Source organism: Vicia villosa, unplaced genomic scaffold (assembly GCF_029867415.1).
Source record: "Vicia villosa cultivar HV-30 ecotype Madison, WI unplaced genomic scaffold, Vvil1.0 ctg.000058F_1_1, whole genome shotgun sequence".
NCBI lineage: Eukaryota > Viridiplantae > Streptophyta > Magnoliopsida > Fabales > Fabaceae > Vicia > Vicia villosa.
The window spans coordinates 1,613,252-1,685,340 of NW_026704987.1; the positions used below are offsets into that span (position 1 = coordinate 1,613,252).

The following is a 72,089-nucleotide window of genomic DNA, read 5'->3' on the forward strand; positions in this document are numbered from 1 at the left end:
AACATAACCAAATGGGTGAGTGTTATAATCACCAAGCGCGTGTTGGCTTAGTGGTGTTATTTTGAGCTGGTGACTTAGAGGGCGTGTGTTCAAACCTTGGAGGAGACAAACCCAATTTTTTACCACTATTTTTCTTTGTTTTATTCACAAACTTCACACAATTATTTAACCTATCAAATAAATCCATTTTCACCTCATTTTTCACACACTTGTTATTTAATATATCTATTTTGTGAATAATCAAAAAAATCATAAAAATATTATTTATTTCATATATTTTTATTAGGTTTAAAATAGTATGTTTTAAGTGTTTTCTTAAATACTTTAAATATATATACTCATTTTGTTTTAACCTAATTATTTTGTGAATAATTTTATGATAAAACCCTAATTATTTAGGTCTTAATTAGGTATAGATCTTTATCTTTACCTTAATTAAGTTGACTTTTTGTCAATTTTCAAAACTGTTTTCAATCTCCGATTAAAAGGATGATTAAGGTTTTCAAACAACAAAACCTTATATCATTCCAATCTTCTTCCAATTGTGTTTCAAACAGTAAATAAATCTTTTGGGCCTCTAATAGAGTGTAAGTCCCAACCCCCCTCTTTATTTTTAATCAACTGTTTTTACAACAGTAATCATTCAAAATTTACAACAGTAATTATTCCCGGTGAAACTCTTCAGATACCTATGTGACCTTTGTCCATCTTCACTTCTTCTGTTTTCAAAACCCTTAACTGTTTATAATAAATATTCAACTGTTATCAACAAAACAACAAAAATTAATGGTAAGGCTTTGAACATACTTCTTCAAAGGCCTCCACTCCATCCAAGTTATGCATTACAAGCTTTCAATTTACAGTCTTTGTTTAAATTACTGTCAAATATAAACTGTACATATATTTGTTTAGAACTACGTCTGAGTATAAACCTTAGGACAATTAAACTATATATATATTATAGGAATATGGCCTAGGATTGAGAATGTCTTCCCGGTGAAGGCTCTTTCCTAATTAGAGATCTGTAGTTCAAACCCCCAAGATGAATTATTCCCGGTGAAACATCTTGGCAAAAGCCTTAGAACCCAAAATAGGACACATCCACCCAAAGAGGAATTATTCCCGGTGAAACCTCTTACCCATTTGCTTAGAGGCAAAATAAGTTCAAAACTACATAGCTTTCTCTTGTGCTATAACAAGGACCCTCGATTAGCCTCCTCTTGGGCTTTGTACAAGGACCCACAGGCTTCTTAAAAGCATTTCCAGCTTCCTCTTGAGCTTGTATACAAGGACCCATCAGGTTTCTTATAAACATAGGAACAGGTCTTTAGTCACCTTTTAACATACCCTGGTGAGTTTCTTCCAATTTAAACCAAACTTTAAACAAGCTAAGATTGTCTCAATCTCATATTGAGTACAATTTTTGAAATGAGAGACATGGACAGTGTCCGTCACCCTTATCTTCATCAATTTTCCTTAGCAGAGTCTAGGATCCATATTTGCTCATCACCAGCAAAAGTCAGCCTTAATCTTGGGCTTTAAAACAAGAGGTCTCCACTAGATAATCTTTCTTCCATTCATTTTAACAAAAATCCCTGGAAAGGGTTAGCCTCCACACATTCCTTCATTTTAACAAAAATACTTGGAAAGGGTTAGCCTCCACACATTCCTTCATTTTAACAAAAACCCCTGGAAAGGGTCAGCCTCCAAAATCACTCCTTCAAATTCAAAGACTCATTCCTTTAAAAGATAAATTCCCTAAAAAGAGTCAGCATCAATTTTGGGCCTCATGCAAGCCAGCTAAAGTCAAATCTTTTGTACAGTAGATAGACATAGCTTATCTCTACAGAGAGATATTTTTACTACTTTACCACATTCAAACAAACAAACATTACACTTCATTTTAATTTCAATCAAGTCTCCCATTTAGGATTTTGAAAGGCATGAGCTGGCAGTAAAACCCACACATGTGATTAACTTTCCCTAATTTGGACAAGCATCTTTCTTTCATTTAAGAGATACTAGCATACTTGCAAACACACAAGTAAGGTCACTCTCTTAATGAAATGAATTCAGTTATTCTGTCACTCTTTTTAATGTTTGTGGTGGAATAGTATAAATACCTCTCTATAAAAATGACTTCATGTCTCTTTACTGTAAACAGAGATTTAATTCAAGCTTCAACCTTGAGCTTCAAGCAAGGCACCCAAAAATAATTAATAATTAATTAGTTCCCCGAACTACATTAAGCTCTGACTTCCATTAGGGATATGTAGGCATGAGGTTCACAAGGAATCTCAGCGAGCTAATAAAATACAAAAAATAGTCAGGTTGTCTATCTGTCTGTCTGTCTTTTTAAATCAATTCAACTCTCTCTCATAACACAAAGGAGAAACTTTCACAATCATTAGCAGTAAACACAATCACAATGACACAGAGAAGGTTCCTGTAGAGTACTACAGATATGTAGGGTGCTTAAACACTTCCCTTTGTATAACCGACCCCCCGGACTCCAGAATTTCTAGTCTAGGTGAATCCCACACTTAGCAAGGAAGAACTGAAATAAAATTCATCCCACTACGGGCGCATTCTCCTTCCAAATTTCGCGTGAAGGGTCTAGCGTGCCGTCCTCCCAAGTGAAATGGGGAGGTAAAAAAATGACACCACATATGTTTAACCGTATTAATATGTCTAGCTAATTAATTAAGATATCGGTATGTAGAGTAAGTTAACCGTGGGATCCGAAATAAATTGGCTTAATTATGTTTTATTAAATATCACTTGTTTTTTGTTTGCATGTCTAATTTAATTAGTAAGTCTTAAAACCGATAGAGCGAAAGTTTGAGGTTCTAAAACAGTCAAAGGTTAAAATCAATAGAGCGAAAGTTTGAGGTTCTTAACTGGATAGTAGACATAGGACATTAGTTTTAAGGATGGCGAAAGCGTATTAAAAATAATTAGAAATTATTTATTTTTAAAAAGTGTTTTTAAACCCGACGCGGGATTGTGAAAGCGTACGTTAGGGAATTCTAGCATGAACCGAGTCAACAGAGCGACAGTTTGAGACTAGGGGATTTAAATAGATAACGACTTCATAAAACATGCATTTTATTAACTATGTTGTTTTCAAAGAGCTTTTCTAAATATAATGGGATGGCGAGAGCGTACATTACGAGTTAGGATAAGTAGTCTAAATCAACATAGCGAGAGTTTAAGGGAGGACTTTTAATCAATAGAATTAATAAAGATTTTTAATCGAATTAATACATTAGCCAATGGACCTTCGGATCACCTAAGTTAAACGAAATACATACTGGTATCCGCCTTTTATTATATTTCTTAGAATTTACAACCACATTCCCTTTAGAAACAATCAAAACATTAGTAGCCTTAGCTTTACATAGTAACCTTAGATAACGGTAGATCGATTCATAGTCCCTGTGGATTCGATATCTTTTAAAACTACACGACACGACTGTGCACTTGCAGTCATCAGATTTATAGACTAGTAAAGTCGCGATCACTTACAAAAGAAGCAGATCTCATCCAGAAGTTGAAGAAAAGAATACTGCAAGATATTTGACTCTTGTATTTAAATGTAAAACACATAAAGTTGTTGCTCGTATTGTGTAATATCTTAGAAACTTTTGATAGGATGTTTAGGAACAAAAAGTGACTTCTAGTCAGTGTGTCATAAACAAATGTACTTAAGAATAGGAGAAATCTGCTTAGCTAAGAAGAACTCTTGTAATCTCTAGAAGATTGATGAACTTTATATCTCACTGAGATCAGTGAACGGTTCATCATCAGAAGTTAGTAACAAGCAGTTGGCTTGTGCGGAGTGAGTCACAACAGGATGGTTGTGCAGGAGTTAGTCACAAAAGTTGGCTGTGCGGGAGTCAATGGATGTTATATCTGGATTAGATCACTGAACAATCCATTGCAGTTAGTCACTGGAAGTTGGCTTGTGGGGGTTACTAGATTGATGAACGTTATATCTAGATGGGATCACTGAACGTTTCAGTCATCTAGGGGTTAGTCACTCGCCGATAGCTTGTGCAGGGTTAGTCACAACTGTTGACTATGCAGGGTTAGTCACAACAGTTGGCTGTGCAGGTTATTAGTCACGACGGAGGATCGTGCAGATGTAATCAAGTATGGTTATAGCGGATTAAGACCTCTGTTGAGAGGAAAATCAAATGAGGAGGGTGGACTGGAGGTAGCCTTATTCAGAAGGTGAACCAGGATAAAAATAAACATGTTCTTTACCTTCTGTTCTATTCATTTAACTCTGATCAAGTCACGCAAACTTATTCAGAATTGTACTAAGCAAGTCAGAAGTTTTGATAACACATAAGAAGTTTAAATGAACATCTCATTGGCTATGCAACTCCACTCGAAGCATGCTTCTGCAACACAAAAGCATATCCAGAATATGAGATACAAAGAAGAAAAAAATAATTTAAAAGAAAGGGAATTTTAATATGATAAAGAACACAATTCAATCCCCCCTTTCTTGTGTTTTTCTCCACCTTCAATTGGTATCAAATCATGGCTCTGTTATTGATCTAAAGTTCAAACACTTAACTGTGTAGAGAGATCCAGACGGAGAAAAACACCAATGAGTAGAAGAACAACGTCATACTCCAAACACTCAGCATAATCAGAAGATGTCAAGGCAAAGATCTCAGTACTCTGAGAACATCATCTACATATTTAAAGGAGTTTTGTGGATCAACATTAATTTTCTCAAATATCTCAAAGACATCAGAAAGAAGAATGCCTGCTTAATGGAAATATATTTAAATGAAGACATTCAAGATCAAAGATTAGCAAGCATAGTTGGTTTGTACCAAGATTGTCAACTTCAACTCATTAGAATCTAATCAAAGAAAGAAGACATGGGAGAACAAGATTGTAATGCTAAGTCTCTAAAGCAAGGAAAGGCAAAAATTCTGCTTAAGAAGATACTCATTCTCATGAAAGATAGAAGAAAAATTTATCTTCAATACGGTCAGATCTTTCTAAATATCTCTCTTTTATAATTCTACTGACTTCAAAATGAGTTTATTAATAATGTACATAAATCTTTTCTGCATGTTTAGTATTAATTATTGCCTACTTTACTACCTATCATACTCTCCATGCATGCTTAGCATCCTTGAGTTAACTTTACTTACTGCATTCATTTTCGCGGTTATTAGCTAAATCTAAACTCTGTATCTAACATTAACGTATGTCAGTATCTCTGGTCTATTCTTGCATGTCATACCCCAAATTTGTCCTACCCCCTTTACTTCTAACTGGCTTAGGCTTTGCATTCATGTACATACATCACTTAGGTCATAATCCATATCCATGCATTCATATCATAGGTGGTATTCAAAGACGAGCAAGAAAAAGCTCCATTGCAAAAGAAGTTGGATCAGAGAATGAGAAAACTGAGGTATAATCATGTGGCTCTATGTTCATTGAAGTCTTCCTGAATTGGGGTGTCTCTCTGCTTCAGATCAGGGCATTGATTAGAGGGCACAAGCTTGCAAATCATCTGGTTCCTTAAGTCAGGGTTTCCTTGACCAAAGTCAACCAATTGACTTTCCGGTCAACAGTTAATCAGGAGTGGTTTCTATGTGTGAAAAGCTTCTCATGCCGACTATGTGGATGTGTTTGTCTGACTGGATTTGATTGGAGGAGATTTAATCGGGAATTTCATCAATAATCAGGAAAATCAGAACAGTTGACTTTTGGGTCAAAAAAAAAAAAACTGAAGAATTGTTCAAATGTTGACTTTTGGTGGAAAATCGGTCAAGAAAAGTCAAAGAATGGATAAAATCAGGAGTTTGATAGAAAGTTTCCAAAAATGGAAAAAAGACAAAAAGGGAAACTTTTCAACACTTAGAAAATTTTTTTTGATCCTTTGAGTCATGATGAGCAGTCCACTTCAGCACTGATTTACACGTGGCAAATGACATTTTTTGAAGAGACTCCCAACATCAAAGTTGTTCCTCTCATGGAGGAGAACAACTTTGTAGTTGGACATTTTTTCATTAGAAGCTTGTATGAAGAGTTAAAGTTGTTCGAAGTTACTGAAAATCTATTAGAACCAAGTCACAATCCAAGTCACAAGCCAGGTCATGCCCAGGCATTTCAGCAAACACATGGCATGCCAAATCTCAAGCTATTTTTAGAGCCCTACAAAACAGCCATGGAAGCAAACTTGGTATCATTCTAATCCTTGCCATGTCTTCCTTCCAACAAGCCAGGGATTGAGCCAATTGGACAAATATTGAGAATATTATGAGTCCTCAAAGTGGTGCCCCAACCCTGACCAAACTCTGCATGCAGCCAAGGCAGATTTCCAGGGCACACGCATGCATTTCAGCAAACACATGGTGTGCCAAATGTAAATGCCTTTTTCTTCCTCCACAAGTCACTATTTTGAACAAGCTTGATTCTAAGCCAATCCTTGCCATGCCCTCTTTACATTGATCCATATTTCATAACAATTGGGTAAGTGAGGAGCAAGATAGAGGGGCTCAAAGTGTCGCTCTCACAAAGTCATATTCTGACTATGCACACGAGCCCAAAGCTAAGGCATGCGCACGAGACTCCAGCAGTGTTGACAACATGAGTTCATGATCATTTTTCTCCCATTTCCAGATGACAACTCAAGATCCTTCAAACAGCAAATCTCATGTATTCCATCCCCTCTTCCATTTGAGCCAGAAAGTGAGTCATATGAAGGACCATGGCTTGAGATATGAGCACTCAAAGTGAGGTGCATGAAGTGTTATTGGCACTGGCCCAAGGATCCATTGCTGCAGCATATGCATAAAGTTATTCCACAATAACATCACATTGCCATTGCTAACCATGCAAACACCACACACATTGAAAGCTTGCATGAAATTTACTCCATGAGGTATACTTGTTCACTAAGCATTGCACTACAACACACACTAAACCAAGTCCCATACTAAGGAAAGCCAAAGGAGCTCATGCTGCAAGCTAAGTGTCCCACATCGAGAAAATAGAAAACTATGCTGCAAGATGCATTCACAGGTCCCACTCTAAGAACCTCTCCTCAAATCACGAGCCCCTTGCCCTATAAAAACAGGTTCACACCTTCATTCATACGGTGACGACTCTCTCATTCTCCCATCTTTCCTCAAAACCTCTTATCACTCTCCCTCCACTCATTTTCTCACTCCCCGCTCATTCCTTTCTCTCTCCACCGTCCTCTCTCTCTCTCTCCCTCTTTTTTCTGTTAGAAGTTTGTTACAACACCATAACAAACTCTGAATCTTCCATGAAAGCTTGAGCTTCGAGTTCGCTCCTCCGTCACCTAATCTCCATAGCCAAAGCAAGGCCGATCGTCATCTTCACCACAGCTGCAAGATTCATCAATTTCAAGCCAACGTGAGTTCATTCCTCTGTTGAAAGCTCGCTGCTGGGAGTTCACAACAAGAACAAGCATCACCGTCGTCGAGAGTTCGAATCCAAAGAGTTCTCTATCGCTTTCACTCTTAGGCTTTACAAGTAAGTAGTTCTGAACTTCATAGCATGTTAGCAATGTGTAGTGTGATATATGCATCTGGTTAACTTTTTGTGTTAGTCCATACGTCCATAATGACGACTGTAAGTGCGCACTTCTCAAGATTTAAGTTCCTCAGAATATATAGAATCGCTTGGTGTTTCGCTGTGTTTTGAGGTCTTATACATGTTCTGCGCGTGATAAGTGATTGATTGATATGAATACCGTTGATTTCCATGGATATGTTAGGTGTTAGGGTTTTACAAAGTTATTCGGTTTGAACATTAGGAAGAGAATCGGATGAAACTAAGTGCAGATCCGTGCTCAGTGCGAAAAACTGAGTCGGATGGTGTCGGAGTGGTTCATTTCTGGGCGTTTTGCTGTACTCCGGCGCGGTGAGGCCGCCGGAGAAGATGACCTACGCGGTGGTCCGGCGCCTGACACTTTTGGTGTGTGTTATTCCGCTTGCTACCGTGGCGCGTGAGGATTGGTTGTCCTCCCCAATCTTTTGGCTATTTCGTTTTACTTCAATAATTGGCTTATGACGTGTGACGTTGTTACTGGTTGGGGAGTCTATTTTGGCATTTTGTGACTTAACTATAGCTATGCCCTATTGATATCATGTTACCCTGCATTTTCACATACAATGATAACATAATAATAAATGAAATGAAGTGAACAAGAACGCTGGGCTTCACGCTTTGGGCTTTGCCCTGTGTTTCCGAATTGCACTCCCTCACTGCTTATACACCACCTGGCGCTAGAATGGGCCTGTACGCAACCTGCTATTGACACACCCCTATTTAAGCCATGTTTGTGCTTGTAACCAATTTTAGTTCATACAAATTCTGCTAACCCACCCCCTGCAGTGTAGCTTAGATTTTCACTTTTAATCTTTGTTTTGCTCCTATTTTTAGTTCATAATCCCCTTTTTAAAATCATAAAAGATGCATAAAATCAATGAGTAGATAGTTGAGATATTGTGAATAATTGACTTGATTTTTGTTGTTTTTTTCCTTAATTGTTTTAATCCTTTTAACAGATCTTTTTTCTTCACAATATTTGAATTTCCGTTGATTGACACTTCTTCGTAAGTAATTCTCTAATAGACTTAGGATTTAATTTTTAGTCCCGATTTTTTGTATAGAATTAATGGATGTATGTGTGCTTGTGAGTATCATTTGTTTGCCATAATTCTCAATTTTATTTGTCGCATATTGATTTTCCTTTACCTATTCCATGTATAGTTTTTGTTAATAATTGTATAGTTTATCATTTTAGTCCCCTTGTATAGACAACTTAGACCAGAATTTAGAGATAGTTCCCTTCTTTCATTCTTTTTCTTTTCCACCTTTAAAATACTTAATAAAAATCGATGAAGATCATACCGTTGCTTTATTTCATGGTAGGAAAGAAATGATTGAGGCGTAGGCCTCGATGTATGTTCTTTCCTACTTAGCGGAGAAGAAATGATTGAGGTGTGAAGCCTCGGTGTATTTCTTAACCGTTATTTAGAGAAACGATTGTGGCGTAGGCCTCGATGTGCGTTCTCTAAATATTCATAAAAAACACTTTTTGTATCTCTTTTACTTAGCGGAGAAGAAATGATTGAGGTGTGAAGCCTCGATGTATTTCTTAACCGTTATTTAGAGAAACGATTGTGGCGTAGGCCTCGATGTGCGTTCTCTAAATATTCAAAAACAAACAAAAAAAACTCTTTTTGGTATGATCTAAGTCACAAATTAAAATCCCCATAAAAAACACCAACCAAAAACACTTCAAAAAAACCTAATAAATGTTCAGACTTAAAACAAAAGTGAGGAAGTGATGCGAGACCTTGTAGTGGGTTCTCGTCATCGTGGAATTACCCTTAAAAGATACAAACCAATCTCTTTTTCTCCTTTCTAAGGGCAAGTTATCTCCGCTCTATTGCATCCTAGGCTGTCCCCTTGTGCAAGAGCGTGAGCGTTAACGCCGCCCAACTAAAAAACACGAAAACAAATAGAAAATCGTGAGCCGAGCTACGGTAACTCTGATTCCTGAAAAGGATACGTAGGCAGCGGGGTAGGGCCCGTGCGAGTACAATCCTTTCTTTTCCCTACATTTTGCATTCATTTCGCATTTAGACATAGGCATAGTTATACACCCTTTAGATAGAAACAAACATAGGTGGATACCATCGAGTACGGTGGGCGCGAGGGGTGCTAATACCTTCCCCTTGCGTAACCGACTCCCGTACCTTGATTCTCTGGTCGCGAGACCCTGTTCCTTCCTTTGCCAGGTTGTCTGATATTCCTTTCCCTTATGGGATAAATATATTGGTGGCGACTCTGTTCATTTTTCGCGAGCGTGCGACAGCTGGCGACTCTGCTGGGGATGTTGCTAGACCTGTTGCTGGTCCATCCTTAGTGAGTCGATCCTAGCCTGCGTTTGTTTGTTTATTTACTGGGTGTTTATTTGTTTTTATGTCTATACCTTGTATATATGGTTGCATGTTTACTTTTCTGCCTGCATATCATGTTTATTTCTGTTTGCACATCATGCATATGGATTATATTCTGTGTTCCTTGGGGTCTTCTGTTCTGTTTTGCAGGTTGGGTGGGATTGTTCTATGAGGTAAAAGGCCCAATACCCAGGCCATGAGTGATACCTTAGGAACTAGGAATAGAGTGGCCATGACGGACAGAAGACGTATGTCTGATTGATCCGATCATGTATCCACGGGCAGAGCTTGGTTGAAAGAGGCAATATCGTATGATTACGCCTACTTTCAATCCTCTGTTGGCTTTTTTGACCTACCTTGACCTAGACTACACCCGTGAGTGGGGAGGGATATACATGACAGGTACAGTTGGTGACCGTTCTGTTCTGCTGATGACTTGTGTTCTCATGGTTTCATTGTGCCTATGCCGGACCTTTGATCCTGCAACGTCTGATCTTATCCAGAGGCAACACACACTTCTCCTATGTGGGGAAACTTCCATTGCATCATTTTCATCATGGCATATTTATTTTCCAAAGAAAAAAGAAGAAAAGATGTAATAAAAAAAAAAGAGAAGAAAAAGAAAAAAAGAAAAAAGAAAATAGTATAATTTCTCATATGCATGCCATTTTTCAGGGTATCCGAGGTTATTACTTTTCACCCAGGATGGCTAACAACGTGACCGCTACCAGAGAAGCTACAAGGCGTACTCACACTTACAGTTTCCATCGCGAAGGCTTGATTCAGTTGGGGCAATTGGGTGGATTGATCACTGGTCATAATAAAACTGTGTTCACTGAGAATTATGGAAACATCTTGACTCTTTTGGACTCACACGTCGACGAATGGGGTTTATCTACTCTTCTCCAGTTCTATGATCCTGACTTGCGTTGTTTCACCTTCTCAGGCTATCAGTTGGCTCCCACTCTCGAGGAGTACTCTCACTTTCTCAATATCAAAATTCAACACAAGGTTCCTTTCGTTTGTGTCCCAGAGAAACCTGATCTGGACAACATTGCCAACGCTCTTTATTTGAGCATAGGAGATGTTCATGGAAATTGGAAAAAGAATGGTAGCACTCAGGGTTTCTATATGAGTTTCTTGGTTGAGAGGGCCCAAGAGTTGGCTAACAAAAAGATGTGGGAGGCCTTCAACGCCCTTCTGGCCGTTTTGATTTATGGGATCGTGATGTTCCCTAACATTCACAAGTTCGTTGATCTGGCTGCTATATGTCTTTTTGTGGAGAAGAATCCGGTCCCTACTTTGCTAGCCGATACGTACTATTCTATTCACTCTCGATATGGGAAAGGAGGAGCCATAAGAAATTGTTTGCCGTTGTTGTACACCTGGTTTAAGTCCCACCTACCTACAAGTGGTCCTTTCGTTACTTCTACTCAGAAATGGCATCAAAGGATCATGGGGCTTACTGGAGATGACATTGTCTGGTGTCCTACTGGAATGGATGTGGAGAAAGTTATAACTAGCTGTGGTACTTTTGACAATGTTCCCCTCATAGGAACAAAAGGGGTTATCAATTATAATCCTAAGCTAGCGCTACGTCAATTGGGTTTTGCACTTGAAAACAAGCCTTTGGACAAAGAGATATTTGAATCCGTTTGCTTTGAGAAGGGGACCGATCTAAAAGGTCTAGAAAAGGTGAGGAGTGCCTGGAATAGCATCCATACAGATGATCAGACTTCTCTAGGGGAAAAGAATGCCGTTGCCAAACAAGCCTACACGGATTGGGTTGAGGATAGAGTTAAAGATCGTCTGTTGCCGTTCCCGAAGGTTAATCCATTGTACAAGCAACCACCTAAGGTTCCAATTGCCATTATGCCTGCTGAGAATTGCATCCCAGTAAATATGGAAAGCACCCAATTGCACGAAAAGAAGACGGATGTGCCACCGAAACATCGTCCTGTGGACCAGAAAAGGGTTGAGTTGACACATGAGACCAAGGTGCTGAAGGAAGGATCTTTGAGAGTTCAAAAGAGGGCTAGAACCGAAAAAGGTGAAAGAGATACTACTGTTACTGTCGAAGATCACCAGAAGATCCTAAAAAGGGCCATGAAAGAGGCAGAGGAGAAACTCAAGCGAGAGTACCGAGAAGACTTGAAAGCTTATAAGCTCAAGATAGAAAGGGATGCTAGAGTTGAAGTAAAGAATCTGAAAAAGAAACTGGAAGAAGAGACCACTAAAAGAATGGCAATCGAGACCCAACTGAAAGGAAGTCACCTCCGTAATACTCGACTAACAGAAGAAAATGTCAAGCTCAGAGACCGAATGATGGAGGACATATCTGAGAAGGATTATCTCCCAGAATGCAAAGGATGTGACGAACTCAGGGAGTGTTGCAAGAAGCTAGATGGGCATTTGTTTCGCAAAGATGAGGTGATTCAAAGCCTTCTTAAAGGAAGAGATCGAGAAGCAACCAAGAAATTGTTTGATGAAACTAAGAAGTGGAGCGACGAGCACTTCAGACAAGGAGGACCTCTGTTTTATATTCAGATGGATTGATGTTTGAGTCTGTATGTTTCGACCACCACCAGACTTGTTGGATGGGGTCTTTTATTTCCCTTGCTGAACTATCTTGTCAATGTATGGCTTGCCCAAGTTTAAAATTCTTGTTATGAATAAAAAGAACTAGTTTCTCTTGACACTTACCTTTTGTCACGTTGTTAGCTATTCTGGATCAATATTAAATCTTGGATACTCTGAAAATGGCACATCACGTCATATGCACACATGCACTCATACATTCACATTATCACATTGCATTTTTCAGGTTATTGTACAAGAAACTAATTGGGGTCCTTTGAAGCAACAGATTTCTTTCCCGACGACGAAGCTGACTTTCTTACATCCTTACCGTACCCGGAGCAACGAGAGAATCATGGAACAATTTGAACAGAATCAAGCTGCCCTCCGTAGGGATATGGATGTTATGGGGGAAAGAATGGCCCAACTTATGGAGACTCTCCATGCCGTCGTTCAAGGACAGGATGAACTCAGAAAGAGCGTCGCTAGTTTGGTCAAAGATACTCCTACCAATTCTGCTGACGGAGGGGTGAAAACCAAAGAGACTCCTATTAATGAGACACTGAAAGTAGTGGACGACCACCATGAGGTTATTGATCTTGAACATGATCTTACTGCTGAGTTGACTGAGACTGCTAAGATGTACCAAGCTCTTGAAGAACGTCTTAAGGCTGTTGAGGTTGCTAAAACTTCGAGTTTCGACACTGCTGCTATGTGCTTGGTACCTGGGATTGTTATTCCCCCGAAGTTCAAAGTGCCAGATTTTGACAAATACAAGGGAGTCACCTGTCCAGAGACTCACATTCGTTCCTACTGCCGTAAGATGGCTGCTCATGCTGAGAACGAGCCCCTGCTGATGCATTTCTTTCAGGATAGTCTCACTGGAGCCCCATTGGAATGGTACATGAAACTTGAGAGGTCTAATGTCAGTACTTGGGGACAACTTGTCGACGCCTTCTTGAAACAATACCACTACAATACTGCTATGGCTCCCAGCCGTGCCCAACTGCAAAATATGTCACAGAAATCTGAAGAGTCTTTTAAAGAATACGCCCAGAGGTGGCGTGAACTTGCTTCCCGTGTCCAACCTCCTCTCTTGGATCGCGAGTTGATTGATCTGTTTATGGGAACTCTGAAAGGGCCGTATCTTCAGCATATGGTTAGTAATACTTCTCCTTCCTTTTCGGATGTGGTCATCATTGGTGAGAGGGTTGAGAACTGTGTCAAAGCTGGTACCATTCAAGGTGTCACTACTCCTAGCACCTCAAGTGGTAATGGTAAGAAGCCGTATTCTGGGTTTGTGAAGAAGAAGGAAGGTGAGACTAGCACTGCCTCTGTTGACCAAGGTCGAGCTCCTGTATATTCTGCTGTTCCACCTCCTTATTATCCGATGCCTTATGCTGTTCCAGGTCCGTATGTCCCTCAAGCATATGCTGCTGCTCTTCCACAACCATGGATGGCACCCCAACAGCCTTTCGTACCACAACAACAAGCTGCTGCCTCTCAGAATCGCCAACAGAATCCTAGGCCTCAAGGTCAAAGAGGTCCACAGAGGCAAAGATACCCTGACAGGCGTATAGATCCGGTTCCAATGCCGTATGCTCAGCTTCTTCCCCAATTACTTGCTGGTCAATTAGTGCAACTCCGCGAGATGGGTCCTCCACCTGACCCTCTTCCTCCTGGGTATGATGCGAATGCTCATTGTGAATTTCATTCTGGGGCTCCCGGCCACACAATTGAGAAATGCAGGGCATTCAAGTGGAAAGTCCAGGATCTTCTCGATGACAAGCTCATCTCGTTCACTCCTACTGGTCCTAATGTGCAGAATAATCCTATGCCTCCTCATACCGGTGCGACCCATGCTATTGAGCTATGTGATGATCAGATCCTAGTGAGTGATGTTAATGAGGTAAGGATGCCACTAGCAGTTGTCAGAGAATATCTTATGCAACAAAAGGTTTTGTGTGAACTACATGATTACTGTTTGCAATGTTCTTCTAACCCTGAGGAATGCACTAGGTTGAAAGAAGAAATCCAGAAACTAATGGATGAAGGTGTTCTTAGAGTGGAAAGGGTCGTTCCTGTCGAAGATGTGGCTACTCTAGAGATACCTTACCATCCTGCTGAGGTGTCAAAGAATCAGAGTACTCCTTTGATCGTTCGTGCTCCGAGTACTCCCTTGGTCATTCAAGCTCCGAGGACTCCATTGGTTATTCAGGTTCCAAATGTTCCTTCGACTCCTTCAACTTCGTCTATTGTTCCCTCTCCTGTGAATGATTCTAAGGCTGTTCCTTGGAGTTATAATGCCGTGTATATTCGAGGGAAGAAATATGATTGTCCTCCGGTGGGTAATTCGAGCATCACTAATATTACTGGCACTAGTGGCATTACCCGTAGTGGTCGGATCTTTGCTGCCCCTCCTCCGCTTCCTAAAGAGACCAACAAAGAGGCTAGTACACAAGCAAAAGGAAAGCAAGTTGCTGTTGATCCTCCTGTGACACGTAATGCACAAGATGCCGAGCAACTCTTGAAGATCATCAAGAAAAGTGATTACAAAGTGATTGACCAACTTGATCAGACCCAAGCCAAGATCTCCATCTTGTCTCTCTTGGTGCATTCCGAAGCTCATCGTGATGCTCTGATGAAAGTTCTGGCTTCCGCTCACGTTACTCAAGACATTACCGTGCCTCAGTTTGAAGGGGTTGTGACCAACATTGCTGCTGGTAATTGTTTGGGTTTTTCTGATGATGAGCTTCCGCCTGAGGGTAGAGCACACAACAAAGCGTTGCATATCTCCGTCAAGTGTCTGGATGCTGTGTTGTCTCGAGTTCTGATTGATACCGGTTCTTCTCTTAATGTGATGCCCAAGACCACTTTGTTTAAGCTGAGTATGGATGGGATTATGATGAGACCATGCACTATGAGTGTCAGAGCGTTTGATGGCTCTAGGAGGTCCGTAGAAGGGGAAATTGATCTGCCTGTTTTGATTGGCCCTCACATGTTCTATATTGCCTTCTATGTCATGGATATAAGTCCTTCATACACTTGCCTCTTGGGTCGTCCTTGGATCCATGCTGCTGGGGCTGTGACATCTACCCTCCATCAGTGTTTGAAATTTGTTGTGAATGACAAGATTGTTGTGATCACTGGTGAAGAGGATTTGATTGTCAATAATCTGGCGTCATACCGTTATGTTGAAGTGGAGGGAGAGATACAAGAGACACCTTTTCAGGCCTTAGAGATTGTGTCGGTTGATAAACTCCCCGTGGTTGAAAATAAGAAGGAACTCGGAGCACCCCTCTCGTCTCTGAATGATGCTAAGGCCTTCTTAGAAGCTGGTACTCCCCATAGTGCCTGGGGCAAGCTGATTGATGTTCATGAGAAGCGAGACAAGTATGGCCTTGGGTATCAACCATCTTCCTCTACTCAGCTCAGCATAATTCCTGGAAAGAAGGTGATTCCCCCCATTTCTCAAGTGTTCGTCAGTGCAAGCACCAGTTCTGGAAGTCAGGTTCTCGCCGTGGATGATGATGATGAAGAAGATCTCTCCAAATTCATTTGCCATGCTGCGCCTGGACAGGAGCTCAACAATTGGACTATCTTGGACGTCCCCAGAGTCACTTTTATGGAGATGTAATTTTCTTGTTTCGATAAGTCATATGCTTCGCCCTAAGCATTTTGACCGCTTGTATAAAGAAGGGCCCCCATGTTGTTTCAATTTGTTTAATATTGAATGAAAATCATATCTTCGCATGCAATTACTGTTCCATTTCTTTCATTTTTGTTTTTACTTTGAAAAACTTTTTCAAAAAATGGCAAAGCTTTTTCTTTCTCTTTTATGTGTTGCATTCTAAGGCATAAATCATCCATCGTGCAGATCTGGCTCGAATTCCATCAAAAATGATAATGTTACAGTTCCACGTCTTAATATCCTTGAGAATCCAATTGACCAAGCTGATGAGGATAGTGGGGAAGATTGTGAAGTCCCCGAGGAATTGGCAAGACTTTTGAGACAAGAAGAGAAATCTATTCAGCCACATCAGGAAGCCATAGAAATCATCAACCTCGGTACAGAAGAAGCAAAGAGAGAAGTCAAGATAGGCGCCGCTTTGGAAAGTGATGTAAAAAGAAGGTTGATTGAGTTGCTTCGAGAGTATGTCGATATCTTCGCCTGGTCATATGAAGACATGCCTGGTTTAGACACGGATATAGTTATGCACAGGCTACCTCTCAAACCAGAATGTCCGCCGGTAAAACAAAAACCACGGAGAACTCGACCTGATATGGCTTTGAAAATCAAGGAAGAAGTTGAAAAACAGTTGAAGGCTGGTTTCTTATCTGTGTGTGAGTATCCCCCTTGGATTGCAAACATAGTACCCGTTCCTAAGAAGGACGGAAAGGTACGCATGTGTGTCGACTACCGAGATTTGAATAGGGCAAGTCCGAAGGATGATTTCCCTCTGCCTCATATTGATGTGCTAGTCGACAACACTGCTCAGTATTCGGTATTCTCCTTCATGGATGGTTTTTCTGGCTATAATCAAATAAAAATGGCCCCTGAAGATATGACCAAGACTACTTTTACCACTCCGTGGGGTACGTATTGTTATAAGGTGATGCCTTTTGGTCTTAAGAATGCTGGTGCAACATATCAGCGAGCTATGGTGACCCTTTTCCATGATATGATCCATAAAGAGATTGAGGTGTACGTCGATGATATGATTGCAAAATCCCAAACAGAGGAGGAACATTTGGTATACCTTGGGAAACTGTTTGCTCGTTTGCGTAAATTCAAGTTGAGGCTTAATCCAAACAAGTGCACTTTCGGAGTGCGATCTGGGAAGTTACTTGGATTCATTGTGAGCCAACGAGGGATTGAGGTCGACCCTGATAAAGTAAGAGCAATACAGAATATGCCAGCACCAAAGAATGAAAAAGAGGTCCGAGGGTTCCTTGGGAGGTTGAATTACATAGCCAGGTTCATTTCTCATCTCACTGATACCTGTGAACCCATCTTCAAACTGCTGCGCAAGAATCAAGATATCCGTTGGGATAATCATTGTCAAGAAGCTTTTGAGAAGATTAAACAGTATCTCCAAGAGCCGCCAATTCTCATGCCTCCGGTTCCTGGGAGGCCGCTTCTTATGTACTTAACTGTGCTTGAAGGATCTATGGGGTGTGTGTTGGGCCAACATGACGAGTCTGGTCGAAAAGAGTGCGCCATTTATTACCTGAGCAAAAAGTTTACCGATTGTGAATCCCGCTACTCACTACTCGAGAAAACTTGCTGTGCTTTGGTATGGGCTGCTCGCCGACTGAGGCAGTATATGTTGACTCATACCACTCTATTGATCTCCAAAATGGACCCGATAAAGTACATCTTTGAAAAACCGGCTCTTACAGGAAGACTAGCCCGATGGCAAATGCTTTTATCAGAATACGACATCCAGTATGTCACACAGAAGGCCATCAAAGGAAGTGTCCTTGCAGATCATCTTGCTCATCAGCCATTAGAAGGGTATCAGTCGATGAAGTTTGACTTTCCTGATGAAGATATCATGAAACTGGATGATAATGAAGGACCCGAACCAGGGGAGCGATGGACTCTCACGTTCGATGGTGCATCAAATGCTATGGGCCATGGTATTGGGGCAGTTTTGACTTCTCCTAGTCAAACCCACATCCCTTTCACAGCTAGAATATGCTTTGATTGCACAAACAATGTCGCAGAATACGAAGCTTGCATAATGGGTCTCGAAGCGGCCATTGATATGAGGATCAAGATCCTTGAGGTTTATGGGGATTCTGCCTTGGTTATACATCAAGTAAGAGGTGATTGGGAAACACGACACCCCAATTTAGTTCCTTATAGGGACTATATCTTGGAGTTGTTGCCCGCTTTCGAGGAAATCACTTTCAATCACATCCCCCGAGAGGAAAATCAATTGGCAGATGCTTTGGCTACTTTGGCGGCTATGTTCAGGGTTAGCTCCCCTAAAGAAGTACCAGACATAACGATCCTCCGTTACAAGGAACCTGCCCATGTATTCCCTGCTCATTGTCTCACTACTGAAGATGTGTATGATGAAAAGCCATGGTATTACGACATCAAGAGGTATGTTGAGAAGCAAGAGTATCCCGAAGATGCTACAATTGGTGATAAGCGAACGCTTCGAAGGTTAGCATCCAAGTTCTTCTTGTCAGGAGACGTCCTGTACAAAAGAAACTATGATTCAGTTTTGCTCAGATGCGTGGATAGACACGAAGCAGAACTGATCATGCGGGAAATTCATGAAGGATCTTTCGGAACTCATTCCAGTGGACATTCTATGGCCAAAAAGATCTTGCGAGCAGGATATTACTGGATGACGATTGAAAGTGATTGTTATGTGTACGTGAAGAAATGTCACAAATGTCAAGTGTATGCTGATAGAATTCATGTTCCTCCAACTCCTTTGAATGTTCTGACATCACCTTGGCCCTTTGCTATGTGGGGCATAGACATGATCGGACGGATAGAGCCGCAAGCTTCGAATGGACACAGATTTATTCTTGTTGCTATCGACTACTTCACCAAATGGGTTGAAGCTGCTTCTTACAAGAATGTAACCAAGCAAGTCGTTACTCGCTTCATCAAGAAAGAGATCATATGCCGATATGGGATTCCAAACAAGATCATCACTGATAATGGGTCCAATCTTAATAACAAAATGATGGCAGAGTTGTGTGAAGAGTTCAAGATTGAACATCACAATTCATCACCGTATCGGCCAAAGATGAATGGCGCCGTCGAAGCTGCTAACAAGAATATAAAGAAGATTGTCCAGAAGATGGTTAGAACGTATAAAGATTGGCATGAGATGTTGCCATTTGCTTTGCATGGCTATAGAACTTCTGTTCGTACTTCAACTGGGGCAACTCCCTTCTCTCTTGTCTACGGCATGGAGGCCGTACTACCTGTCGAAGTGGAAATTCCTTCGTTGAGAGTCTTGATGGACGCCAAACTCGATGAAACAGAATGGGTTCAAACGAGGCTTGATCATCTCAATCTAATTGAGGAAAAACGCTTATCTGCTATCTGCCACGGCCAGTTGTACCAAAAGAGGATCAAGAAAGCGTATGACAAGAAGATTCGGCCTCGAGAATTCCACACAGGTGACCTAGTTGTGAGGAAGATCTTGCCAATCCACACCGATCCAAGGGGCAAATGGACTCCCAACTATGAGGGACCATACATCGTGAAGAAATCATTTTCAGGTGGTGCTTTAATCCTGACAAAGATGGATGGGGAAGACGTTCCGCTTCCAGTCAATTCAGACTCAGTCAAAAAATACTACGCATAAAAGACCCGCTAGGTCGACGTACCTAGGCAAAAATAAGGGCATCCCGGCAAACCAAAAGGGTTTGGGCAAAAATTAGGGATAAAACAAAAGAGAATAACCCGCTAAGTTGAAAACCCGAAAGGGCGACTTAGGCAAAAAGGGGTATCCCGCTGGATGGAAAACCCGAAAGGGCGATCCAGGCAAAAGTTAGGGATCAAAAGCGAGAGGCTGCAGTCTGAATATCCTTCACAAAGACCACTATACGCCTTTGGCAAAACGGACAGATCAATCCAACCGCTACCCTTCTGAAGCAAAGCATTGAGAGGATCAAGGATATGGGAACTGTAGCAATATCAGTTTTAGTGGAAATCCGAGCATTTCTCTTTGCCATTTCGCTCTTTGCGTTTGTATTTTCTTTTTCGCAACTACCTCATTTAGGAGTTGCTTCCTTGTACAGAAGCCTATTCACAGGCATTCCATCAATAAAATGATCTTTCGATGCAAAAGCTTTATTCCTTCTTTTCATTTTTTTCTACGCATGCGAGGTGTGATTTAATTCGTTATTAAACATCGCATTGAAAGCATGGGGAATAATAATCACAAAATCGAACGAAACATGATGTTACATAGACATGAAAGTGCTCTGAGGGGCAATATTTGCGTCCAAACGTTGTCTTCTGTGCAGGTTGCAGGTTCTAGCCGTCATCTTGGTTCATAGTATGTCACCAAGGTCATCATCATCCCGCATGAAGGTTCGAGAGTATAATTCATCAGTACTGGCAAGCACGGAGCACATGAAAAGGTCCATATCCCTATTTCACATGGCAGACGAAGAGTGGTCTCTTAAAACTCGTGATTCCCCAAGCAGCTTAGGATGTAAGGAAAGTCGAGCAAAATCATTTCATCCCCAGCAGGGCTATGTTCCAACCCTCAACGCAGTTACCAATAATCTTTGGTACTGTAGGGTTCCAATATCAATTCACGATGATGGTTCAAGATCACAAGGCAACGGACCCCAATGATCCCACTCTCCGGTTCCCTCACTAACGCCTTTATTTGGCACTCTTTGCATATAGAATCCATTGCATATAGCATTTGCATCCTCAAAAGCGTAGCATATCCATCAAAATGGAACATTACGCCCTAGAAAAAGTCAAACATGCATACAAAGCATAAGCCAGATAATACAAATCACCCCTCTATCAGGACAATGATACATCCTCAAATAAAATGCCCTTACAAATTCCAATTGATATCTGCTACTACATCGCAAATCTCCTCCACCCATGGTACCGATACCTGGTATCCCAACCCCCGTAAGTCAATCTACCAAACTCCTCGAGCACTCGTATGCGTCATTCCTTCGATACTCGTTTGTATCTCCTTTGATGCTCGTATGTGTCATTCCTTCGATGCTCGTTTGTATCTCCTTTGATGCTCGTATGTGTCATTCCTTCGATGCTCGTTTGTATCTCCTTTGATGCTCGTATGTGTCATTCCTTCGATACTCGTTTGTATCTCCTTTGATGCTCGTATGTGTCATTCCTTCGATACTCGTTTGTATCTCCTTTGATGCTCGTATATGTCATTCCTTCGATGCTCGTTTGTATCTCCTTTGATGCTCGTATGTGTCATTCCTTCGATGCTCGTCTGTATCTCCTTTGATGCTCGTCTGTATCTCTTTTTGATGCTCGTCTGTATCTCCTTCGATGCTCGTCTGTATCTCTTTGGATGCTCGTTTGTATCTCTTTTGATGCTCGTATGTGTCATTCTTTTGTACTCGTCTGTACCTTCTTTTGATGCTCGTCTGTATCTCCCTCAAAACAATTGTCTATGTCACCTTATCCTTCTGTCAAACCTGTTTCTCTCCCAATCATTTCCATGTAAATACCACTTTTTTCGAGAACCTTGTATCGGCACCATTACCACATCACCAGATACCACCATTCGAACCCATTACCCATTGTAAATTCTTCCACCAGAAAAACAAAAAAACAAAAATCTCTTTCCCCAGCAGATACCAAAACAAAAACCAAAAAATAAGGATATCATTTACCCTATCTTCTCTTTAGGACAAATTTCTGATACTTTTATATTTAATCTCCTTCTACCTCGAATGTTCGAAAGGCTAACGCCAATCTCACCTTCAGGTTTAAGATGATTAAATAGGGGCAGCTGTCATACCCCAAATTTGTCCTACCCCCTTTACTTCTAACTGGCTTAGGCTTTGCATTCATGTACATACATCACTTAGGTCATAATCCATATCCATGCATTCATATCATAGGTGGTATTCAAAGACGAGCAAGAAAAAGCTCCATTGCAAAAGAAGTTGGATCAGAGAATGAGAAAACTGAGGTATAATCATGTGGCTCTATGTTCATTGAAGTCTTCCTGAATTGGGGTGTCTCTCTGCTTCAGATCAGGGCATTGATTAGAGGGCACAAGCTTGCAAATCATCTGGTTCCTTAAGTCAGGGTTTCCTTGACCAAAGTCAACCAATTGACTTTCCGGTCAACAGTTAATCAGGAGTGGTTTCTATGTGTGAAAAGCTTCTCATGCCGACTATGTGGATGTGTTTGTCTGACTGGATTTGATTGGAGGAGATTTAATCGGGAATTTCATCAATAATCAGGAAAATCAGAACAGTTGACTTTTGGGTCAAAAAAAAAAAACTGAAGAATTGTTCAAATGTTGACTTTTGGTGGAAAATCGGTCAAGAAAAGTCAAAGAATGGATAAAATCAGGAGTTTGATAGAAAGTTTCCAAAAATGGAAAAAAGACAAAAAGGGAAACTTTTCAACACTTAGAAAATTTTTTTTGATCCTTTGAGTCATGATGAGCAGTCCACTTCAGCACTGATTTACACGTGGCAAATGACATTTTTTGAAGAGACTCCCAACATCAAAGTTGTTCCTCTCATGGAGGAGAACAACTTTGTAGTTGGACATTTTTTCATTAGAAGCTTGTATGAAGAGTTAAAGTTGTTCGAAGTTACTGAAAATCTATTAGAACCAAGTCACAATCCAAGTCACAAGCCAGGTCATGCCCAGGCATTTCAGCAAACACATGGCATGCCAAATCTCAAGCTATTTTTAGAGCCCTACAAAACAGCCATGGAAGCAAACTTGGTATCATTCTAATCCTTGCCATGTCTTCCTTCCAACAAGCCAGGGATTGAGCCAATTGGACAAATATTGAGAATATTATGAGTCCTCAAAGTGGTGCCCCAACCCTGACCAAACTCTGCATGCAGCCAAGGCAGATTTCCAGGGCACACGCATGCATTTCAGCAAACACATGGTGTGCCAAATGTAAATGCCTTTTTCTTCCTCCACAAGTCACTATTTTGAACAAGCTTGATTCTAAGCCAATCCTTGCCATGCCCTCTTTACATTGATCCATATTTCATAACAATTGGGTAAGTGAGGAGCAAGATAGAGGGGCTCAAAGTGTCGCTCTCACAAAGTCATATTCTGACTATGCACACGAGCCCAAAGCTAAGGCATGCGCACGAGACTCCAGCAGTGTTGACAACATGAGTTCATGATCATTTTTCTCCCATTTCCAGATGACAACTCAAGATCCTTCAAACAGCAAATCTCATGTATTCCATCCCCTCTTCCATTTGAGCCAGAAAGTGAGTCATATGAAGGACCATGGCTTGAGATATGAGCACTCAAAGTGAGGTGCATGAAGTGTTATTGGCACTGGCCCAAGGATCCATTGCTGCAGCATATGCATAAAGTTATTCCACAATAACATCACATTGCCATTGCTAACCATGCAAACACCACACACATTGAAAGCTTGCATGAAATTTACTCCATGAGGTATACTTGTTCACTAAGCATTGCACTACAACACACACTAAACCAAGTCCCATACTAAGGAAAGCCAAAGGAGCTCATGCTGCAAGCTAAGTGTCCCACATCGAGAAAATAGAAAACTATGCTGCAAGATGCATTCACAGGTCCCACTCTAAGAACCTCTCCTCAAATCACGAGCCCCTTGCCCTATAAAAACAGGTTCACACCTTCATTCATACGGTGACGACTCTCTCATTCTCCCATCTTTCCTCAAAACCTCTTATCACTCTCCCTCCACTCATTTTCTCACTCCCCGCTCATTCCTTTCTCTCTCCACCGTCCTCTCTCTCTCTCTCCCTCTTTTTTCTGTTAGAAGTTTGTTACAACACCATAACAAACTCTGAATCTTCCATGAAAGCTTGAGCTTCGAGTTCGCTCCTCCGTCACCTAATCTCCATAGCCAAAGCAAGGCCGATCGTCATCTTCACCACAGCTGCAAGATTCATCAATTTCAAGCCAACGTGAGTTCATTCCTCTGTTGAAAGCTCGCTGCTGGGAGTTCACAACAAGAACAAGCATCACCGTCGTCGAGAGTTCGAATCCAAAGAGTTCTCTATCGCTTTCACTCTTAGGCTTTACAAGTAAGTAGTTCTGAACTTCATAGCATGTTAGCAATGTGTAGTGTGATATATGCATCTGGTTAACTTTTTGTGTTAGTCCATACGTCCATAATGACGACTGTAAGTGCGCACTTCTCAAGATTTAAGTTCCTCAGAATATATAGAATCGCTTGGTGTTTCGCTGTGTTTTGAGGTCTTATACATGTTCTGCGCGTGATAAGTGATTGATTGATATGAATACCGTTGATTTCCATGGATATGTTAGGTGTTAGGGTTTTACAAAGTTATTCGGTTTGAACATTAGGAAGAGAATCGGATGAAACTAAGTGCAGATCCGTGCTCAGTGCGAAAAACTGAGTCGGATGGTGTCGGAGTGGTTCATTTCTGGGCGTTTTGCTGTACTCCGGCGCGGTGAGGCCGCCGGAGAAGATGACCTACGCGGTGGTCCGGCGCCTGACACTTTTGGTGTGTGTTATTCCGCTTGCTACCGTGGCGCGTGAGGATTGGTTGTCCTCCCCAATCTTTTGGCTATTTCGTTTTACTTCAATAATTGGCTTATGACGTGTGACGTTGTTACTGGTTGGGGAGTCTATTTTGGCATTTTGTGACTTAACTATAGCTATGCCCTATTGATATCATGTTACCCTGCATTTTCACATACAATGATAACATAATAATAAATGAAATGAAGTGAACAAGAACGCTGGGCTTCACGCTTTGGGCTTTGCCCTGTGTTTCCGAATTGCACTCCCTCACTGCTTATACACCACCTGGCGCTAGAATGGGCCTGTACGCAACCTGCTATTGACACACCCCTATTTAAGCCATGTTTGTGCTTGTAACCAATTTTAGTTCATACAAATTCTGCTAACCCACCCCCTGCAGTGTAGCTTAGATTTTCACTTTTAATCTTTGTTTTGCTCCTATTTTTAGTTCATAATCCCCTTTTTAAAATCATAAAAGATGCATAAAATCAATGAGTAGATAGTTGAGATATTGTGAATAATTGACTTGATTTTTGTTGTTTTTTTCCTTAATTGTTTTAATCCTTTTAACAGATCTTTTTTCTTCACAATATTTGAATTTCCGTTGATTGACACTTCTTCGTAAGTAATTCTCTAATAGACTTAGGATTTAATTTTTAGTCCCGATTTTTTGTATAGAATTAATGGATGTATGTGTGCTTGTGAGTATCATTTGTTTGCCATAATTCTCAATTTTATTTGTCGCATATTGATTTTCCTTTACCTATTCCATGTATAGTTTTTGTTAATAATTGTATAGTTTATCATTTTAGTCCCCTTGTATAGACAACTTAGACCAGAATTTAGAGATAGTTCCCTTCTTTCATTCTTTTTCTTTTCCACCTTTAAAATACTTAATAAAAATCGATGAAGATCATACCGTTGCTTTATTTCATGGTAGGAAAGAAATGATTGAGGCGTAGGCCTCGATGTATGTTCTTTCCTACTTAGCGGAGAAGAAATGATTGAGGTGTGAAGCCTCGGTGTATTTCTTAACCGTTATTTAGAGAAACGATTGTGGCGTAGGCCTCGATGTGCGTTCTCTAAATATTCATAAAAAACACTTTTTGTATCTCTTTTACTTAGCGGAGAAGAAATGATTGAGGTGTGAAGCCTCGATGTATTTCTTAACCGTTATTTAGAGAAACGATTGTGGCGTAGGCCTCGATGTGCGTTCTCTAAATATTCAAAAACAAACAAAAAAAACTCTTTTTGGTATGATCTAAGTCACAAATTAAAATCCCCATAAAAAACACCAACCAAAAACACTTCAAAAAAACCTAATAAATGTTCAGACTTAAAACAAAAGTGAGGAAGTGATGCGAGACCTTGTAGTGGGTTCTCGTCATCGTGGAATTACCCTTAAAAGATACAAACCAATCTCTTTTTCTCCTTTCTAAGGGCAAGTTATCTCCGCTCTATTGCATCCTAGGCTGTCCCCTTGTGCAAGAGCGTGAGCGTTAACGCCGCCCAACTAAAAAACACGAAAACAAATAGAAAATCGTGAGCCGAGCTACGGTAACTCTGATTCCTGAAAAGGATACGTAGGCAGCGGGGTAGGGCCCGTGCGAGTACAATCCTTTCTTTTCCCTACATTTTGCATTCATTTCGCATTTAGACATAGGCATAGTTATACACCCTTTAGATAGAAACAAACATAGGTGGATACCATCGAGTACGATGGGCGCGAGGGGTGCTAATACCTTCCCCTTGCGTAACCGACTCCCGTACCTTGATTCTCTGGTCGCGAGACCCTGTTCCTTCCTTTGCCAGGTTGTCTGATATTCCTTTCCCTTATGGGATAAATATATTGGTGGCGACTCTGTTCATTTTTCGCGAGCGTGCGACATTGCATGCTCACAATCTCCCATCTTCCCTCGATAACATAGCTTAACCGCCTCATTAACTCATCTTTCTCACATTTAATAACTCAATTCCTTTTGTGATATAAGTTCCTACATAGATGAAGTTGAAGTTATCTTAGAAAATCACTCCCTCCTAAGTATGCCTCCACTAACCTATCTAGGAAACCAAAAGCTTCTTGAATTTATCTCAGAAAACCAAATTGAAGTCTCAACTGTTGAAACACCTTTTGCATATAGTCTCACAAGAGTTGTCAACATTCAAGGATGGTTAAGATATCTCTCGATTCTGAACAAACCTATCTATGACAATCTAGTTAAATAATTTTGGAAACATGCATCTCTCAACCCCGAAGATAACTCCATCAAATCCTTCATCTTTGATATTCCAATCTCCATTAATTGTTTCTCTTTTGTCTCTGCAACGGGATGTGAAAACATGGGTATAACCATTAACTCTCATAAGACCGAGTTCATAACACCTGATATGCTGCAACTCCTTCATAATGGATCAACATAATATAAGCCAACTAATCCAAATGATCTTCTGACCATTCCTAGGACTTGGTTTAAGCTTGTTTTGACAAATTTCCTTCCCAGAAGGGAAAATTAAGATATTCTAATATATGGTGATCATACGTTCATTTATCTTCTGATGAATGATCTACGCATAAATCTACCATAAACCCTGTTCTCTCATCTCTGGAACTCCATCTCTGAATCCAGAAATTGTCTTAAGTCCTACATTCCCTACGGAAGGATTCTGTCATAAATATTCCTTAAGGAAGAAATCTTGGATCTTATTAAAACAAGAATTTCCAAAGATGGATTAGAGAACTGTCCTGAGAATATGCTTTTAAGGTCTTCGGGGGATATTTTTAGAGGCTAGAGAGTATTGTGATTCTATGTTTTCTTCCTTTGTGCATTTCCTTTAGTCTAGTTAAATCATTATTTTTTTAAGTTGTTTACCTATCTTGCTTAGTTTGAATAATTTGTTAAACTCTCTGACCTTTCTAATCTCTTAAGAATTAACCTTACTGGACTATGTGTAAAATATGAATCAACTGAGCCAAGAAAATAATGGACCCGAAGTTCAAATAAAAACTAAGATGTCACTCTGAGGTCATTCTGCAACAGGAGGTTATCTACAAAAACATGTGATTAATGAACACATGTCATAAACCTTCTGAAAAGAAGCATGTCGTCAAGCTACTAAGTCTAAAAATCTAAGAGTCTGTTCCAAATCTCTTCGTATCACGCAATCTCCTCCCAACTGTCAGTATCAATAAATACGAATAATGATTAAATTAACTCAAAACTTTCTTTTTCAAAACATTCCTTAAAGTTATTTATACCCCCTTAAGTCATTCTTTCCTTAACACCTCCATACATTTCCCCTCGAAACAAACTCTTTTCCTTAAACTAAATTCATGAGCCATCACAACCGCATCTTTTCTCTCTAATGGATGTCCAACCATGTCTCACCATTCTCAAAGAAAAGTTCATAGGGCTTGTTGAGATAAACCAGCATCTGGAAGAGTTAGTGGTTGCTCAAAGATGTTACAAATATGCCATTTGTGATACGATGAACTGACTTTATTAAAAATATTGCGGATAGCAAGAGTCGCCACCGACTTTTATTTTATCCAATTGGAAAGGCTAAAAGAACAGGAAAATACCTTTTAAAAAGATTTTGAGTTCGGGGGATGGGTTATACAATGGGAAGGTGTAAGGCACCCTTTGCATCCATGGTTATCCATGGGCTCTTAACTGATTAGCTCACTTTGTTTGAATTTTTTGAAAAGTAGGGTGTGAATAGAAATTTTGAATAAGTACTTTAGCTTGTAAATAAGCGTAGTCTTTTTGAAAATATTCTTTTAAAAGAAGTGGGAAAAGATTTTGAATTTGCATTTGAAATAGAGCAAGCAATTAAAAAGCAATTACCCTAAGTTTGAAAAATCGTTCTTTTAGCTTTTCAGGCGAAAGGGTCTATCCATACCATAATTTCAATTGGATGTTTAAGGGTCATCGAGAATAATCATTTGCTACAAGACTTCCCCTTCCATAAGGAGGGCGGGTAGTCTAAGGGAAGGATATAATAGTCATTTAAGGCAACATGCGAGGATACCTTAGCAATTGGGACAATCATTTTTTATAAGGCTACCTCGAGGGAGTTTCAATAACTTTGAAGGAAACATTGCTTTAGGTATCCTCGGAATCGAGGGACTTGACTATTTTTTTGCAACAAAATTAAGGCAACCAATTAATAAGGCAACATGCAACAAGAGGAATTACCCTAAAGGTGTGTGGGTGCAAAAATCATGTGATTAAGTTCGATTATTTATCTTGTAATTAGTTATCCTAATTTTGTTCAAGGCTTGCACTTCCTAGGATTATTAACCATGCAGTTTAAAATTGCATAAATTAAAGGCAGGAAAATAAAAATCCTACGCTATTACAATAAACACCTGCGGGGACGGGGAAAATTAAAAGACAGGAAATAATAGGGCACAATATTTAGCTTAAAAATTCTTGAATGACTTGATCTTCCTTGAATCTTCGGCTGACTCTGATCATCTGAGAACTAAATGGACAATAATAGGGGTTAGTGTAGGAGGGATTCATTGAATGTTCGAGGCAATCCTATTTTAGGCAAATACAAAATAAAATTAAAATAATATTTAAAGAAGAAAAGAAATAGAACTTAGCTTTTGATTTGACGACGCGTAGTCGGAGAACCTTGAGGATAATCCTGAAAAGCTGCACAAAGAAAAAGGGCAAAATTCAGTGTAGGCATGATATTTGTAAATCCCGATTTAGGGCATAACAGTTAATAACAGTGATTAGTTATCATGGCAAAATCAGGGTTTAAAACATAAAATAAATTTAATTACCCTAAAATAATTATTAGCCAAAAAACGATTATTTTTAATGTTATAAGAAAAATCGAGTTTTTGACAAAATAATATAAAAACATTTTCTATAATTATATAAGAAAATTTACTACTACTAAAAAGAATTTGAGTAAATAATAAACTAAAAAAGGGATTAAATAAATAACTAAAAAGAACTTATGCAATAGAAATAATATAAAAAAATTAGAAAAAACTTAGTTGGGATCAGATATGGCTGTCCATTCAGGGTCCATCGTGAGGAGCATTCTGGGGCGTTAGATATGGCTTGCTGGAGATCTTATTGTAGAGAATGAGGCTGCACGATGAGGTAATATGGACACCATGCACTGGATCAAGAAACTTTGCAATTTATTAAAAACTATGATGGAGTGGGGGGATCGAACCCACAACCATATGGTAACAGAAACATTCTCCAGCCAATCCAACCATTTGTATTTGGCGTAAATAACACGGAGCGAACATTATATATAAAATAAAAAGAAAATCAACTCATTAGTCAAACAAACGTTACGCACGGGGCCCTCCATGATGCGCACGACCAATCAAAACTGGGGGTGAATTTTGACTCGCTGACTAGCTAACTGAGATGCTCCACGTATGTCTTCTTCCCTAATGAAAAAGCTTATAGATTTAGCTACGATTTAGTCTCGCTTTTACTACGACTTTAGATGCCAAGTTTTCCTAGCAGGACCTGCAGATTCTACAAAACTTGAAAGCACCGTTAAACGATATATTAAATTGCCCAAATCACTCAAACGAGATGCTACGAGCACGATGGTGGCCTTTATTTGGATCGAAACACCCTGGAATAGGGAAAAAGAGAAGATTCAAAGCATTTTCCCTAGCCATGGCATCATGTTGTTGTAAACTCAAACCTCATGAACAACGACTCTGACTGGTTCTAAACATCACCACAATCTCAAATATATGGTTATTAAGCATTTAAACCGATTAAAACGTGGAATACGAAAAGGAAAAAAATTACATGAATATGGTGATTGTAGCATGTGTATTTCAGATGTGATCAAAGTGCAAGAACTACCTGGACCAGTCTTATAGCCTTCTCCAAGATGAATGGGACGTTTGTTGGCTCTTGAATTGGATTGGAACAACAATTTTCGTATGCCCTAATTTGGAGAAGTTTATGAACTTGGAACCCTAGTCTTCTTCTCCTATTTTCCTTTTCTTTTTTCGTCCCCTTGTCTCTGAAACTTTTGTACATATATATAGGACTGAATTAGGGCAACAAACTTGGAGAGAATCCCATTGAATCTTGCTATTTGATAAAACGAAAATTTGATTGAAATATTTCTAAAATTGGCCAAATTGAATCCAATCTCTCTCAAATTATCTTTGTCACGAAATTGACATGATTTAGACTTATTATGGAATGAAATTTTTTATAAAAAATAAATCAAAACCAATCTTTCACTATTTTTACTATTTATTTAATTTAGATTGAATTTTAAGTAATTAAATTCCAATATAAATTAAATAATAATAATAATAAAAATAAAGGAAAATGCTTTTGGATCGTGGATAAGCTTATAATCAAGTTTGGGTCATAAAAAATTAGTCCTATTTGCAAGAAAATCCAATTTGGCCCATATTTGTTTCATGCACATCACCCAAAATCGTCCAACTTTGACAATGCATATCTCCCTCAATTTTAAAGATATGAAAGAGTTCTAGGACTTTTTAGAAACCTCAAGATGTCCTCTACAAGCCGCTTTGAAACATATTTTTCAGTTGGACATTTTATCTTGATGATATTCTTCCTGACAAAAAACTGCTTTTTCGCGATCTTCTAGAAGGACCTGTAATGTATTAGCTTATATTTCTTAAATGAAACACTTTTAGCCTTGGCATGTGAGAGACAAAGTTGTATAGAATTCAATTTCCTTCAAAATGAGTTTTGGATGGGAAATTTATGATGTTCCATGTGAAAGTTATGGCTGGTCAAAGTTGGAATTACTTTCTCCTTAAAAACCCTAATTTAGAAACTTAGGTTTTATTGATTTCCGATATTTTCTTGATGAACCATGATAAATACTTGATCAAATAGTGAAATATACTTCATAATGAGGATTTTGACCAAAAGTCGGAAATTTTGACTGTGGTTTGTCCATAGTTTGACTTTTAGGTCAACTAGTCGATTATTGATCGTTTCAGCCATTGGGTGAGCAACCTTTTGAATCAGAGCTTGAAAATTGGAATGAGGATCCTTTAAGGTATATGAGAGTTTAGAGGTTCACTTGAATTGTCAGAACTTGATTTCTCTTGAAGAGAAGAAAAAAACCTAGTTGTGGGTTGTTTGTTTAGGAGAGTGTGCATCCACTTAGCTGTTGATACTTGGATGAGCTTGAGTATAAAAATGTGATGGGAAAATTTTGGTGTATGACACCATCCTTCTCAACGGACCAATCTTCATAAATCTTGTAAAAACCTTCTGGGTAAATGCATCCATCAGTAACGACAACCTGAGTATCACAACCAACATTCACAGAATTTCTTTTGTCATAACAGAAGAAACCATTGCTGAAATAATTGGATTTGTCCCAAACCCCTCTGTCGTCGACCTAGAAGAATTTGATCGTTAGAATACTTCCAACTATCAGAATAGAGAAGTGACTCATATTTTTACAATGTAGAGCTTTTAACTCCCTTCAGACAGGCTCTATTCAGGTTTTTTCTATCCAACCTGACTATAATACGGTGGAAGAATTGACTTTTATCATTTCGCAAGCAATGTTGCAGTGAGCATGAGTCGCCACCGACTTTTATTTTATCTAATAACTCATAAGGGAAAAAAGAACAGAAAAAGACCTTTTAAGAAAAACGGGCTCGGGGGGTAGATTATGAAAAGGGAAGGTGTAAGCACCCTTTTCATCCGTAGTTATCTACGGGCTCTTAATTTTCTTAGCTCATGTTTGTTTGTTTGTTTTGAAAAGAAGTGTAAGGACTTTAGCTTAAAAGCGTAGTCTTAGTCTTTGAAAAGAAAGGTGCGAAATTTTTTTTAATTGAGCTAAGCATATTAAGAACATTACCTTAAGTTAGTCTTTTCCCATGCTTTTTACTCTTCTAAGGGAGATGGGGTTATCCTTACCATTTGGGGTAGGTAGTCCCATTGATTGGATGTACGGGACAATCAAAGGATCATCGGAGGTCGTTGAAGGCAACATGTAGAGGTACTTTTAGCAAATTCGAAGGGACAATCATTGTTTCGTAGGAAACCATTCGAGGGACTAGATCATATATTCGTAGGCAACATCGAGGGTCATCGAGGGACTTATGATCTTTGCGATGATTTTTAATCGTTGGGACTTTTGCTAATGGGTACCTCCATATTCGAGGGACACGACCTTTATTCGTAAGGCAACCAAGAAGGGCGTACCCTAGAGGTGAGTGAGTGCGAGTGTGTTAAATTCGAGTATTTTATCTTGTATTAGGTTATCTACGATTGCGATTTATGTCTTTTCACACCCTAATTTACTATCACACGCAAATAAGTATTGTAGGAAAATAAAAGCGGAAACGTAAAATCCTAATTATTACAGGGCTTCGGGGAGGGGGTTACAATAAAATAAAATCGGAGATGTGCAGAAAGTAAATGTGTGAGAAAGTAAAAGTCCTAATTAACTATTATAAATCCAAAATGAAAATTCAAAACGGAAATAAATACACACAAAGATTAAAACAAATGGTGAATGTCCATAAGAAAGTAGATTGCTCCAAGATAGTACCTCACACACACAAGAAATGTTAGTACATATACATGTATAATAATGCATGAATAAATGAAAAATAATTAACGAATATTAATCAAGATTAACTAAAGAAAATATAGAAATAAGAATATTAAAAGGAAAAATGAAAATAAAAATAAACAACATATTTTTGGTATTTTTTATGATAGGAAATAAAACTCTAATTACTAACATCCCTTTTAGGATAACAAGAAAATTAAACTAATCTAAAATATTTTTTATTTATAACATGAAAACTAAAATTTAATAGAACCAAATATTTTTTGTAATTTTTCTATATAAAAGCTAACAAATTAATATTTTTTGTGTTTTTGAAATTATTAAAGAAATAAAAATGAAAGTAGTAAATAATTAGTAAAACAAATAAAAATGCAACCACAAAACTGGGTCAGAAGAAAATAAATTGGGGTGCATAGAGGTAAGTCGCCGGGCTTTAAACAGTGAACCCAAATAAAATGGAAAAGGCTCATGAAAGGGAAGTGTATAAATTGTAGGGTGGTGGTAAAGAGTGATCAGAATGGGCTTTAAGCCTTGAGCCCAAATTAAAATTCAAGACAACCAAAAAAACCCTAAAATCTAAAGAGGGATCCGCCTCCCCCATCACACGGTTCTCTCTCACTGTGTTTTTTATTTTCACGACTTTTTCATCTCAACCTCACATTTTCTTTATCCTCTGTTTCGCTCAGCTTTTTATCTCTCTCTGCTCGTGTTCTACTTCATGCCTCAGATCAAATTTCATAGAAGAACAAAACCAACAATTATACATTGATTATATGTGAGAAATCGTGGTCAAATATTCGGTGCATCAAGGGGGTAAGTCTTTTGTTCGAGTCAATGTCTGGACTAAAAGTCAATTTCCACAAGAGTTCGCTCGTGGGGGTTAACGTGTCTCAAAATTGGTTATTGGAGGCTGCAAATGTATTAAACTGCGGTATCAGTTCTCTCCCTATCTCGTACCTTGGTTTACCAATTGGTGCAAATCCAAAGCGGATGGAAACGTGGTCCCATGTGATAAATACAGTGAAATCAAGGTTGTCTGGTTGGAAGAATAAACATCTGTCCGTTGGTGGTCGAATTCTAATCCTGAAATTAGTCCTTTATGCGATCCCAGTTTACTTTCTCTCCTTCTTCAAGGCTCCGACAGGTATAATTCTTAAACTAGAATCTATCTTTAAACAATTTTTATGGGGGGGTTGCGAGGTAGAGAGGAAGATCAATTGGGTCAAGTGGGATAAGGTTTGTAGGCCAATCGACGACGGGGGGTTGGGAATTAGAAGGGTAGGGCTTTTCAATTCAGCTTTATTGGGAAAATGGAAATGGAAAATTAGAATAGAAAAAAAGGGTATTTGGTTCTCGGCGTTAGTAAACAGATACGGATCGAACGCGGAGGCTCTCAGCCCGGGGACTAGAGGAAGCTCAAGTTGGTGGAAGGATTTATGTTCTTTGGACTTAGGAAGGTTGGAAGATGCAAATGAATATTCTGTGAAAGAGGTGTACAAGAGTATATTGCCTACTGGAGCTGTCGAATTTTGGAATCCATGGGAAAAAATTTGGAACAGAGCGATTCCATCAAAAGTATCTTGCTTGGTATGGAGGCTGGTTCAGAACAGAATTGCAACAGTAGACAATTTAGTCAAAAGGGGCATAGGGTTGCAGGGTCAGGATAGTTGCGTTGGAGGGTGTGGGTGTGACGAGTCGGTATCTCATATGTTTTTCGAATGTAAGTGTTTTGTAGGTGCCTGGAGTAGCATTTGCAACTGGCTAGGCGTATCATCAGCTATGCATAATGAGGGCTGGCAGCATATGAGCCAGTTTGAAAATCTGTTTGGTGGAGGAAAAGCAACGTCCCTAAAACTTCTTGTGTTGTGGTGTGCATGTATTTGGTGCATATGGAAAGCCAGGAACCATAAAATCTTCCGAAATGAAGAAATTCAGATTATAAAGGTGATAGAGGAAGCAAAAGTTTACTCGTGGAAATTGCTGAAGATAAAATCAAAGTTGATCAAGGATGATTTTGTAATGTGGTGTCTAAATCCTAAGGCATGTCTCGATCTAACGGCGAACTGATTATATGTTATGTCGGGTCAAGTGCACCGAGCTCTTTGGTTGTTGGATTCTTTGCGCATTCGCAAATGTCTTATATTGTATGTACTCCTGTGGTGCGGTGTCTCTATTGGGAATTTATCCAAGGTGTGTCTATTCTGTTAGTGGTGCTGGCCTGCAGTGTGGTTTTTCATTTGGAAGGTGGTTGTAGCAATGACATAAGCAACGCGCAGTGGTTGTCTTTGATTATCATGGGCCTGCATTTTTTAGCTTTGTTAGGCTGATATTTGGTACAATAATTTATGTTTATGTTTGAGAAGTATATGCGGCGGGATACTATGCTGGAGTATATGTTTACGGTAATTTTTGGCAGCTGTTTGGGAGTAATTTGTATGTTGGTGCTGCTATTTTAACAGAATGGAAATGTTAGGATTGATAGTTTAGTTTTGCATATTAGTTTTGTTTAGGAGTTGTCTCTAGCAGTTCATTTTTATTTTAGGCTTGGTGGTGGTTTTGGAGAGTTATGTTGTACATTAGTTACTTAGTTAGCCTGCACTTGTTTCAGTTGCTGTTTGTATCAGACTTTTATGCACTTCTTGTGCTGTTTTTAATTCATCTTTTGGCTGTTTCAAAAAAAAAATATCAAGCCGCAACAACAATTAAAGGTATTCAAATGCAATTCGGCAACGAGGCAGGGATTGTAACATTTCTAAGATAACGTGAGAGGAAAATGGGAGATTACCGTCTCGGAGGTTACCAAGGAAAATTTCTACGCCCATGTTTTAAAGTTGAAATCGTTTCAGCAAGTCTCGTCGCGATCTGAACGAAGCAGATGAATGAAGTTTGTGTTGATGATGTCGCGATGGTGCTGATATTGTTGGACGAATTTGGATGAGGGCACTGCAAGTTTGTTGAGACGATGTTGTTTGGAGATTTGATGTTGGTCGATGGTGGTCTCAGTCACGGCGTGAAGGGTGTGGCGGTGTTAATGGGACCTCGCGACCGAGGAAGGTGTTGCGCAGCGGCTGAGAAAGTTGTCTGCTGGTGATGGCTCTTGCACTTTAGTCTCTTCTGGAAAAAAAAAAAGAAAGGAAGCAATTAATTATCGATGAGTATGATGCAAAACTTTCATGCTGTTATTGTTGTGTCATTATGTAGAATGGATTATTGAATAAATATGGTTGATTTTGTTTTTTTTCACAGTTATTGTCAGTGTTGTAATTGTATTGATGAAAGGTTTGAAAGTGAAATTAGAGATGATATGGCTTGTATGATTACACCTGCAGATTATTAGAAATAACAAACCAATTATCATGATAGGAAAAAAGAAAGGTGTTAATGTTTCTAAAAAAAATTTACTAGGTTATTTAAAACATATGAAACCGTTAGTTAAAAAAAACTATCAGTAAATCATTATTTGGTTGAAAACTAATTAAAATTTGAAGAAGAAAAAAAAGATGAAGATAACATTTGAAATAAAAAAAAGTTGTTGTTAACTGTGGTCGTGATGTACCTGTAAGTTGGTTAGAAAAAGTTGGTTAGAAAAGTAAGGGTAAGAATTTGTAAACGTACTGTGAAAACTATGTACAAACTATTGAAGAAAATAGACCATCAGATACATCATCATCATATGGTTTAGACGGGTTGAAAATAAAAATTCAGGCCTCATATGAAAATAATTGGCCAAAATAATAAGAATTGAAAAAATGTGTTTTGAAAAACAGTGTGAAAAAAGGTTGAAAAACTATTGACAGTCGTGTGAGTGGAAATTGTGAGAAATTGTAAAATTGTTAGATAATTGTTGATGAAAAAAGAAGGTGGGAAGTGCCCTTTATATAGGCTGGAATTTAGGTCAAAATAATCCTAAAAAGGAAAAAATCCGACCCAGAGACTCATGGACCTTTCTTGATGACCAAGATTAAGAACCTGGACGTACTTTTGTCCAGTTGCGTCCTGGTGCAAAAAAAGATAAAAAATAGTTTAAAAACATGGAAGTGCACCAAGCAGGGATTAAACCCGTGACCTTTTGTTTGCAAGCCTTACTTCCTAACTAACTAAGCTATGTTATTTATTTGAAATAAATGACCAATTGAAAGCATATGAAGCATCGGCCAGCATATTCTAGTTACTAAAATATAAGCATTTTAAGAATAAACTACTATATTTTAAAATAGACTTTAAATCGAATATTTATAAAATTCAATATGTCAATGTAAATGAACCCGAGATTTTATAAAATCCAATTTTTGAAATAGTTTTGAATTTTTGAAAAGTGTGGGCAAATTTTGGGTTATGACATTGACACCCAGAGGAAGCTTTCTACAACTCGTGTCGTGCAAGGATTGATTTCTGATTCACCGATGTAGCAACCTGCCTAAAAATTTAGCTTTAGAGTCGCCACCTATTCTACCAAGGCGAATAGGAAACCTTTAATGATTAAGAGATTTAGGGTAAGATACTATATTCGGGTTAAGGGAAGGTGTTAGGCACCCAAAACCCTTTCCTAAAGGCTAACATCCAAAGATAAAGGTTTATAGCTAAAGAATTGTACAGGGGGAAAATTGAGATTTTTGAGGAAGGGGACTCGCCTTGGTTATCCAAGTGCCTACGTATCTCCTTATGGAGAATCAGAGTCAACGTAGTTCGGGGAGGGTTGTACGCCATTTAGAATTGAATTTGAATGGTTTGAAGTTGATTTGAAATTGTTTTGAAATGCGAAGTTCGAAGGTATTTTGAATTACCTTATCGTAGTTATGAACATCGTAGTATTGAAAAGATGAAAATCTGTAGTTACGTGGTTTAGTGTGTTTTAGATGTTTGGGCGTACAACCCTGATTTTAATTTGTTACCATTAACCGCAATGATCAATAGATTCGATCACCATAGTTAACAGATTAGTAAAGGATTGTTGGCAATTCTAATCGATTGATTCGATTATCACTTTTAGCAAATTGATGTATTTTAATTATTAATTTATTAATTTATCGTTACCCCTCATAACCGATAGTTTCGATTACAAATAATAACGAATTGATAAGGGGAAATATGCTAATCATCATAACCAATAAGATGGTTAAAACCATTTAGCAAAATAATGTGTATTTTAATTTATAGGATTTGATTAATTAAATTAATCGATTATTAACCATCGCGACCAATAAATTTAGTCGAAACGAATAATAAATTGAATCCTAGTATTTTTGGCCACGTAGCCAAATGGGATTGGGCGAACCCTAATATGTGGGTAACTTTTATAGGGTTTGTTGTGATTTATAATTAAAATTAAATTAATTAATCGGGATACTCGGATAATCGGGAAATATTATAATCCTACCTCAATCATTAGCCTAATACTAACTTTATACCTTAATCTTAATTAAAATAAATTAACTAACTAAATACGATTAACTTAATTTAAATAATTAGAATAAAATAAAAAATCTATAAAGAAACCTTGAAGTAATCCTGTGTGGCTGCTTTGGAAGGTGTATGGTAGAGGTGCAGCCTTTTGGACGTTAGATCTGGATTGTAGAAAGATCATGTGGCTGCTAACTGAGAGTACCGTGTGCACCCTTGTGTGAGGTGCACTGGATCTTGTGTCAAGATATATCCTGCAACATAAGAAAAAGAATTGTCTTTGGTGGGAGTCGAACCCCCATCCCAAGACTCACGAGCGCTTCAATGTTACCATCCATGCTGCAGATATTTGTTGTTAGGTAAATACGAATCACTAAAGAAATAATTAAAAGATCTCTAAGTGGACAACTTAGACCAGCTGGGCCCACACGCGCTGAACAACGAATGAGGAAGGGGAAGGGACAGTTGACTCGTTGACGGCCTAGTCACGCCTCTCCATGTGTTTTCTTGGAAATCCTCATTGCTGGTCTTCATCTTCTCCAATTAGCAACCCAGATCTGCTAGGAAATTGCTGCAACTTTGCTACAATATTATTGTGGCTAAATAACCTACAAATCAAAACTCACAAAACGAACAAGAACGAAACAGAAGCTAGCCCAGATTGACTAATAGTGACGCTACGGATTCAACGGTGGTATTATTTTCGACTGAAACTGTCCGGAAATATGAATACGAAAACGAAAGTGTTCTTTTCCCTAACAATGGCAAGTAGCGGCCCATGCCTTTAAACTCACATGTGATGCGTCCAAAGTGCCTCATATACCTCCATGAACGTGACCCTGCGCATAAAACAGATCTGCAACGTGCGAATTGAGTGATTTGAAGTTTGAGATCACTTACCTTTGGCAAGGGCGAACCATGGGGACTCGGGTGGTTTTAGACGCGGGTGACCATTGGGATCAACTCCTGGGGCCTTCAAAAAGATGATCAAATGGCCAAGATTGATTCAAACGAGCTGTAGGTGTCTGCCCCAATTCCTCTCCTCCTTGAATATATTTTTTTTACGTGAAACCCTATTGTGCTTGCCTCCTTCTCTCTTTTTCGTCTCTCCCTCTCTTAGTGAGTGTTTTTTAGAATATATATGGCTCATTAGGGTTGTGAACTTTTGAAGAAATATATACTCATTTAATTGAAAAATATTTGATTGATTTTGGCATGAACTCTTACTATATTTGGCCAATTCTATTTTTGTGCCAATTTTCTTTCTAATCTCAGCCATTGGATTGGATTAAATCAAGGGACAAATTTGGTGTATCAATCATATAATTATTTTATGATTTTTATTTGATCTCATTTGAATTTTAAATTATAAAATCAAATATAAATAAATAAATATCATAATAATAATATATATTGATCATTGGGCCTCTTTTGGACTTAATATCACATGGTCAAAACAAACATTAAGGCCCATCACAAAAAAATATCAAACTCTTCACTTGGATTTTTTATGCATCTTCTCAAAATCGTCTAACTTGTACGACTTGTATCTTGCTCAATTTTTGACATATGAAAGTATTCTTGGAATCTTTAGAAAGCTCGAAGAGTCCTCTAAACACTCTCTTTTGTTTCATCTCCCTTGAAGTTTCCATGCTCGAGTTATGAGCTTTGACCTAAAAGGCGTTTTTTTGTTGACTTTTTGGAGGACCTATAATCCTTTGCACCATATCTCTCAAATGAAGCATTTCTATCCTTGGCACGTGAGAGACAAAATTGTAGAGGATTCAATTTCCTTCAACATAGGCTTTGAGTGGGGAATTTTTGAGGTTCCATGTGAAAGTTATGCCCAGTCAAAGTTGGGTTGACTTTCTCCTAAGAAACCCTAATTTGAACCTTTTTGTATTCGTTCATCTCTGAGTTTCTATTAATGGAATCATGATCAATCTTTGATCAAATGATGGTTATGCTTCACACACTTGATGTTGACCAAAATTGGGAGGCTTTGACTATGCTCTGATTATGGTTGGCTTTTAGGTCAAACCAGTTGACTATGGATCATCTGGACTTTTGAATGAATAATCTTTGGGACTGGATCTTGAATTTTGAATCATTGTAGATGGAATATGGGAGGCAAATTTTGGGGTATGACAGCTGCCACTGTTCAATCTTCTTTAACTTGAAGAGTCAGATAGGCACGTCTGCCTATCGTGGTCTAAAGGTAACAGATGATTGGACACTGAGAATGCCCCGAAATTTGCATCTGTTGGGAAGAAGTTCTGCGGGAGATGGGCTTAAAGATGCCACCCAAGGTAAGTACCATTTTTGGCATATGAATCATATACTTTCTGGAAGGAACCAGACGCTCTGATTGTAGCATAGCCTAAAAAGGCAACCTGAATTTTATACAATGTTCATGATGCATGCGATGCATGATGCACTGAGCTTCTCAAAATAAATGAGAGCAGTGTATGTATATGCACTATGTATGAATGAAGAGTGTTAGTTGAATGATGCATGACTGTTAATTAAAGTATGTTAGTAGCTATGAAAAGAAAGATGACACCTTTGTTTGTTGTGGGTGATGTTTTGGAGAAGATCACTGCCGAGGGACTAACGTGATGAACCCAGTTGAGGAATCGTTTGAAAAACCTTGTGTGCCTGGAAAATCTCCTAGAAAGGATGGAATATGTCTTGAAGTTGACTGCCTGGAAAGGTTCCTGAAAAGGACTGCACTAATAGGATCATTTTCCATGGCTATGGCAAACTCACCTGCTTTAATAGGATCATTTGCGAGGGTTATCGCAAACTTACCTGCACCATTAGGATCGTTTGCGAGGGTTATCGCAAACTTACCTGCACCATTAGGATCGTTTGCGAGGGTTATCGCAAACTTACCTGCACCAATAGGGTCATTTGCGAGGGTTATCGCAAACTCACCTGCACCATTAAGATTATTTGCTAGGGTTATAGCAAACTCACTTGCACCATTAGGATCATTTGCGAGGGTTATCGCAAACTCACCTGCACCATTAGGATCCTTCGCGAGGGTTATCGCGAGTTCGCCTGCACCATTAGGATTATTTGCGAGGGTTATCGCAAAGTCACCTGCACCCTTAGGATTATTTGCGAGGGTTATCGCAAAGTCACCTGCACCATTTGGATTATTTGCGAGGGTTATCACAAATTTCACTTGCACCAAAGGAATTACCTGCCATGATTCTGACAAGCGTACCTGCATAAGAGTAATCATTTGATATAGTTCTAGCAAACTTACCTGCATGAAAAAGATTCACCTGTTTGGAGACTCACGACTCGAGGGTCGGAGAAAATACACCTTTCACAATACGAGGGTTGGAAACTCATGACACGTGGGTCGGAAAATACACCTATCACAACATAAGGGTTGGAGACTAGGCTTTTGTAGTGTTTATGTATGCTTATGCATATACGTATGTTTGGTTGACGTAATGAGTGGAACGAAGTAATGTTTTCTGTAAGATTACCTGAAAATGTCTTTTGAATGGATGTGAATGTTTGTCTTAAAGAAGACTATCTGAAATGATTTTTCAAAATGGTAGCAATTTGTCTTAGAGAAGACCACCTGTAAAGGCTCTTAGAGTAGATAGAAATTTGTCTTAAGGAAGATCACCGGAAAAAGTTCTTAGCAAGGAATGAAGAATGTCTTTAAAGACGACTACCTGAAAAGGTTGAAAGATGTCTTAAAGAAGACTACCTGAAGAGGTTCCTGAGAGGGATGACGAATTGTTTTTTTGAAAGAGACTACCTGAAAAGGTACTTAGGACAAGAATGTCTCGAAGAAGACTACCTGAAAAGGTGCTTAGAAGAAGAATGTCTTGAAGAAGACTACCTCAAAAGGTACTTAGAAAAATGAACGTCTTGAAAAAGACTACCTGAAAAGGAACTTAGAAAAAGAATGTCTTGAAGAAGACTACCTGAAAAGGAACTTTAGAAAAAGGGATGTCTTGAAGAAGACTACCTGAAAAGGTACTTAGGAAAAGGGAATGTCTTGAAAAAGACTTCCTGAAAAGGACTTGGAGAAAGAAATGTCTTAGAGAAGACTACCTGAAAAGGTATTTAGAAAAGGAATGTCCTAAAGAGGACTACCTGAAAAGGTACTTAGAAAATGACGATGATTGTCTTAGAGAAGACTACCTAGAAAGGTTTTTAGAAAAGAATGTCTTGAAAAAGACTACCTAAAGAGGTTCCTGAAAAGGATGACAATTCGTCTTGAATAAGACTGCTTGAGAAGACTCCTAGAAAGGACCGTGAGATTTATCTTAAAGAAGACCACATAAAAAGTTACGGTGTAATGTATCAACCAATGTATGTAATGCATGACTTGTATGTATTTGTATGATGCTCCAATGGTAGGTTATTAATAACCAAAGCGTATATAGTTCGCTGGAGTTGCAGGTTTTTTGATAAGATGGGGTATGATGCTAGCTGTGGACCTCCGATTTTTAATACCGGGCCATACCTCTGATCTGTAGAGATACGTGAACTGACTCTTTTCTATCGCTTAATGCTTTCGCATTTCTGAAAATATCACAGAGTCGCCACCGACCTTTTATTTTATCCAATTAAGGAAAGGTTTATAAAAGACACAGAAAAAAGACCTTTAAGAAATTCTGGGTAAGGGGGTAGGTTATACAAAGGGAAGGTGTTAGCACCCTTTGTATCCATGGTTATCCATGGGCTCTTAAGTTTGCTTAGCTCAATTGTTGGTCGATCATTTTTTGATTGCTTTGAAATTGCTCATATGTGGTTCCCAAATACTTTTGTAACTTGAATTTTTGTAATGATCCGTATGTGGATGTATACAAAATGTTTGTTTATCTTTCGAAAGATATTTTGAAAAGAACGTTAACTTTGTAATAATCCGTGTTTGGATGTATACAAAGTATTGTCTTTTTGTTTTGAAAAAAAACAACAGTGTATGAGAATTTTTGTTTGTTTTGATTTGAGCAAGCAAACTAGGAGGTCTACCCTGAGTTATAAGGTCTTTTTCCTGTTTCCTTTAAAAATCTATCCTTCCATCGGATATAAAAGCAAGGTTCGATTTTGTACTCAAAACTGTAGAATTTGACTTTGATTTTGAAAGAATGAAAAAGGATTACCTGAAGAGGTGCAAGTGTGATTGTGATTGGATTCAGATATTTTATCTTTGAAGTTAGTGATCTAACGGTTCAATTTTATCTTTGACATGCACGCAGTTTATATGTGCTGGAAATTAAAATGCGGAAATGTAAAGTGCGGAAAGTAAATCTACGCTATTACATCGATTGTGCAGGAAATGTAAACTAGCCTATTTACATGAATTTGACATCCTATACATTTATCTAGGAATTTTAAATTGCAAGAAAAATAAAAGGCATGTTTTTGGATTTTTTATGATTTATTTTAATTATAATTAATGCATAATTAATTAAATTAAAATGAAGAAAAAAGATGAAAATATGTTTAAACCTAGAAATAAGTTCAAAAATATGTACAAAAATTTGTCAATTAATTTTTAAAACAAAACTAATTTTTTTGGGTTTCTTGAAATTGATTTGAAATTGATTTAAGTTAATTAAAACATAATTATGCCAATAATTATACAAATAATTAAAACTTAAAAAGAAAAATTATTCAAAATATGTACAAAATTAGTTTATAATATATAAACAATATTTAACAAAAAGAACAATTTTTTTTTAGGATTTTTTGATTGGTTAGAATAATTAAAAAGCAAATATATAAATATATACTAATTAATTATGCAAAATATTGAAATTTTGAAGAAAAATAAAATATTTTTATTTCAGAAAATAATATATTATTTTAGGAGTCTAAAAATATTTTTTGTATATTTTTTGGATTTTTAAAACTATTTTTAATTAATTTAACAAAGAAATTAAAATAAAATAGAAAATAAAACAAAAAATAAAAGGATACTGATCCTGTGTGGTAATTTGTGAGGGAGCATGGTGGGGAAGAGTGATCTGGCGCGTTGGATCCTTCATTAAATGAGATCAGATGGTCCAGAAGTTAAGGCACGTGGTGATCAATACACCTGCAAAGCACAGAATCAGAGGAAATTTAAAAAAGGTACGCGCGCTGTCTGTCCAATGAGGTGGGGACACCTCATCATCTTCAACCTCTCGCTAGGGCCTTTTACAGCGCTTTTATGAAAGAGCGCTGTAATTGATGAGCTTCAAACCTGCAAAATAGCGAATAGGGGTAAACGTGTAAAGAAATTTGGCGCGATGGTACCATTCAACTCGTCTGATCCATACGAACCTAATGGTACTACTTAGAACCTCTAATTTTGCCTATTTCAGAAAGCCCTAAATTTGAGTTGAAGAACCCTAAAATGGTATATGCTACAAACAGCCATTAAAATCCAATTGAAGCTCCAGAAACGACCAGAGCTTCAAACCAAACACAATTATGCATCTACATCTTGTTAAATATGTGTGAGTTATGAGATATAAGTTGATTTTAGTTTGAACAACTTATGACCTGTGTAGCTCGATTCAGTGAGCTTCAAGGCTTGGAAATGATTGAGATAGTTTTAGTGAAGCTCAGGGATGATGTTTGAATGATTAGTTTGTATTAAAAATGACTGAAACTTAAAATTCGAATTTCAAGTTTCTTGGAATTTTACAAGTTGTTACAAGAGTAATATATGCTTATGAATGGCTCTCAATTCGTGTCCCTTCTTGTTGCTGAAGCATTCCACTTCTTTTATAGGCCAAAGGCTGCTTGGAAGTGAAGCTAAGAATCTTTGTTGCCTTTGTTGAAAACTTGGTTTTTAAATATTAAAAACCTTGAATTTTTGACCAAGTCTTGACTCCATTCAATGCTCTTGCCTTGTGCACCAATCCTCTGCAGAAAATTGATGGTTCTTTGGGTGAGTCATGCTTAGATTGTAAGCTACCATTTATCCATGCATTTTCCTTTTAATTTTAATCTTAAAATAAGATAAAATCATGCAAAAAATGGATAAAAATGATATGGGCTTAGTCTTGGTCGTGGGAGGCCCATAACAACATGGAAATGATGTTTGAATGCTGAAAACTTGGCCCCATTTGGAAAAAATACATTTTTGAGCAATGTTGATTTCATGCATTTTCCCAAAATTTAGCCAACTTCAACAAGGTGTAAATCCCTCAATTTTTGTCATATGAAGGAGATCTTGCACTTTTTAGAAACCTCAAAGAGTCCTCTAACCAATGTCTTTGGTCTCATATCAAAATGATTTTTGAAGCTCCTTGTGTGTCCTTTTGAAAAAAGTGTCTTTTTGTTGACTTTGAAAATGACCTGTAATGTCTTTGATCATATTTTTCAAATGGTGAATCCAATGACCATGGGATCAATGGCATTTGAAAGATAATTGAATTTCCTTCAAAACAAGCTTTGGTTTGAATTTTTTGGATGAAGGATGAGAGAGTTATGATCAGTCAAAGTTGAGTTGACTTTTCAGGCAAAAACCCTAATTTTGAATCTTAGGGTTTTGTTGATTTTTGATCTTTCCTTGATGAATTATGATCATCCAATGATCAAATGATGAATCCTTTGACAAAATATGGACTTTGACAAAAAATTTCATTTTTGACTGTCTGTTGACTTTTTTGGTCAAACGGGTCGTCTGTTGACTGTTTGAGCTGCTGACGGTGCGTCTGAGTGCATTGAAGTCTGAAAATTTGTATGATGGTACTTTGAGATATATGGATGTATATGAAATCCATTTGAGCTCTCAAAAACTTGTTGCTCCTGTAAAAACAAGAAAAACCCTGATTAGGGATTGTTTGTGTAGGAGACAGTTAAGCGTACCTGATTTTTGTGCAGTGTTGAGTCTCTGCTAATCATGTGATATTCAGAAGACTTCTTGAACAAAAATCTTGGAATTTGAATTGTGAAAGATTGATTTGATTGATGGTACAAAACACTGAGAATTGTACTGCCAGCAGTTTGGCTGTCAACTGACTGTTCAGGTATTGAAACAGCAGTTAAAGTGAAAAATCAACAGTCAAAGTTAATTTTCTTTTTTGTTGTTTTTGTTTTATGTTTTTATGTGAAAAATGAAAGTTTATTTACATGACTTGTTAGAAAAACACAGACATAATAAATAACTAATATTTACGGTATGCGGGCAAAATTACCGATAATAACCCTGAAAATCATTTAATGCACAGAAATAGGAATATTTGACTGGCAGAAAACACACAAAATATTATCTTAGTAATTAAGCAATATTATGACAAATAGTACAACATTTAATACTGACATTACAAATATCACATACTATTTTGAACAGTACGACGAATGAACGGTACATTTAAGAAATAAGAAATACGGCAAATTTTAAGAATGACGATTGATAACCCATGCTATGAACAATAACATGTAGATGATTGGGAGCATAACCATTGCAAGTCCACACTCCTCAGGACTATGCAGGCAGAAGAAAGTCATGATCACCGTAGACATGGTGATGACTGTAAGAAGTAGTGTCTCTATCCACTTTGCCATTCTTGTTAGGGAAGAAAAGAAGATGGATTATGAAGTGGAATTTTGAGAAATGAATTAGACTTTGATGTGAGATTTTATGGAAGAATGAGAGGTATTTATTGAATGGAAAGAAGGATAGAGACGTTGGGGAATAGTGTGATTCCGTACAAAAGGAAAATTTGAGTGGAAATGAGATTTGAAAGAAAGTGGAGATAGTGTTGGGAAAAAGAGAGATTTGATTTTTGAAAAAGAGATTTGAAAAGATTTTTGAAAATAATGGAATATAGTACAAAAATTAGTGGGAAACAAAAGATAATAATAATCTACTTGTTACCAGTGCAGTCTGAGTTTCCTGATTCTGCGCCTGCAAAAAGATTTAACTCTGCACCAATTGTGTCAGTACTATTTATCTGTAAATAAATAAATAGCATGTGTGAAGTGATAAACAGTATTTGGCGTTTGCGTAAGAATAAATTCAACTGCAAGCCAAATTACTGTATAAGAAAAATTCTAAAAACTAAGTATTTCATATGTCAGGATATTTGTTGAAATAAAAATCCATGATTATATGAGACTCTTAATTTTCAGATTGGAGTTTTCTTGAAAAATATGTGGGCAAATTTTGGGGTATAACAGTTGCCCCTATTCAATCTTCTTAAACCTGAAGAGATTGTCTGAAATCTGAAGGTAGAAGATGATTGAATATTTAGATGCCCTGAAAATTTGCACTTACCTTGATCAGAAGAGATGTTGGAAGTTGCATTTGAATGTCGTCTGCGAAGTGTTGTTGGAAGATTGAAAAATTACCTGAGATGGGCTTTCAGATGCCATCTGGTAATTGTATTGATGGTTTGTTCATCAGAATGAATCCATTGATTATATCTTGCGCTTTAGATTTTGAAAGTTGATCATTGTGGAACCGTCTGAGGTATCGCTTTAGATCTGCAATGCTAGATCGTTCTGGAACCGTCTGAGGTATCGCTTTAGATCTGTGATGCTAGATCGTTCTGGAACCGTCTGAGGTATCGCTTTGATCTGTGATGCTGTTTTTGAGTTGGTAAGTGATCAGAATGAATCTTTGGCTTGATTATATCTGAGAGAACCGTTCATGGAATTCAGGTGAACACTGCATGTGATTGAGAACATCTTTGTTGAAGATATCCGTCTACCTGAAAAATCAAGTTAGTGATATGCAATGTTTATGATGCATGTAAATGTGAGATATTCCCGGAGAAATATGCATGTTATGTTGTGTATGAATATGCGCATGAATATGATGCATGATGCATGATGTATGAATATGATGTATGAATGTGTATGAATGTATGTGAATGTGATGCGTGTCAAGCTTCTAGTTGGAAAAATAAATTCCCACTAGTCAGCTGGACATGAATGTATTGTGATCGTTGATGATCTTTTGTCTTGCTTGAGTACCCTCGTCTGGGGAAATTCTTTGAGAACCCGGGTATCCCGTTGAAGGATCTTTGACTACTGCTTGGGGAACCAAAGGTAACTGGAAGTTCTGATGCCCTTTCAAATGGGAATGAGGAAGATGCATAATCCTCCGATGCACTATCTGACCAAGTCCGGGTGCGGGGATCACACCTTCTGAAGATAGTAATCTGGAACAACCCTGCTGGGGAATAAGACTTCTTTTGAAGAGAAAATCTTTTTGAGGAATTTGCTGAGAAATGCGTTTCTCTTGGTGATTTCCTTCTGATGGAATGATGTCCAGATGATCGGGACATTTCCTGAATGCCATTCCTGTTTTTCCTGGTAAACATCAATCATATTCAAATGCATATGTTCATTCAAAATTATCATTGGGACGCTTACGTATTTAAACAGAAAAAGTGAAAATAGTGATTTTTGAAAGAGCTGCATTGAAAAGAGCCATGATAGGCGGGTTAGCACAGGGAGACAACAATCCTAGAAGTAGGAAACTGTCAGAAAGTTTTGAAAAATATTTATGAAGATAAATAGCTATGTGAAAATGATCCAGTCAAGTTTCAACTCTGCTATTGCCAATCTGTCTTCGAGCATCTCATCCCTCACTTGTTGGAAGAAAGTGATTAGACTGATCGGTGTCTTTGAGGTGTTGAATCTTGATGGTGAGTAGGCAGCTGAACGGAACACAGTTGTATGCTTCATTCCCTAACTTTTGCCTAGGCCGCCCTTTCAGGTTTTCAGCCTACCGGGATAGTTTTTGTTTAGTCTCTAATTTTTGCCTGGACCGCCCTTTCGGGTTTTCAATCCACCGAGACGCTCATTTTTGCCTAAGTTGCCCTTTCAGGTTTTCAACTTAGCGAGCTGTTTTTTTTTCTTTTTAAGAGAAGTATTTTTTGACTATGTCAGCATTCACAGGGTGTGGGAAATCCTCGCCATCCATGGTGGTAAGCAACATGGCGCCGCCGGAGAATATTTTCTTGATTATGAATGGTCCCTCGTAGGTGGGAGTCCATTTGCCTCTGGGATCACCTTGTGGTAAGATGATGCGTTTGACAACCAAGCCACCAGTTTGGTATGCTTGACTTTTGACTTTTTTGTTGAAGGCTTTGATCATACGCTTTTGGTATAGCTGACCATGACAAATAGCTGCGAGCCTTTTCTCATCAATCAAGTTTATCTGGTCCAACCGTGTTTGAATCCAATCGTCTTCGTCTAGATTGGCTTCTTTCATAATCCTTAGGGAAGGAATCTGAATTTCAATTGGAAGAACTGCCTCCATACCATAGACTAAGGAAAATGGAGTTGCCCCTGTTGAAGTACGCGCAGATGTGCGATAACCATGAAGAGCAAAAGGTAACATCTCATGCCAGTCTTTGTAGGTTACTGTCATTTTTTGTATGATTTTCTTGATGTTCTTGTTGGCAGCTTCCACCGCGCCGTTCATCTTTGGTCGATATGGAGAAGAATTATGATGTTTGATCTTGAACTGTGTGCAAAGTTCAGTAATCATTCTGTTGTTTAGATTTGTGCCATTGTCCGTGATAATCCGTTCAGGGATGCCATACCGACAAATGAGATTGTATTTGATGAACCGGGCTACCACATTTTTGGTGACAGAAGCAAATGAAGCTGCTTCTACCCACTTTGTGAAGTAGTCAATAGCGACCAGGATAAAGCGATGTCCGTTGGAGGCAGTAGGTTTGATTTCTCCAATCATATCAATACCCCACATTGCAAAAGGCCAAGGAGCCGTCAGGACGCTTAATGGAACTGGAGGTACATGTACTTTGTCAGCGTATATCTGGCATTTGTGACATGTTCGGGAGTGATGATGGCAGTCTGTTTCCATGGTAGACCAGTAATAACCTGCTCTAAGGATCTTTTTAGCCATTGTATGTCCACTGGAATGAGTACCGAAGGCACCATTGTGTATTTCTTCCATGATCTGTTCTGCTTCCTTCTTGTTTACACAGCGAAGTAAAGTCGAGTCATGGTTGCGTTTGTATAGGGTTCCATTGCTTAGAAAGAATTTGGCAGCAAATCTCCTTAGAAACTTTCTGTCGTTAATGGATGCCCCTTCAGGGTACTCCTGAGCTTCGAGATATCTTTTTACCTCATGGAACCATGGTTTTTCCTCGGTTCCTTCGGTATTGATCTCATTGCAATAGGATGGTTCATCTTGCCTGTAGATGGTGATCATAGGCGCCTCGTTGTCCCACCTGACTTTGAACATGGATGACATGGTAGCTAAAGCATCAGCTAGTTGATTTTCCTCGCGTGGGATGTGTTCGAAAGTGATTTCTTCGAAGTAAAGAATCAAACTCAGCACATATTCTTTGTAAGGAATTAGATTCGGGTGCTTCGTGTCCCATTCCCCTTTGACTTGGTAGATTACCAAGGCCGAGTCTCCGTAGACTTCCAGGAATTTGATTCTTAGATCGATTGCAGCTTTGAGACCCAGAATACATGCTTCGTATTCGGCTATATTGTTAGTGCAATTGAAGCATAACCTGGCAGTGAATGGTGTATGACCTCCTGTGGGGGAAATGATCACAGCTCCGATGCCATTGCCAAGTGCATTAGAAGCTCCGTCAAAAACCATAGTCCACCGGGATCCTGGCTCGGGTCCTTCTTCTGGTCCTGGTTGTTTGTAGTCATTGACTAGCATAATGTCTTCGTCTGGGAAGTCAAAGTTCAATGCTTGATAATCATCTACTGCTTGATGAGCCAGATGATCAGCTACCACACTTCCTTTGATTGCTTTTTGTGAAGTGTATTGAATGTCATATTCTGTTAAGATCATTTGCCATCTCGCTATTCTTCCAGAGAGAGCAGGTTTTTCGAACACGTATTTGATGGGATCCATCTTGGAGATTAGGAAAGTGGTGTGATTTAGCATGTACTGTCTTAGTCGGCGAGCTGCCCAAGCTAAGGCACAACAAGTTTTTTCGAGTAGTGAGTATCTTGTTTCACAATCGGTAAACTTTTTGCTAAGATAGTAGATTGCGTGCTCCTTTCGGCCGGATTCGTCATGTTGTCCTAGTACACACCCCATTGAGTCTTCTAACACAGTTAGGTACATTATCAGAGGTCTGCCTTCCACAGGTGGCAACAAGATTGGAGGTTTTTGGAGATATTCTTTGATTTTGTCAAAGGCTAACTGGCATTTGTCATTCCACCTTTCCACTTGATCTTTCTTCAACAGTTTGAAGATCGGCACACAAGTAGTAGTCATGTGGGCAATGAATCGGGCGATGTAATTTAGACGTCCCAAGAATCCTCTGACTTGTTTCTCGGTACGAGGTATAGGCATTTCTTGAATGGCTTTAACCTTGGCGGGATCAACCTCAATACCTTTGCTGCTGACGATGAAACCTAAGAGTTTGCCGGATCTTACTCCAAAGGTACACTTATTTGGGTTCAGTCGCAACTTGTATTTCTTGAGTCTGTCAAACAACTTGTGTAAATGACCCAAATGTTCTTCCTCGGTGTTGGATTTTGCAATCATGTCATCGACATACACCTCTATTTCTTGATGAATCATATCATGAAATAGCGCTACCATTGCACGTTGATAGGTTGCTCCGGCGTTTTTCAGACCAAAGGGCATTACTTTGTAACAAAAGGTTCCCCAGGGTGTTGTGAAGGTTGTTTTTTCCATGTCTTCGGGTGCCATCTTGATTTGATTGTACCCTGAGAATCCGTCCATAAAGGAGAATACCTTGCATTGTGCGGTATTGTCAACCAGTACATCGATGTGTGGTAAAGGGAAATCATCTTTGGGGCTTGCCCGGTTCAGATCTCTGTAGTCCACGCACATTCTGACTTTCCCGTCTTTTTTAGGTACAGGGACGATGTTAGCTATCCAAGGAGGATAACTTACAACTTTTAGGAATCCGGCATTGAACTGTTTTTCAACCTCGTCTTTGATCTTTTTTGACATATCAGGCCTACTCCTTCGTAGTTTCTGTTTGACTGGAATGCTACCTTCTTTGATTGGTAGGCGATGAACTACGATGTCCGTGTCAAGGCCTGGCATATCCTCATAGGACCAGGCGAATATCTCGACGTAGTCTCGCAGCATTTGAATCAGTCTTTGCTTGACGCTGTGTTCTAAATCAGCCCCTATTTTGACTTCTTTCTTTTCTTCGTTGCTGCCCAAGTTGATGACCTCAATTGGCTCCTCATGAGGCTGTATGGCCTTGTCTTCTTGTTCTAGCAGCCTTGCAAGTTCTCTTGGCACTTCACAATCTTCCTCACTTTCGTCCTCAGTTTGGTAGATCGGATTTTCAAAGTCATGACGGGCAATAGCAGAATCGTTGTTGACTGGATCCAGAGTGTATGTGAATCTGCAAGTTAATTATGTGAGTATGTGTGAAGAAAAAACATAGCTATTTGAAAGCGAAGAAAGAAGGAAAAAGGATCACAAAATTTAAATATGCAAGCGTCCCATGATTTTATTGAATGCACATGATCATGATATGATAAGCCCTTATAGAAGGACCGGTGTGCTAAGGCACACGGCTTTCAAGCTCATGGTTCGATTGTTCAGGAACCACTTTTATCTTTGCACATTATACACAAAGAAAACAGGAAATGGCATTTACTCCTGGTCAAAGGAGATCACATCCTCAGCTTTCCAGTTGTTCAATCCACTGTTGTGAGCAGGGGGTACCCAGCTGTTCCAGTTGCAGTTGTCTTTTTCATCTTCCACAGCATTGATTTCATTAGTGGGAAAATGAGCCGGTGATCCTTCGGGATAAGGGATATACTCTGCTGGATACGAGAGCCCAGGCTGAGATATCTCTGTTGGCTGAGCGAGATGCTCGATAAGGCCGTCCCATGCAGTCGGGATGATGTTTTGAATAGAGACTTGTGCATCTTGATGAGGAGTGTATGCTGACAGAAAGCAACCCTCGTTATTTGGTATTTCCCTGGCTTCTTCAAAGCGAAATTGTCATCGTAATGTTCATCCCATCCAGTTGGGACAATGTCCTCCATGGCAATTTGTGAGCTCGGAGGAGCGGAATATTTCACCATATAGTCATATTTGCCGCTGGGTTCTCCTAGCGTGTCCCATACTTCTTTGGGTGGATTTTGATATTGCTCAGTGACAGGACTTGTGAAACTTTCGTCATTTCCAATTTGATCACCCCATCCAGTCGGGGTAAGGTCCTCCATAGCAATATAAGAATTCTGAGGTTCGGCATACTGATAATTATACCCGCCGTTTGGTTCTTGAACAGCATCCCACATTCCCATGGAAATGGGTGGAATTTCATCTGGATATGGCTGAATGATATGGTTCATGAACACTCCTTCATCTTCAATAGCGTTTACTTCTTGGCTGACGAAGTGTGACATCAATCCTTCAGAACGAGGACTTTGATCATTCTTTTGATTTTCACTATCATAGCCCAGACCTAGCTTGTCAGATTTGTAGGGTATATCGGGAAGCTGTCCCCATACTGTGCAATCACCCTGTTCAATCATGGCTTTGGCATCTTTGAGAGAAGCCATAGTTGTAGTTGGAGTAGCAGGAATATGCTTGGTGGTAGAGACATCTGGAGAGACCACCTCAAATGATTGGCATGGAGTTTCGATGAATTCGTCCTCCAACTCGACATATTTGGAATTGCTTAGGTGACTAACCACATATTCCTCTTCGCCATAGACTGTGACAATCTTTCCTTTTACTGGATATTTTAACTTCTGATGCAGGGTAGAAGTTACAGCGTTTGCCCCATGTATCCAAGGGCGTCCAAGTAAACAGGAGTAGGCTGGGTGAATTTCCATTACGTAAAAGATAGAATCAAAGATTTGAGAACCCACTCTGATTGGGAGATTCACTTTTCCGTATACCGTTCTGGTTGACCCGTCAAAGGCTCTTACCACAACATCACTTGGTTGTAACACAATTCCTTCGAAGTCAAGCTTTTCTAGTACTGTTTTCGGTAACACGTTCAGAGAAGAACCGTTATCTACTAGCACATGAGATAGAGTGGTGCCATTACATTCAATGGAGATATGTAAGGCTTTGTTGTGATTTTTTCCAGCAGGGGTTAGATCCACATCAGAGAAACCGAGACCATTGCTCACGGTTAGATTGGCAACACAATTCTCAAATTGGTCGACTGAGATCTCTTGAGGCACATGCGCAGCTTTCAGGAACTTCATCAGAGCTTTGGCATGAGCTTCTGAATATTTTAGCAGAGATAGCATTGAGATTTTTGAAGCGGTGTGCCCCAGTTGCTCAACAATATTGTAATCACTCTTGCAGATGATTTTCAATATTTCCTCCATTTCTTGCTTTGATGGATCCTCAGCAGTGATCTCCACCGGGGTTTGAATTTGTTCAACTTGTGGCTCTTTGCCTCGAGCGTTGACATTTTGATTAGGAACTGGGACTCGGACTGGACCAGCAGCAACATTTGGAGAAATTTCTGGTGAAAAGATTCTTCCACTTCTCGTGATCTTGCTGGTACCCACAATATTACCCACAGTTGGAGTAGTTAACTTTGCGGTCTCTTCAGTCGAGGTACCCTGCTTAACTCCATGAATGTAAACATTAGTGTCATATCCCCATGGGACAGCTTTGTCTGAGGAGTATGGAAATGGAGTTGGACTAGCAATGACTACTGATGCCACTTTGAGTGTAGCAGAAATTTTGAATGGAGCCTTGGCAGAGATTTTGAATGGTAAGCTGGAGATCACTGAGGCATCCTCTATTCTTATCCCGTTTGCAAAGACTTCGCACAGCACGTCCATAGAAGGGAGCCTCTCAAACATAATGATACGGCGATCCATCCATTTTTGAATTCCCATCCTCAGATTTTCACAACCATTGGGCAGGCAGGAGCAGTAAAAGCAGTCGGGGTCACACCCTGGGAAGTAACCAGCTCGGATTAGCTTTCCTTTGACTTCGCAGAGTGGAGTTGATAATTCGTTCACATCATAGATGTAAACAGTGTCCAGGATAGCGTTGACAGTTTTGTCATGCTTTGGCATAGGTGCTGTGATGACATTTGGAGTTTCTGGAGGATCGAACTCAATTTCACCAGCATCTATCATATCTTGTATTTTATTTTTCAGGGCCCAGCAGTGATCTGCGTCATGTCCTGGACAGTTTGAGTGATAGGCACATGTCGCATCAGGGCGATAATTCGGAGAGGAAGTGTTGACATTCTTTGGAGGACCTCTTAAGGTGATCAGATCTGCTTTTAGCAAGTGCTGCAATGCCTGAGAGATTGGCATGTTGATTTTGGTGAAATTTCTTCTTGGTGCATCTGGTCGATGCGTATATTTTGGCTGTTGATCTTTTTGAGGTGCAGATGCGGAGATCAGAACTGCCCCTACAGATTGATGCTGCTCACTTTTGCGACTTTTCTGAATTTGAGTTGCATTGACCTCATTTCTCCCACTGATGGGCCTTTTTGTAGTACCAGAGGTGGAACCTATTTGAATTTTTCCATTTTGAATGCCACTTTCGACACGTTCTCCGGTCAGTATCAGGTCAGTGAAACCTGATGATGAACTTCCCAGCAAATGGCTATAGAAAGGGCCAGTTAAAGTGCCCATGAACATGTCAACTAGTTCGCGATCAGATAAGGGTGGTTGAACCCTTCCAGCCATATCTCTCCACTTTTGTGCATATCCTTTGAAACTTTCTTTTGGTCCCATAGACATGCCCCTTAGTTGAGTACGGGTTGGCGCAAGATCAGCATTGTATTGGTACTGTTTGTAAAAAGCAGCAGCTAATTCTTCCCAAGTATGAACCTTGGTATTTTCCAGCTGGTAGTACCACTCGAGTTGTGTACCCGACAGACTTTCTTGGAAGAAGTGAATCCACAATTTGTTATCTGTTGTATGAGGTTGTATCTTCCTCACATAGGATCTCAGATGTAGTTTCGGGCAAGAAACTCCATCATATTTTGCAAAGACAGGAACTTTGAATTTTGGAGGGATAACAACATCCGAGATGAGCCCCAGATCATTGAAATCTAAGCCAGGTATTTTTTGTATCTCCATAGCTTTCATACGGTCTTCCAGCTGTTGGTATTTTTCATCATCCGGTTCGTCCCCAGAATGATCATTTTCTTCATTTGAAGAGAGAGAGGGTTTAGCAGAACCCTGGTTGCTTTGATTGTCTTCTTGTTCATCATCACCGACTGTTTCAGGGATCGGTGGCTTTGTGAACTTTTTGACTGGAATTTTGATCTTTCTTCTCAGGTGACTCACACCTACAGATCCTTTGGGCTTCTTTTTCTTCTTGATTATCAGGGCTTTCAGTTCTTGCTGCCCCTTTGCCAGTTCCAGAATTGCCACTTGAACTTGGGCATTCTGTGCTTCGAGATTCTTGATACTTGCATTTCGGATTCCATCTCTTCTGACTGAAATAAACAGCGAGAAGATGAGAAATCCGTCATGTGAACCTGTTATGAAATGTGTATGACTGGATGCCATGTGTATGCAATGTATGAAATGCAAATGCAATGTATATGAATGCAATGTATGAAATGTATATGCAATGCATGAAGTGAAATGTGTGTGCAATGTTTCAAGGATCTTAGAGTTTAGATTTGTTAAAGAAGAAACAAACGTTAGTTAATCAATTTATTTCTTTTTTCTTTTTTTTTTTGCTTCTTTTTTCTTTGCCTCATTTGGGCTTACAAGACAGAAATAAAATAAATGATCCTTCAGGTCTCCCGTGGACGCTTTCTCTTTGCCCCCAGGAATGTGTTGATCTGCTGTTCTTCTTGAAGCTGTCCGGTGAGCTCCAATATCCTTCTCTCATAGTCTTGACAGTATGATTTGAAGGTGTCTCTTTCCTCTTTGAGTTGAACCCAAGATTTTTGCAACTCTTCTAGGTCAGTTGGCATGTCCGGGTGTAGAATAACTTGAGGTTCATATCCTTCGACCTCTGGTTCAATAGTCACAGGTAGAACAGCAGGATATGGCATAAGGAGTTTCTGAGCATGAGTGCGGACCCATCTGAGGTAGGGTTCCATAGGAATAGAATTCCATTGCCCCAGAGTTTTGCTTTCTATTCTATAGACACTGCCCCATGCATGTATGAACCTTCGTCGGTGTCTATGAGAATCATTCTCGTAATCAAACACAATGCCATGGATAATCATGTCATGAGGACCGTTGCTCCTTGCATATCCGAATTGGCGTAGAGCTAAAGAGGGATTGTAAGTGATGCCTCCTTTGATGCCAAGGAGTGGCACATTAGGGTACTCTCCACAATGATCAATGATAGTAATGTCTCTTTGAAAGAAGTTGTTCCACCGGATATCTGAATGAGACAAAGACATAATCCTGTGAGACCATTGCATTCTTTGTTCATTTCTCAACACTGATCGGGGAAGATGAAATGTAAACCACCTAGCCAGTAGTGGTATACAGCACATGAGAGTTCCTCGTTTCTTCATGGTACGAGTGTGTAGAGAATGTAGAATGTCTCCCAGCAATGTTGGTACCGGGTTACGGATTAGGAAAAGGTTGATGATGTGTACACTTATGAACTGGTCGGGATTTGGGAATAAAACCAACCCATAGATCAAAAGTGCCATAACTTCCTCAAAAGCTGGATAACTTTTGTTTTCTAGCAGTAGTCGAGCCTTTTCCAATAAGAACTTGGCAAGCAAACCCTTAACTCCACTCTTTGTTTCCCAATTGGACTCGATTTCTGATTTCCGCAGATGTAAAGCAGCAGCAATGACTTCAGGTTTTGGAATCCTTTCTAAACCAGTGAAAGGTAATTGATTTCGAACAGGCAATCCCATTAGTTCAGAGAATTCTTCCAAAGTGGGTACCAACTGGTAATCAGGAAAGGTAAAGCAATGATGTTCAGGGTCAAAGAACTGGAACAGGACCCGTATCATGTCTTCTTCAAATTTTGAGGTAACCAAATGGAGTAGGTGACCATGCTTTTCAGTGAATTGAACATTCCTGGGGAATTCTGACACCAAGTCTTTTAGCTCAGATGGTATCGTTGAGATGTTGATTCGGATGTAATCTTTGGTGGCGGGAGCCATTACCTGCAAAAACAAAGGTAAACTCTTTGATCCTTGAAGTGTTTGGTGCAAAAATGATATGCTTATGATGCAAACATGTGGCACACAAAAACAAATCAAACAATAGCCTTAGGTTTAAAGGCTTGCATGGAGCTGATAGGTGATACCCTCCCCACTGAAGTTGAGTTGGTTAAAACCTGTCCTAGAATTGGATTCGGGTTCTATGATCCTTGGAAGTAACATCTCAATACGGCGCTCGAGCGGCCGATCAAAATATTCCTCGAGGATAACTAACTTCGATCAATTTCAAAGCTAGCCACTTAAAAGGCCACAAGTCAAGTTCAACTAAAAAGGTTCTAAGACAAATTAGTGTTTAATGACATTTCGGAAGCCTAATATACTCCTTGATCGTTTTCAAGGGACATCAGTATAAACCAAAGTATCGCACTAACGATGACTACCAGATCAACCGTATCGGTACATGCCGTACAGTTTCCTTGGTCTAATGTCATATACTTAAGGTATCTCGAGATTCGGGTTAGAATCTTTCACACAAGCAAAATACCCAAGCAAACCTTTGAAAGATAAAGCAATCAAATCAATCAATTGAAAACATCGACCTATTCTCTTAAGGTAACCCCTTTTGAAAACATTTTGTTTTTGAAAGTATCTCCCCAGCAGAGTCGCCAGTTCTGTGGACCTCCGATTTTTTTTAATACCGGGCCATACCTCTGATCTGTAGAGATACGTGAACTGACTCTTTTTTGTCGCTTAATGCTTTCGCATTTCTGAAAATATCACAGAGTCGCCACCGACCTTTTATTTTATCCAATTAAGGAAAGGTTTATAAAAGACACAGAAAAAAGACCTTTAAGAAATTCTGGGTAAGGGGGTAGGTTATACAAAGGGAAGGTGTTAGCACCCTTTGTATCCATGGTTATCCATGGGCTCTTAAGTTTGCTTAGCTCAATTGTTTTTCGATCACTTTTTGATTGCTCTGAAATTGCTCATATGTGGTTCCCAAATACTTTTGTAAATTGAATTTTGTAATGATCCGTGTGTGGATGTATACAAAATGCTTGTTTATCTTTCGAAAGATGTTTTGAAAAGAACGTTAACTTTGTAATAATCCGTGTTTGGATGTATACAAAGTATTGTCTTTTTTGAAAGTTTTGAAAAAACAACAGTGTATGAGAATTTTGTTTGTTTTGATTTGAGCAAGCAAACTAGGAGGTCTACCCTGAGTTATAAGGTCTTTATCCTATTTCCTTTAAAAATCTATCCTTTCACCGGATATAAAAGCAAGGTTCGATTTTGTACTCAAAACAGTAGAATTTGACTTTGATTTTGAAAGAATGAAAAAGGATTACCTGAAGAGGTGCAAGTGTGATTGTGATTGGATTCAGATATTTATCTTTGAAGTTAGTGATCTAACGGTTCAATTTTATCTTTGACATACACGCAGTTTATATGTGCTGGAAATTAAAATGCGGAAATGTAAAGTGCGGAAAGTAAATCTACGCTATTACATCGATTGTGCAGGAAATGTAAACTAGCCTATTTACATGAATTTGACATCCTATACATTTATCTAGGAATTTTAAATTGCAAGAAAAATAAAAGGCATGTTTTTGGATTTTTTATGATTTATTTTAATTATAATTAATGCATGATTAATTAAATTAAAATGAAGAAAAAAGATGAAAATATGATTTAAACCTAGAAATTAAGTTCAAAAATATGTACAAAATATTTGTCAATTAATTTTAAAACAAAACTAATTTTTTTGGGTTTTTTGAAATTGATTTGAAATTGATTTAAGTTAATTAAAACATAATTATGCAAATAATTATACAAATAATTAAAACTTAAAAAGAAAAATTATTCAAAATATGTACAAAATTAGTTTATAATATATAAACAATATTTAACAAAAAGAACAATTTTTTTTTAGGATTTTTTGATTGGTTAGAATAATTAAAAAGCAAATATATAAATATATACTAATTAATTATGCAAAATATTGAAATTTTGAAGAAAAATAAAATATTTTTATTTCAGAAAATAATATATTATTTTAGGAGTCTAAAAATATTTTTTGTATATTTTTTGGATTTTTAAATCTATTTTTAATTAATTTAACAAAGAAATTAAAATAAAATAGAAAATAAAACAAAAAATAAAAGGATACTGATCCTGTGTGGTAATTTGTGAGGGAGCATGGTGGGGAAGAGTGATCTGGCGCGTTGGATCCTTCATTAAATGAGATCAGATGGTCCAGAAGTTAAGGCACGTGGTGATCAATACACCTGCAAAGCACAGAATCAGAGGAAATTTAAAAAAGGTACGCGCGCTGTCTGTCCAATGAGGTGGGGACACCTCATCATCTTCAACCTCTCGCTAGGGCCTTTTACAGCGCTTTTATGAAAGAGCGCTGTAATTGATGAGCTTCAAACCTGCAAAATAGCGAATAGGGGTAAACGTGTAAAGAAATTTGGCGCGATGGTACCATTCAACTCGTCTGATCCATACGAACCTAATGGTACTACTTAGAACCTCTAATTTTGCCTATTTCAGAAAGCCCTAAATTTGAGTTGAAGAACCCTAAAATGGTATATGCTACAAACAGCCATTAAAATCCAATTGAAGCTCCAGAAACGACCAGAGCTTCAAACCAAGCACAATTATGCATCTACATCTTGTTAAATATGTGTGAGTTATGAGATATAAGTTGATTTTAGTTTGAACAACTTATGACCTGTGTAGCTCGATTCAGTGAGCTTCAAGGCTTGGAAATGATTGAGATAGTTTTAGTGAAGCTCAGGGATGATGTTTGAATGATTAGTTTGTATTAAAAATGACTGAAACTTAAAATTCGAATTTCAAGTTTCTTGGAATTTTACAAGTTGTTACAAGAGTAATATATGCTTATGAATGGCTCTCAATTCGTGTCCCTTCTTGTTGCTGAAGCATTCCACTTCTTTTATAGGCCAAAGGCTGCTTGGAAGTGAAGCTAAGAATCTTTGTTGCCTTTGTTGAAAACTTGGTTTTTAAATATTAAAAACCTTGAATTTTTGACCAAGTCTTGACTCCATTCAATGCTCTTGCCTTGTGCACCAATCCTCTGCAGAAAATTGATGGTTCTTTGGGTGAGTCATGCTTAGATTGTAAGCTACCATTTATCCATGCATTTTCCTTTTAATTTTAATCTTAAAATAAGATAAAATCATGCAAAAAATGGATAAAAATGATATGGGCTTAGTCTTGGTCGTGGGAGGCCCATAACAACATGGAAATGATGTTTGAATGCTGAAAACTTGGCCCCATTTGGAAAAAATACATTTTTGAGCAATGTTGATTTCATGCATTTTCCCAAAATTTAGCCAACTTCAACAAGGTGTAAATCCCTCAATTTTTGTCATATGAAGGAGATCTTGCACTTTTTAGAAACCTCAAAGAGTCCTCTAACCAATGTCTTTGGTCTCATATCAAAATGATTTTTGAAGCTCCTTGTGTGTCCTTTTGAAAAAAGTGTCTTTTTGTTGACTTTGAAAATGACCTGTAATGTCTTTGATCATATTTTTCAAATGGTGAATCCAATGACCATGGGATCAATGGCATTTGAAAGATAATTGAATTTCCTTCAAAACAAGCTTTGGTTTGAATTTTTTGGATGAAGGATGAGAGAGTTATGATCAGTCAAAGTTGAGTTGACTTTTTAGGCAAAAACCCTAATTTTGAATCTTAGGGTTTTGTTGATTTTTGATCTTTCCTTGATGAATTATGATCATCCAATGATCAAATGATGAATCCTTTGACAAAATATGGACTTTGACAAAAAATTTCATTTTTGACTGTCTGTTGACTTTTTTGGTCAAACGGGTCGTCTGTTGACTGTTTGAGCTGCTGACGGTGCGTCTGAGTGCATTGAAGTCTGAAAATTTGTATGATGGTACTTTGAGATATATGGATGTATATGAAATCCATTTGAGCTCTCAAAAACTTGTTGCTCCTGTAAAAACAAGAAAAACCCTGATTAGGGACTGTTTGTGTAGGAGACAGTTAAGCGTACCTGATTTTTGTGCAGTGTTGAGTCTCTGCTAATCATGTGATATTCAGAAGACTTCTTGAACAAAAATCTTGGAATTTGAATTGTGAAAGATTGATTTGATTGATGGTACAAAACACTGAGAATTGTACTGCCAGCAGTTTGGCTGTCAACTGACTGTTCAGGTATTGAAACAGCAGTTAAAGTGAAAAATCAACAGTCAAAGTTAATTTTCTTTTTTGTTGTTTTTGTTTTATGTTTTTATGTGAAAAATGAAAGTTTATTTACATGACTTGTTAGAAAAACACAGACATAATAAATAACTAATATTTACGGTATGCGGGCAAAATTACCGATAATAACCCTGAAAATCATTTAATGCACAGAAATAGGAATATTTGACTGGCAGAAAACACACAAAATATTATCTTAGTAATTAAGCAATATTATGACAAATAGTACAACATTTAATACTGACATTACAAATATCACATACTATTTTGAACAGTACGACGAATGAACGGTACATTTAAGAAATAAGAAATACGGCAAATTTTAAGAATGACGATTGATAACCCATGCTATGAACAATAACATGTAGATGATTGGGAGCATAACCATTGCAAGTCCACACTCCTCAGGACTATGCAGGCAGAAGAAAGTCATGATCACCGTAGCAATGGTGATGACTGTAAGAAGTAGTGTCTCTATCCACTTTGCCATTCTTGTTAGGGAAGAAAAGAAGATGGATTATGAAGTGGAATTTTGAGAAATGAATTAGACTTTGATGTGAGATTTTATGGAAGAATGAGAGGTATTTATTGAATGGAAAGAAGGATAGAGACGTTGGGGAATAGTGTGATTCCGTACAAAAGGAAAATTTGAGTGGAAATGAGATTTGAAAGAAAGTGGAGATAGTGTTGGGAAAAAGAGAGATTTGATTTTTGAAAAAGAGATTTGAAAAGATTTTTGAAAATAATGGAATATAGTACAAAAATTAGTGGGAAACAAAAGATAATAATAATCTACTTGTTACCAGTGCAGTCTGAGTTTCCTGATTCTGCGCCTGCAAAAAGATTTAACTCTGCACCAATTGTGTCAGTACTATTTATCTGTAAATAAATAAATAGCATGTGTGAAGTGATAAACAGTATTTGGCGTTTGCGTAAGAATAAATTCAACTGCAAGCCAAATTACTGTATAAGAAAAATTCTAAAAACTAAGTATTTCATATGTCAGGATATTTGTTGAAATAAAAATCCATGATTATATGAGACTCTTAATTTTCAGATTGGAGTTTTCTTGAAAAATATGTGGGCAAATTTTGGGGTATAACACTAGCGCGATTTCCCAATACCCGTTTTGTTTGACTTTGAAGATCGTAGTTAGGAGAAATATTTGATCGAGGTTGTAAAGTGCGAGAACGCATTTATCTTATGATGTGCATCTTATGGATTTGATATCCATTGCCCCAATATTTTTGTGGGAAAAGACGCTTGTGAGGGAAGTGCCCCAGGAAATAGCCTTGTCATATGCTTTGACGTTTAGATTGAAGGGTGTGCCCCTGATCTCCAGGTTATGGAAGGTTATCCATAGTGTTCTATCCTTTGAATTTGAATTCTTCCCATGTTTGACATGCCCCTGTTTGAGATTGCTCCGAGGTGTGCCCCAAGTCAATTGAACCTTAGGAAGAATGCCCCTAATTAATAGGATGTTTGGTTGAATGCCCCTGTTTAAAAAAACCCTTTGGACATGGTTTCCCCATTCAAGAGTCTTTATCAGAAATGATCGCCTTTGTGCTAAGTGCATATTCGTAGATGGCGTTGTAGCATTTGATAAGTAACTCCAATGCGATGCGAATGCAAGTTTTGAAATCGAAGGAGTGGATGATTAGAAATGGATGCTTGAAGAAGCGTAGTGATTAGAAGTAGTTTTAACAAACTTTAGGAGTCAGTATAACAAATCCTGCTTAATATGCTTTCATAGTTAACCTTGCCTCAATTAGGACTTTTAACTGCTGTAACTTGGCTTGGTTCATGTTTTAAGAAACAATGGATGTAAGGCTCAAAAGTTTTATTTACCCCACCCCTTTCTCCTTGATTTTCTCCAAATCCTAAAAATTCTCCTAATCCGATGGATGTGCTTTGTTTGCAAGAGAATCAGTTTTTGAGTTGTTATGTTGAGCAGAAACCTTAGTAGAGATCCAAGCATTGATGATTTAGCAGTCACAGGTTTATCCTTTGTATTTCACCTTTTTTTTTATCCCTTATTTTTGCATGAACCAATTCTTTTGAATTTGATCCATCGGGATGCCCTAATTTTTGCCTAAGTCCTTTTTGTTTCCTTATTTTGACTTAGCGGGCGTTTTTTTTCCTTTTCTTTTGAATGCTGCTTTTGAAATATTGATCCTTGGATTTTGGATATTGTGACCGCCCTGTTGATTTTGATTTGTAAGCTTCTCCTTTGATACGTCCTCGATCTTGAATGATATATCGAGGGAGAAGATGTTGTGAATGTTATCTCCATTGCTTCCTCAATCTTGGATGAATGCGAGGAAGAAGATATGCTTGAACCTTTGCTTTGCTTGATCCTTTGCTTGGATTGACTGATTCTCTTGACAACCAAAATACACCATTGAATTAAATGAAATCTACCCTGCCCCTGGTTAAAGTCAAGGTTTATTTGAAAAGTAGAAACAAGCTCTAACTCCTGGCTCGAGGGGGTAACGAGGGATTAACATCCTTATATCTCCACTGTTTGGGAATTGAAGCAATGCCTGTACATCCTCGGCTCGGTCTTACCTTGAAAGCATATGTTTAGCTGGACTTAGTTATTTGTAATCGTCATTCTCCCTCAAGTTTGTTAATACTCTTAGATTTGAAATTGAAAATAGAATAGAAGCGTGTGAGTGGAAAGTCGTAGTAGTGAGCGAATGAATTGATTTCAAAACATGCATGAACATTTTATTGAATTACTATTCGAAAGGTACAACGTTTTATATCAAATAGCATTTTGTGATCGTAGGAAATACAACTTGAAATGATAAACCTATTGATCCTACGGGCAATCTCCTTTGCGGATCCATTGATCTTGTTTTACTCCTTAGCTCTTTAGACTTGTAGAAGTAAAAGGGTAACCTCGAATTCTTCTTTGGCACGTCAAACCTGTCGGAATTAATTGTAAGCGATGGGTTTTCGTCGTATCGGAACTTCATGAGTTTCCTTTGACTAAACCTCTTTTGCTTTTCCTACGGATAGTACCACACCGTTTGCAACCTCCAGGGTATGTAGATTGATAGAGAGAACCTATGACCCTTTTGCCCCTTGGTGTGGAGTTAACACACGTCGCCTTCTCTCCATCGTATTTGTGCATCTTTGTTCAGGATTTTGCCTAGTTGGACTAATCCTTGCCCCCAGGTTATCATAGAGCGTCCTCGAAAGTTTGATATGTTCTAAGATGAACCCCTTTATGACTAGATACATCTTGAGTGTATCTATGAGGGAACTCTTTGTTGAACTGATCCTTGCTCGATGACGACCTCTACTGTGTTTATAATCCTGTTATGACAAGGCATGGACATGCGGCTGGCACGGTGAAAGGCATCCTCTTTTTCTTAGTAAGACTAAGATCATTCTCAATAACTTATCCTCCTTTCTCCATAGTCTTTTTTTTTATCCTTTGATTTTTTTTGGCGGGTTTCGGGAAACCGGCTAGCATGGTTGGTATGGATGCGGGCGAAGATAGAAATGCAAATGTGAGTGTATGAATGCATGAAAATGCAAATGCACGCGTAAGCGAGAGACTCCTTATATTGTAACTCCGTGTATGCAATGCAGACGTGTAACATATGATCCTAGGGATAGCCTTAGAGGCGACATTAGACCCTCTTGGAATCTTTGCAGGATAAATGTTATGACACGCTAAGGGAAATCCCTTGGATTCGAGAGTATGCAGAAGATAGCGGCTAGTGACCGTTCAAGACAGTCACTAAATCTCATGGTCATCGAGAGGCCATTCAACGTGTACCAATGAATTTGTCCCTCGTGGGAAGATTCTCTATGCGGAACACAACCTATCTAAGGACGATATGGACGAAGAGTAATCCCTACAGGCTAGGGATGTGATGTGTAAATGGAGATCCAAACCCTACAAGTTAGAGGGTGCGCGGGAATAAGCATGGAGTGACCGTTCAGGACAGTCACTAGATCTTATAGCCATCGAGAGGCCAATCGAACGCATGCCCATGAAGTTGTCCTTCGGGGAAGGACGCGTCGTTGTGAAAACACACGGGTGTGAAAGAAAATCCCTATAGGCTAGGGAGTGCGTAGGTGTAGGCACGAGGTGACCGTTCGAGACAGTCACTAGATCGCATGGCCATCGAGAGGCCAATTGACGTGCGTTAATGGAAATGTCCTTCGTGGGAAGGACACGTAAATTGTAAGAATACAAGGATATAAAAATAAAATCCCCACAGGCTAGGGGATGCATAGATGGTGATGTCCTTCGTGGGAAAGACATGGTCTTTAGAAATTAGAGTCCCTACAGGCTAGGGACCACGTAGGGATACCTGCAAAATCGAAACGCATAGATATCCAAAGCAAATAAATTGCAAACATATAAGAAGCACATGAGCACGAAAGTCCTAGGTTCATATGTTCGACGTAAGGGGCTCTAGGGAGCCAACCTTTTTATGGGGGGTTCTAGAAGGTCTCATGGGGTCGTTCGTAGCCTCCGAGACTTTTTGTCTCTTTGGATTTTAGAACAACTCATTTTATCCATGAGGTTCGAATTTTTGGGGTAGGTTCTCGGAGAGATCAGCTAAGTATCCAGTCCTGCCCTCAACAAAGTCAAGCCTCGTTTTGGACATTTCCGAATACTCAACCCACTCCGAGTGGAGTTATCAATGAGACTCGTAGGCGATTCATGTCCCCTTTTGATCTCAAAGTTAACTCCCACACTTAGGTTTAACAACAATTTTATATAACCCAACAGATATAGTAGGAAAAAAATATATGCATTTAAATAAATATTTAATTAAATTGCGGTGATGAAATTGCGAAGGAAAATAAATAAATAAATAAATAAAATTTAAATATTTAAGAACAAACCTTGGAATCCGGCCGCTTGCAGTTTTGAGAATGCATTAAAGCAGCGATTATTTAACTAACATAAATAGTTGGAAAGAATAAATGAATAAATTTTTTTTTATATATTTACAAAAATAAATAAACCCTAAAAATGGCTAATTAGCCAAACCCTGAAAATTTCGCCAAAAACCTAAACCATTTGCCACAAACCTAAACCTTGTCAAAACCTATAGGAGTATAGTAATTCACCATTAAGTGTATCCCCAGCAGAGTCGCCAGCTGTAGCAACCTGCCCTAAATTTTTAGCTTTAGAGTTGCCACCTATTCTACCAAGGCGAATAGGAAACCTTTAATGATTAAGAGATTTAGGGTAAGATACTATATTCGGGTTAAGGGAAGGTGTTAGGCACCCAAAACCCTTTCCTAAAGGCTAACATCCAAAGATAAAGGTTTATGGCTAACTGTTAAGGTTTTATAGCTAAAGAATTGGACAGGGGGAAATTGAGATTTTTGAGGAAGGGGACTCGCCTTGGTTATCCAAGTGCCTACGTATCTCCTTATGGAGAATCAGAGTCAGCGTAGTTCGGGGAGGGTTGTACGCCATTTAGAATTGAATTTGAATGGTTTGAAGTTGATTTGAAATTGTTTTGAAATGCGAAGTTCGAAGGTATTTTGAATTACCTTATCGTAGTTATGAACATCGCAGTATTGAAAAGATGAAAATCTGTAGTTACGTGGTTTAGTGTGTTTTAGATGTTTGGGCGTACAACCCTGATTTTAATTTGTTACCATTAACCGCAATGATCAATAGATTCGATCACCATAGTTAACAGATTAGTAAAGGATTGCTGGCAATTCTAATCGATTGATTCGATTATCACTTTTAGCAAATTGATGTATTTTAATTATTAATTTATTAATTTATCGTTACCCCTCATAACCGATAGTTTCGATTACAAATAATAACGAAATGATAAGGGGAAATATGCTAATCATCATAACCAATAAGATGGTTAAAACCATTTAGCAAAATAATGTGTATTTTAATTTATAGGATTTGATTAATTAAATTAATCCATTATTAACCATCACGACCAATAAATTTAGTCGAAACGAATAATAAATTGAATCCTAGTATTTTTGGCCACGTAGCCAAATGGGATTGGGCGAACCCTAATATGTGGGTAACTTTTATAGGGTTTGTTGTGATTTATAATTAAAATTAAATTAATTAATCGGGATACTCGGATAATCGGGAAATATTATAATCCTACCTCAATCATTAGCCTAATACTAACTTTATACCTTAATCTTAATTAAAATAAATTAACTAACTAAATACAATTAACTTAATTTAAATAATTAGAATAAAATAAAAAATTCTATAAAGAAACCTGGCAGTAATCCTGTGTGGCTGCTTTGGAAGGTGTATGGTAGAGGTGCAGCCTTTTGGACGTTAGATCTGGATTGTAGAAAGATCATGTGGCTGCTAACTGAGAGTACCGTGTGCACCCTTGTGTGAGGTGCACTGGATCTTGTGTCAAGATATATCCTGCAACATAAGAAAAAGAATTGTCTTTGGTGGGAGTCGAACCCCCATCCCAAGACTCACGAGCGCTTCAATGTTACCATCCATGCTGCAGATATTTGTTGTTAGGTAAATATGAATCACTAAAGAAATAATTAAAAGATCTCTGAGTGGACAACTTAGACCAGCTGGGCCCACACGCGCTGAACAACGAATGAGGAAGGGGAAGGGACAGTTGACTCGTTGACGGCCCAGTCACGCCTCTCCATGTGTTTTCTTGGAAATCCTCATTGCTGGTCTTCATCTTCTCCAATTAGCAACCCAGATCTGCTAGGAAATTGCTGCAACTTTGCTACAATATTATTGTGGCTAAATAACCTACAAATCAAAACTCACAAAACGAACAAGAACGAAACAGAAGCTAGCCCAGATTGACTAATAGTGACGCTACGGATTCAATGGTGGTATTATTTTCGACTGAAACTATCCGGAAATATGAATACGAAAACGAAAGTGTTCTTTGCCATAACAATGGCAAGTAGCGGCCCATGCCTTTAAACTCACATGTGATGCGTCCAAAGTGCCTCATATACCTCCATGAAAGTGACCCTGCGCATAAAACAGATCTGCAACGTGCGAATTGAGTGATTCGAAGTTTGAGATCACTTACCTTTGGCAAGGGCGAACCATGGGGACTCGGGTGGTTTTAGACGCGGGTGACCAATGGGATCAACTCCTGGGGCCTTCAAAAAGATGATCGAATGGCCAAGATTGATTCAAACGAGCTGTAGGTGTCTGCCTCAATTCCTCTCCTCCTTGAATATTTTTTTTACGTGAAACCCTATTGTGCTTGCCTCCTTCTCTCTTTTTCGTCTCTCCCTCTCTTAGTGAGTGTTTTTTAGAATATATATGGCTCATTAGGGTTGTGAACTTTTGAAGAAATATTTACTCATTTAATTGAAAAATATTTGATTGATTTTGGCATGAACTCTTACTATATTTGGCCAATTCTATTTTTGTGCCAATTTTGTTTCTAATCTCAGCCATTGGATTGGATTAAATCAAGGGACAAATTTGGTGTATCAATCATATAATTATTTTATGATTTTTATTTGATTTCATTTGAATTTTAAATTATAAAATCAAATATAAATAAATAAATATCATAATATAATATATATTGATCATTGGGCCTCTTTTGGACTTAATATCACATGGTCAAAACAAACATTAAGGCCCATCACTAAAAAATATCAAACTCTTCACTTGGATTTTTCATGCATCTTCTCAAAATTGCCTAACTTGTACGACTTGTATCTTGCTCAATTTTTGACATATGAAAGTATTCTTGGACTCTTTAGAAAGCTCAAAGAGTCCTCTAAACACTCTCTTTTGTTTCATCTCCATTGAAGTTTCCATGCTCGAGTTATGAGCTTTGACCTAAAAGGTGTTTTTTGTTGACTTTTCGGAGGACCTATAATCTTTTGCACCATATCTCTCAAATGAAGCATTTCTATCCTTGGCACGTGAGAGACAAAATTGTAGAGGATTCAATTTCCTTCAACATGGGCTTTGAGTGGGGCGTTTTTGATGTTCCATGTGAAAGTTATGCCCAGTCAAAGTTGGGTTGACTTTCTCCTAAGAAACCCTAATTTGAACCTTTTTGTATTCGTTCATCTCTGAGTTTCTATTAATGGAACCATGATCAATCTTTGATCAAATGATGGTTATGTTTCACACACTTGATGTTGACCAAAATTGGGAGGCTTTGACTATGCTCTGATTATGGTTGGCTTTTAGGTCAAACTAGTTGACTATGGATCATCTGGACTTTTGAATGAATAATCTTTGGGACTGGATCTTGAATTTTGAATCATTGTAGATGGAATATGGGAGGCAAATTTTGGGGTATGACAACCGACTTGAGAGTAGTCGCCCTTCCCTCTCAACCTTCCGACAATCATTTTCTGCCATCTAAGGGATTCCCTCATAGCTTTAGGATGTGTTCAAAGTGCCAAATTCCTAATGGAAGAATTCTCTCTGCATTGCTCGAATCAGCTGATATCATTCAAACAATTCGCGATGCACAATCCCCAGACAATGATAACCTTCTAATTGTAGAAAACTGGGAAGCATTTTATGTTTAGATATAATCATTCTTCTGCTTACTTTATGATCAATAAGATTTATCGTTGGGTTTATATCTACTTATTTAGTGAACATCATTTTTATTCTAAATTAAACAAAGACTAAAAATCTGGGAAGAAAATAAAAGAAAATTAGAATCTACTAAAACCAGGCCTCAACATATTTCTGAAAACTGTATGCATGCTCTGGTATTTGGATCACTCTTTCTTCTGAAAATATTTGAACATAATAGATTTTGACATAACACAAATGAAAATAAAATTATTTGTGCGCAAGAAATAGCTGTGTGAAAGAATGTACAGGAAAATCCGAATTCAATGCATCATTCCTAAGAAGATAAGCATTAACAAACAACTATATCCAAAAATCTTCTGAAGAAACAGGATGAAGAGAAAATTTCTCAGAAAGCCAGAAGCATACAATTCCTTTCATATATCTATCACAAGGGGGGTTATAAATCAGGAAATTAATTCATAGAATTATCCAATTAAGGGGGAGACTATGCAACTCAGGGGGAGAA

The 72,089-nt window shown here is 38.5% G+C and overlaps 2 protein-coding genes across 2 annotated transcripts; both read left to right on the top strand.

Annotated features, from left to right (window-relative positions):
- The first annotated feature begins 10,682 nt into the window (after positions 1–10,682).
- Positions 10,683–23,551, top strand: LOC131623216 (uncharacterized). Its single transcript, XM_058894214.1, has 3 exons — positions 10,683–10,866; positions 11,011–12,255; positions 23,448–23,551. Exons 1-3 carry the CDS (start codon positions 10,683–10,685, stop codon positions 23,549–23,551), a joined length of 1,533 nt encoding a protein of 510 aa, XP_058750197.1.
- Positions 23,552–33,949: 10,398 nt separating this feature from the next.
- Positions 33,950–35,936, top strand: LOC131623225 (uncharacterized). Its single transcript, XM_058894222.1, has 2 exons — positions 33,950–34,517; positions 35,109–35,936. Exons 1-2 carry the CDS (start codon positions 34,208–34,210, stop codon positions 35,438–35,440), a joined length of 642 nt encoding a protein of 213 aa, XP_058750205.1. The 5' UTR covers positions 33,950–34,207; the 3' UTR covers positions 35,441–35,936.
- Positions 35,937–72,089: the final 36,153 nt, after the last annotated feature.

Bases quoted from the DNA above. Each gene is read 5' to 3' on its own strand.
- LOC131623225 (XM_058894222.1), top strand. From the start codon at position 34,208: ATGTCTGGACTAAAAGTCAATTTCCACAAGAGTTCGCTCGTGGGGGTT. The intron at 34,518-35,108 runs GTATAATTCTTA...AGTGTTTTGTAG, and splicing joins CTTCTTCAAGGCTCCGACAG to GTGCCTGGAGTAGCATTTGC.
- LOC131623216 (XM_058894214.1), top strand. From the start codon at position 10,683: ATGGCTAACAACGTGACCGCTACCAGAGAAGCTACAAGGCGTACTCAC. The intron at 10,867-11,010 runs GTTTATCTACTC...TTTGTGTCCCAG, and splicing joins CTCACACGTCGACGAATGGG to AGAAACCTGATCTGGACAAC. The intron at 12,256-23,447 runs GTAATACTCGAC...TCCCATTTCCAG, and splicing joins ACTGAAAGGAAGTCACCTCC to ATGACAACTCAAGATCCTTC.